The sequence below is a fragment of the Rosa chinensis genome, chromosome 7 (assembly GCF_002994745.2).
Source record: "Rosa chinensis cultivar Old Blush chromosome 7, RchiOBHm-V2, whole genome shotgun sequence".
Classification (NCBI taxonomy): Eukaryota; Viridiplantae; Streptophyta; class Magnoliopsida; order Rosales; family Rosaceae; genus Rosa; species Rosa chinensis.
Window position 1 is genome coordinate 46,280,672 of NC_037094.1, and position 71,942 is coordinate 46,352,613.

At 39.4% G+C, this 71,942-nt stretch overlaps 3 protein-coding genes and 1 long non-coding RNA gene across 13 annotated transcripts; 3 read left to right on the forward strand and 1 right to left on the reverse strand.

Annotated features, from left to right (window-relative positions):
* The first annotated feature begins 21,207 nt into the window (after nt 1-21,207).
* On the forward strand, nt 21,208-28,040 carry LOC112178596 (probable dolichyl pyrophosphate Man9GlcNAc2 alpha-1,3-glucosyltransferase). Of its 3 annotated transcripts, none has more exons than XM_024316753.2 (7): nt 21,208-21,399; nt 21,528-22,001; nt 22,082-22,268; nt 22,379-22,486; nt 26,385-26,546; nt 27,048-27,300; nt 27,399-28,040. In XM_024316753.2, the coding sequence occupies exons 2-7, from the start codon at nt 21,598-21,600 to the stop codon at nt 27,836-27,838; spliced, it is 1,554 nt and encodes a 517-aa protein (XP_024172521.1). In that variant the 5' UTR covers nt 21,208-21,399; nt 21,528-21,597; the 3' UTR covers nt 27,839-28,040. The 3 variants fall into 3 exon arrangements, with proteins under 3 accessions (XP_024172521.1, XP_024172524.1, XP_024172523.1); XM_024316756.2 differs by having other exon boundaries at nt 21,209-21,399; nt 21,583-22,001; XM_024316755.2 differs by having other exon boundaries at nt 21,209-21,399; nt 21,592-22,001.
* Nucleotides 28,041-29,805: 1,765 nt separating this feature from the next.
* LOC112175515 (FHA domain-containing protein At4g14490) lies at nt 29,806-35,058 on the forward strand. Of its 6 annotated transcripts, none has more exons than XM_040509960.1 (10): nt 29,806-30,921; nt 31,023-31,090; nt 31,295-31,330; nt 31,833-31,896; nt 31,973-32,121; nt 32,300-32,443; nt 32,910-32,983; nt 33,570-33,645; nt 34,486-34,603; nt 35,024-35,058. In XM_040509960.1, the coding sequence occupies exon 1, from the start codon at nt 29,879-29,881 to the stop codon at nt 30,890-30,892; it is 1,014 nt and encodes a 337-aa protein (XP_040365894.1). In that variant the 5' UTR covers nt 29,806-29,878; the 3' UTR covers nt 30,893-30,921; nt 31,023-31,090; nt 31,295-31,330; nt 31,833-31,896; nt 31,973-32,121; nt 32,300-32,443; nt 32,910-32,983; nt 33,570-33,645; nt 34,486-34,603; nt 35,024-35,058. The 6 variants fall into 6 exon arrangements, with proteins under 6 accessions (XP_040365894.1, XP_024168952.1, XP_040365895.1 ...); XM_024313184.2 differs by having other exon boundaries at nt 32,055-32,121; XM_040509961.1 differs by having other exon boundaries at nt 32,055-32,121; nt 32,300-32,321.
* A 13,032-nt stretch (nt 35,059-48,090) lies between these two features.
* LOC121050328 lies at nt 48,091-50,170 on the reverse strand. 3 transcript variants are annotated; one of them, XR_005802681.1, is made up of 5 exons: nt 50,089-50,170; nt 49,915-49,960; nt 49,147-49,237; nt 48,730-48,868; nt 48,091-48,639 (listed from the first exon to the last, which is right to left on the reverse strand). It is a non-coding gene; the product is annotated as an uncharacterized LOC121050328 (long non-coding RNA). The 3 variants fall into 3 exon arrangements; XR_005802682.1 differs by lacking the exon at nt 48,730-48,868; XR_005802683.1 differs by lacking the exon at nt 48,730-48,868 and having other exon boundaries at nt 48,091-48,645.
* An 18,063-nt stretch (nt 50,171-68,233) lies between these two features.
* LOC112178004 (transmembrane protein 87B-like) lies at nt 68,234-71,055 on the forward strand (the record flags this gene model as incomplete). The annotated part of the gene is made up of 3 exons (XM_040511463.1): nt 68,234-69,067; nt 70,232-70,327; nt 70,954-71,055. Coding segments are annotated over 3 exons (1,032 nt in total), but the record flags the coding sequence as incomplete, so codon positions are not given.
* Between the last annotated feature and the right edge of the window lie 887 nt (nt 71,056-71,942).

Sequence of the window (71,942 nt, forward strand, 5' to 3'; positions counted from 1 at the left end):
GTGGAGAAGCTCCTTACAATACTGAGTTTTTACATATCTTTTGGTCTAATTTTAATTTTACCATGTTCACAACACAAATGTTGTCGGAATTGTAAAATGGTTGGTAATCTTGTAAAATTGTAAAATGGTATAATTTTTGAAGTAATTACTACAATCAGAACAAAAGTTACTGCTTTTACACCAATAGTTGCGAGTTATGGTAAAATATGTAGTCATTGAGTAATTATTCCATTAATGATAAAAATATAACGATTTACCCCTTTGACAACAAATTTGTTGTTGCACTAGTTAAATTGTCCATAAATTAGTACATTAGTTTAGGTTGAGTAATTACTATAAATAGGACAAAAGTTACCGCTTTTACATCAATTGTTGTGATTGGAATAAAATGTGTAGCCATTATAGTAATCATTTCATTAATGATAAAAACATAAAGATTTACCACTCTGACAATAAATTTGTTGTCATACTTGTTAAATTGTCCATAAATTAGTACATTAGTTTAGGTGGAGTAATTACTATAATTAGAACAAAAATTTTCATTTTTTTGTCAATTGTTGGAATTTGTGGTAAATTACGTCGATTAAGAGTAATTACTAATTCGACGATGGACATTACACAATATATGTGATGCCCCAGAAATTCGTATTTATTTTCTGAGGATCTTTCGGAATCTAAATTATGGTTATTGGACGGTTTCGTGGCTCGTGGATGGAGCGGAAGTGTTTCGGACGAATTTTCATTCGGAAAATGTGACTTTAGGGGTGGCGCAAAGGTTGACTTTTTATTCGTTGGGATTCTCCGAAAACTTCCTTCACGAAAGTTGTAGAGCGCGTCAATACGAGTTCGTGGACATGCGGAACGCCAGAATCAGAGTTCGTATGAGAAAGTTATGGCCATTGGAAGGAATTTCCATTTTGGTATAAATAGAAGTTTCCCGAAGGAGAAACTTACTATTTTCATTTGTTTCCTTTTCCTAAAACCATTTCACTTCCTCTCTCGGCTGCTACCTTCAGTATCAAAATTATCCAACTGACCCAACCCGAACCCGGACGATCCGACCCGACTTTTCCGGCGAACTGCGGCGGTCTCCGGCGACGAAACTTTCCAGATCAGTTCGTCTCCTCCGTCTGGTCGTCCCTGTGGTGTCCTCTAGCACCGATTCTCGGTGGTGGCGGCGGTGCAGGTTGGTGTTTTCAGACCCGGTCGGAAATCCTTGTTCCGACGTCGGCGAGGCTTCAAGTCTTCTTGGTTGAGCTCAGAGCAACCTCGTTGATCGATCCTTGGTGGTTGTTTGGATCGATTCACGTGAAACTTCGATCAACTCGGATTGGATTACTGTTCACGGCTTGTGAGGTAGTTTTCGATCCCTTATGCTTGTTTTCTGACTTCAAGCTAGTTATGAGAGTTCACAAGCATGCTTAGATGAAGAACTTTGATGTTGGGAGTTTTGTGAAATATTGAGTTTTGGCCGGCGGCGGTGCGCCACCGCCTGTGGCGGCGTTCCGACGGTGTTCTTGCCATTTAAGTAACTGTTTTTGGTATTATATATGTTCTACTAGTTGATACGAGCGTTTCGATATATAATATGCAAGTTTTGGAGTTCGTTTGGAATTGTTATGATTTTTGCAGTTTCATACCGATCGATTTATGCTATCCGTGAGGATTTGAGCATCCGATCGACTTGTGGTTTGGTCACATCGATCGTGGACGTATTTCGGAGACTTTAGGAGGTCTCGGATGTGGTTTCGCCTCGATTGGCGCCACTTTGGGGATTTTAGTTCAAAACAAGGGTTTCGGACTTAAATCATTTGTGAATCGTTACTAATTTGAGATCATTGGTGATTAGGTGCTTCTAAAGGTGAATTGGACGAGTTGTTGGTGATAGTGTTAATTCGGTTCTGTATTGAAGACGCAGCGGGATTCTGAGGTGAGTAATCTCACAAAGTTCATTCACGAACGGGCTTACCTTTATCGTTGTGAGAGTTATTTAGTTAACTGCAAACTATAGATGGTATTAGTGGCATTTCTGAGTAGATGGCTATGTGTGTGTGTATATATATATATATTATGGGATGTATATATATACATACGTATTCATGTATTAGTAGGCATTCTTGCGTGGATGACTACATATAGATATATGTTTACATGAAATATATATGTTTTGGTGGTTTGTGGATTTATGAAAACAATATGCATGAAATGATGCTTTTTATTGTTTTGGGTTGTGGCTTTTGGAAAACAAATGGTGGGAAATGGTATTTCTATTGTTTTGAAAAGTGTTTGAGAATTTGAGAGTCACAGGTTGTGATTTCTCATTTTGATTTGATTTAACGTTTTGATCTAACGACCGGTGGTCTGAGGATTTGAGAGTCACAGGTTGTGATTTCTCCTTTTGATTGGATTTAACGTTTTGATCTGACGACCGATGGTCTGAGGATTTGAGAGTCATAGATTGTGATTTCTCCTTTTGATTTGATTTGACGTTTTGATCTGAGGGTCAGGTTGGCCTAAGGATCCGGGGTTGCATGTTGCATCCTCATGGCAATATTATATCGTAAGATTGAACCTTGGGCGGGTGACAGGTTACGATTAAGTTAGAGCTCTAGTCTGTCTGCCATCGTACTTCAGGGATCTAAGTAGGTTACTTAAGACTCGTGGGTACATATTTTGTCCAGGTTGGACCTATTTGCTGTTTTGTCCAAGTTGGACCTAATTATTGTTTTATCCAGGTTGGATCAATTTATCATATTCTACTTGTTAGGTTAACAATAGGTATGATTTATTTGTGTTGATGCTTTGTCCAGGTTGGACCTATTTGCTGTTTTGTCCAGGTTGGACCTAATTATTGTTTTATCCAGGTTGGATCAATTTATCATATTTGAATTGTTAGGTCAACGATTTATATGATTTTGTCACGGTGTGACTTTTGTTGTTTCTTTTGGGAAAAGAGTATTGTTTTTGGAAGCATGGTATGTTTTCTTTATTTATGAGTTGAAAGGTTTTCCTCGTTTCTAGCGTGAGTTGTGCATGTGTGTTTTGAGTTACTCATACGGGCTTGCAAAAGCTTACCGGGTTTGTTGTGTGGCAACCTGGTGCACCATTCCAACGGTGTAGGGGTTAATCCTGCAGGTTAGGATAATCGAGGTTGAGGAAGCGAGTTAGCAGCTTTACGGTAGGAAGCCATCCTTGTGACTTTACCTTTGATAAGGACTTCCGTTGTATAGTTACTCTGTGCAGCCTTTACGTTTTATTTTATTGTTGACAATTTAATTCGTAAGCTTGTGTAATATATAACTCTATGGAGCGAGTGTATATTAACTTTGAGGGTCCAGGGCATCAATATCTGTGTAAGTTAAAGGGAAAAAGATTTCAGGTATTTTGTATTGATGACTGAACGTTCACGCATGTATAATTATGGGATTATATATATATCGATTTTCTTGTGTGTAAAATCAGGGGCGTGACAATATATTACTTTCATTACGCAAGGGAGAACTTTATTACACAAATGAGGACGGGTAAAGCTATGGACATTAACATTTCTCATACATGTTATATTTTATATAATATTTACCACTCGGAGGACTCATGTAACCACTTTGAGGACACATGTGGTAATTAGAAAAAAAAATCCTCATTAAAGTAAATAAGGTCTTCGTTAGAGTAAAGTAGGTTCTCATTTGAGTAATTAAGTCCTAAAAGTAGTAATTGTAATAGGTTCTCATTAGAGTAAAGTAGATTCTCATTTGAGTAAATAAGTCCTAAAGTAGGTTCTCATTTGACTACATTTAAAACAAATATAATTTATTTTTACACTAATTGTTGTGGTTGTCATAAAATGCATGTAAAAAGAATTATATTTGGTTAAGGAAACTACTAATGATATAATTAATTGGTAATAAAGACTACTTAACTAATACTAATTTTGCAAACTTAGGTTAGAAGGTTTTGTTTTTAATAAGGAAAAAACATAATTTTCAATTGTGTAATTGTCCATTAATAACAAGCATTAATCAAACATTAATTCACTAATAATAAAATTAATTAGTAATATAGACTATTTAACTAATAGTAATTCGGTGAACTTAGGATAGAAGGTTCTTTTAATTTTTTTTGAAAAAGGAAAAATCATAATTGTGAATTGTGAATTGATAATTAATATTAATTGGCTTTATTGTTTTCACTATCTTTATTGATTTCAATTCAATTAGTAGTTTGTGTTAACATTTTTGCTTATTGGAAATGAGTAGCATAATTAGAAAGGCTAAGGGCTAAACAAGTTACCAATTTGTTAAATATTTTGAATCATTGGTGTCACGCCCCTGATTTTACACACATGAAAATCGATATATATAATCCCATAATTATATATGCGTGAACGTCCAGTCATCAATACAAAATACCTGAAATCTTTTTCCCTTAAACTTACACACTTATTGATGCCCTGAACCCTCAAAGTTAATATACACTCGCTCCAAAGAGTTATATATTACACAAGCTTACGAATTAAATTGTCAACAACAAGATAAACGTAATGCTCCTCAGAGCTCACTACAACGGAAGTCCAAATAACGGTAAAGTCACAAAATTGGCTTCCTACCGTAAAGCTGCTAGCTCGCTGCCTCAACCTCAATTATCCTAACCTGCAGGATTAACCCCTACACCGTTGGAATGGTGCACCGGATTGCCACACAACAAACCCGGTAAGCTTTTGCAAGCCCGTATGAGTAACTCAAAACACACATGCACAACTCACGCCAAAAACGAGGAAAAACTTTCAACTCGCGAATAAAGAAAACATACCATGCTTCCAAAATCAATACTCTTTTCCCAAAAGAAACAACGAAAGTCACATCGTGACAAAATCATATAAATCGTTAACCTAACAATTCAAATATGATAAATTGATCCAACCTGGATAAAACAACAAATCGGTCCAACCTGGACAAAACAACAAATAGGCCCAACCTGGACAAAGCAACAAATCGGTCCAACCTGGACAAACAACAAATAGGTCCAACCTGGACAAAGCAACAAATAGGTCCAACCTGGACAAAACAACAAATAGGTCCAACCTGGACAAAGCATCAACACAAATAAATCATACCTATTGTTAACCTAACAAGTAGAATATGATAAATCGATCCAATCTGGATAAAACAACAAATCGGTCCAACCTGGACAAAATATGTACCCAGGAGTCTTAAGTAACCTACTTAGATCCCTAAAGTACGATGGCAGACAGACTAGAGCTCTAACTGAATCGTAACCTGTCACCCGGCCAAGGTTCAATCTTACGATATAATATTGCCATGAGGATGCAACCTGCAACCCCGGATCCTTAGGCCAACCTGACCCTCAGATCAAAACGTTAAATCAATTCAAAAGGAGAAATCACAACCTGTGACTCTCAAATCCTCAGACACTTTTCAAAACAATAGAAATACCATTTCCCACCAATTGTTTTCCAAAAGCCACAACCCAAAACAATAAAAAGCATCGTTTCATGCATATTGTTTCACAAATCCACAACTAATACATGAATACGTATGTATATATATACATCCCATAATATATATATACACACACATAGTCATCTACACGGAAATGTCACTAATACCATCTACAGTTTGCAGTTAACCAATTAACTCTCAAAACAATAAGGGTATTCCCGTTCGTGAAATGAACTTCGTGAGATTACTCACCTCGAACTCCTGCTGCGTCTTCAATACAGAACCGAACCAAACTATCACCAACAACTCGTTCAAATACTTCGTCAAGTACCTATTCACCAATGATCTCAAATCAGTAACGATTCATAACCAATTTTAAGTCCGAAACCCCTGTTTTGAACTAAAATCCCCCAAAGTGGCGCCAATCGAGGCAAAACCACATCCGAGACCTCCCGAAGTCTCTGGAATACGTCCATGATCGATGTGACCAAACCACAAGTCGATCGGACGCTCAAATCCTCACGGATAGAATAATCGATCGGTATGAAATTGCAAAAATCATAACAATTCCATACGAACTCCAAAATTTGCATATTATATATCGAAACGCTCGTATCAACGAGTAGAACATATATAATACCAAAAACAGTTCCTTAAGTGGCCGGAACACCGCCGGAACGCCACCACAGACGGTGGTGCACCGCCACCGGCCAAAACACATTATTTCACAAAACTCCCAACATCAAAGTTCTTCATCTAAGCATGCTTGTGAATTCTCATAACTAGCTCGAAGTCAGAAAACAAGCTTAAGGGATCGAAAACTACCTCACAAGCCGTGAACAGTAATCCCAACTGAGTTGATCGAATTTTCACGTGAATCGATCCAAACAACCACCATGGATCGACCAGGGAGCTTGTTCTGAACTCAACCCAAGAAAATCGAAGCCGTGCCGACGTCGGAACTGTGTTTTCCGGTTGGGTCCGATTTCTCCAGTCTGCACCGCCTTGAACTGCCACCGAGACGGAGAATCGCCGTAAGAGAACACCAGAGGGACGACCAGACGGAGGAGATGACCCTGCTGGCCAAGTTTCAAGGCCGGAGACCGCCGCAGTTGGCCGGAAAAGTCGGGTCGGATCGGCCGGGTTCGGGTCGGGTCAGGCGGTTTTCTTCGATACTGAGGGAGCGGACGAGAGAGAAGAGAGAGAGAGGGAGTGGCTTCCGGAAAAGGAAAATGAGGAAATGAATATATTTTCTGATTTTTCCTATATATACTAAAATGGAAACTTTTTCCAATAGCCATAACTTCCTCATACGAACTCCGATTCTCGCGTTCCACATGTCCACGAACTCGTATCGACGCGCTCTACAACTTTCGTGAAGGAAGTTTTTGGAGAATCCCAACGAATAAAAAGTCAACCTTTGGCAACCCCCCTAAAACCATATTCTTCAATTAATTATTCGCCCGAAACACTTCCGCTCCATCCACGAGCCACGAAACCGTCCAATAGTTATAAAATTAATTCTGGAAAAATCCTCAGAAAATAATTATGAATTTCCGGGGCATCACAATTGGATATATTACTAATCCAATGGTCTAAAATATTTAACAAAATGAGGGTATGACAAACACCAAGGTACCCAAGAATTCTCCTAAAAAGTTGACGTGTGACAAACATCAACACACCTTAGACTTACCCCAAGAGTTCAAATCATTTGCTTCTAAGTGTTTGTGTCCAACAGAGGATCTAAACTAAAGGCTGATAACCTCTCTCTCTCTCTCTCTCTCAAAATGTAAATGCGTTCTACTCATTTTTATTTACTTCTGAAATAATGGACATTTTGCAATTGTTTATAGTGCTATGCAGAGCAGTGGTTTGCTATCTTACATATTTTTGAGTAAAAGGAAGACATTTATATTGTTTTCGAATTGTTGAGAACAAAAGGGCTGCTAAGTTGGTTTCTGTCATCTCTAGGTGAAAGGTTCTTCATACTTATCATGTCTAAATAAATTATGATAACTAGTATTATTGCAATATATAAATACACACACACACACACACACATAGAGGTGGCAAACGGGCCGCTAAGCACGAGCACGGCACGCTTAAAAGTGGCCTGGCACAGTCCAAGCCCGTTAGTGGCCCAGCATGACTCGAGCACGTTAGAATAACGGGTCGGGTTGGGCCTAGGAATATTAGCCCATTGGCCTGGCTTGGCCCGAGCCGTAATGGGCTCGGCACGGCCCGAGCACGACATATTGTGGGCCGGCCCGTTACAAACACAAAATTTCATTTTGTTTTTAAAAATATTAAAAAACCACAATAATGAGATTTGAATATTAGACTTTTTGATTTAAAATCTCATGACAATTCCACCAATGCTATTTCTTTTATGTTATCAAAATAGTGAAATAAAACATTATATCATTGTTTTGATATAAAGTATTTTTTCTAAATATTAAGGGGCCGTGACCACTTACCCAATTTTAGGCTAAAAATTGCCCACTTACTCCACTAAGAGTTTTTTAACCCCATTTACCCAATCTAACATTCATTGACAGTTTTGCCCCTATTTTAATTAATAAATTACATCTCTCTCTCAGACTCTCTCTCTTCGATCTATTTTCTCTCTCCTCCCCCCTCATTGACCTCTCCCTCCCTCCCTCCCACCTCCGGCCGGCGATATGTTGACCACAGACCCGATCTCTCTCTCTCTCTCTCTCTCTCTCTCTCTCTCTCGCGGCTCAGAAGGCACCGAACGGCTGCAGAAGCTGCCGCCGTGGGAGAAGAAGATGGACACCATCACCATGCTTGTGGCGGCGCACCGCTACGTTCGATTCCTCCAGCCTCAGGTCGTCGGCGTCCGTGCCATGCCCATCGTCGCCTTCACCTATAGAATGAAGGAAAGAATAATATGATACTAAATCTTCATTATATTAATAAAGATTAATCTCACAATAATATACTAAAAGCAATATATTTTGAGTTATTTGACTTATTTCTTTCTTTCTTTCTTGTAGTGGAATATAAAAAATTATTACAAAACTAATCTTAAAAAGCTAAGATTGAGAAAAACATTGTAGAACTTAATTTATTTGAATTTCCTAAATAATTAAATAAAATTATTTTTTATTTAAGCGGGTAGGCACGAGCACGGCCCGGCACCATATGGGCTTGGGCCATGGGCCGGACCGGGCTTAATGTTTAAGTAAATGGGTCGGCACGAGCCCGGCACGATAATAAATGGGCCGGTCCAAGCATGGCACGAAACACGACTAGGCCCGCTTAAAATGGGCCGGGTCGAGCCAGGCTGGCCCGTTTGCCACCTCTACACACACACACACACACACATATAGTCTCATTCTTGTTATGCACATGAACCCTAAATGCATTCCCGATGTGCTTATAGGTTAGCATAGATGGTGTCCAAATGAAATTTACTATATATGATTGATCTGTGGCATGGTGAAATAAAAAATAACATGTGCATATGTGTATATAATTGTTGTTTTTAGTAATCTAATAACTCATAAAGAACGAAAACAAAAAAGCATTGTACTTGTAATTTATGATAAAATACTTAACATTATTTTAGACTTTTTTAGGATAGACAGAAGTTGGATGTTCTTATGAGATAGGTTTCACCACTTTGATTTCGCCAACAGTCTAAAAACATTTTTGAATGCTGGAAAAAAAATCTAGATCATGAAAATAAGACACGTTGCCCCTATTCTAGAATATTGATGGGAAAAAATCCTGACGATCCAGATCTAAAGCGATAACGTGGGACGCATTAGCTGAGTTATAGTATTGGTCAAAGCTTAGGTTGAAACATAGTACTGATGTGATGGATGTCGAAAAGAATATATGTGATAGTGAAATTGCAACTTTATTGAATATTGATGGGAAAAAAAAAGGCAAAAAAAGAAGAAGACTTTTCTAGACTTAGCAAATATGTAGATAAGAAGAGGATTACATCTCAGACGTCAAGGAAATAAATTTAAAAAGCCCCATGCCAGGTATGTGCTAAAATTGAAATATTGTATACTTTTTTTTGGGTAAGTTTCTCAAATTTGTCAAATATCTTGATGGGTATGCTGCCAATATTTGTAGAAATGTGAACATTACCAATGGGAATGTACATGGATTAAAAAGTCATGATTGTCATTTGTTCGTATTTGGATAAGGATGTGTGTACTGCACTTGTTGTGCTATTTATTTTCTTCCAACAATTATGTGTGAAGACTTTAAAAGTACCAGATTTGGAAAGAATTGAGAAAGAGATTGTTCTAATATCGTGCAAACTTAAGAGAATTTTTCTACCGGCCTTTTTTGATGCAAGGGTTCACTTGGTAGTCTATTTACCTCGTGAAGGTAAATGGACTACCAAATAAAGCTCAACCTTAAAGTCCTATTGCAGAAGCATATATTGTTAATGATGCAGTTACATTCTATTCTATGGATTTTCGTGAGATTGAAACCCATTTGAATCAAGCAGAATGGAATGTTGATGTAGAACATAACCAATTAGATGGTGATTTATTAGTGTTCTCTCAAAAATTTGGTTCATGTAGTAGAAAAAAAGAGTTAAATACTGTTTACTCCCTGAACTTTCAAGGAAAAAACAGTTCAATCCCTCCCTTTTTAATTTCACACTTTTACTTAGGGCTGTCAATTCCGACACGACCCGATAACACGACTCGAAACCCGCACGAAATAAAGCGGGTTGAACCCGCACGATTAAAAAGCGGGTCAGCCACGGGTCAACCCGCCATGACCCATTTAATAAATGGGTCGGCCACGGGTCAACCCGCCAACACGAAGTGAACCCGTATAACCCGATTATGCTATATTTTATCCTGAAATTTTAGACGTTGGGAGTAGAGCTGTCAATTCCGACACGACCCGATAACACGACTCGAAACCCGCACGAAATAAAGCGGGTTGAACCCGCATGATTAAAAAGCGGGTCAGCCACGGGTCAACCCGCCATGACCCATTTAATAAATGGGTCGGCCACGGGTCAACCCGCCAACACGAAGTGAACCCGTATAACCCGATTATGCTATATTTTATCCTGAAATTTTAGACGTTGGGAGTATTTGATCATAAGATTAGACAATTTGAAATATTTTTCTTTATAATTATTGGATTTAATTATTTATGAATTATATATAATTATTTATATTCTTCGTCTTGTGGAGTTTTTAGCAAATTTAATCAATTTATGCATTTTTTTAGTTAAATGGGTCGCATTGTTAACCCTTAAATGAGTCATTTTGTCAAACACAACACAACCTATTTATTAAATGGATTAAGCGGGTTGGAAACGGGTAACCCGTTTAATAAATGGGTTGGGTTTGGGTTTAAATTTTTGACACGATTATTAAATGAGTTGGGTTTGGGTTTGTATCTTACAACACGATAAATACCTTGACCCGACACGAACCCAACCCGACACGACCCATTGACAGCCCTAGTTGGGAGTATTTGATCATAAGATTAGACAATTTGAAATATTTTTCTTTATAATTATTGGATTTAATTATTTATGAATTATATATAATTATTTATATTCTTCGTCTTGTGGAGTTTTTAGCAAATTTAATCAATTTATGCATTTTTTTAGTTAAATGGGTCGCATTGTTAACCCTTAAATGAGTCATTTTGTCAAACACAACACAACCTATTTATTAAATGGGTTAAGCGGGTTGGAAACGGGTAACCCGTTTAATAAATGGGTTGGGTTTGGGTTTAAATTTTTGACACGATTATTAAATGGGTTGGGTTTGGGTTTGGGTTTGTATCTTGTAACACGATAAATACATTGACCCGATACTAACCCAACCCGACACGACCCATTGACGGCCCTACTTTTACTCCCTCATCTCTCAATTTTGGACCAATAGGTTGATTTCGTTAACTTGGTCGTTAAATTGTCGTTAAGTGGCTGACGTGGCATCTCTTTCGCAACAAAATGTCTATTATACCCTCTCATACCCTTTTTTTTTGGTGTTGTTTACCTCTTCTTCTTCTTCTAGCTCTCTCTCTCCATCTTTCTGTTTCCCAATCTTCCTCAAAAAATTAGATTGCCCAATCTTCCAGCTCTTTCTTCAACAGTAGCGCTTTTGATTTCCACTTCTGCAGACCAATTTCTCCTCCACTAGTATTGCAGGCTCTTCGAGAAAAACTAAAGCAGGGAGAGTAGTATGTGTCCGACAAAGCAGAAGCTCCGGTAAATTTTAACTAATCAAGTACCATTAGCTTTTCTAATCATATAAGCTTGTGTTAGCTTTTATGCAAAATAGCAAAGATTCCATTACCTTAAAAGTTGAAAACTTCAAATTGATCATTATCCTTGCCAAAAAAAAAATTCATCATTATCGATCACAAAAGTCTCAGACAACATGAATGAATCAAGAATTCAAAACCAAAGGTGGGTTCTTTTCTGAAAAATCTAACAAACACGTATAAATGCGATTCAAACCATTCTAGTTGGAGACAAAATATATATACAAGCTCTACGTATATGTAAAATTCAGTTTATTATCAAAATTCTCAGTAACAAATTGAAGAACACAAAAACAATGAAAATGGAAAATGAATGTGCAAACCAACCTATGTTAATGTCTCCTCCGCCATGTCTCCAATTCAATTCAGAACAAGGATCAATAACCCCTGGAACGAATCTTGACCACCCTCATCTTCTTTGATCAAATGATCAAATTAAGTAGCTTTCTCAATCTTTCACTCTAAATGGATCAGAGCTTTTGTGAGACTTAAAGAAACAGAGGAGGAGGACGAGGTTTGATCTAGGATGATTCAATATCTCTTTCCTTGTCTTTGTCCTTCTCTCTCTCTCTCACTCACGGACTCTTAGAATATTACACGCCAACCAACTTCTTATATATAAAATAGTTAAGGAATGCTAATCTACACAAATGTATATACTTGCTACAAGTCATGGACTGCAAATGGACATTGTTTAATCCTTAATCTCTACCTTTTCCACTACCATTAAACAAAAACAAATCAAATTAAGCATCAGGAGAATCCACAACCTCCATTGCCGACTGGATCTCCAAGACAATCCAAGGCGGATCCTTACCCCACGTCGACCTCCACACCGGAACGAATGGTTGGGCTTGGCGGAGAGCTTGGCGGTTCCACCCGGTCTGACTCGGCGTATCCAATGTGATGCCCTGGAAATTCACAATTAATTTCTGAGGATTTTCCGAAATTAATTTTATAACTATTGGACTGTTTCGTGGCTCGTGGAAGGAGCAGAAGTGTTTCGGACGAATTAATTATTTGAAAAGTATGACTTTAGGGGGGGGTTCAAGGTTGACTTTTGATACGTTGGGATCCTCCAAAAACTTCCTTCACGAAAGTTGTAGAGCGCGTCGATACGAGTTCGTGGATATGTGGAGCGCGAGAATCGGAGTTCGTATGAGGAAGTTATGGCTATGGAAAGAAGTTTCCATTTTAGTATATATAGGAAAAATCAGAAAAATATATTCATTTTCCACTTTCCTTTTTCGGAAACCATACTCTCTCTCTCTTCTCTCTCATCCGCGCCTTCAGAAACGAAAATCTTCGACTGACCCGACCCGAACCCGGACGATCCGACCCGACTTTTCCGGCGAACTGCGGCGGTCTCCGGCGACGAAACTTTCCAGATAAGTTCGTCTCCTCCGTCTGGTCGTCCCTGTGGTGTCCTCTAGCACCAATTCTCGGTGGTGGCAGCGGTAGAAGGCGATGCAGGTTGGCGGTTTCGGACCCGGCCGGAAAACTCAACTCCGGCGACTTCATGGCTTCAGGCTTCCTTAGTTGAGTTCAGAACAAGCTCGCTGATCGATCCATGGTGTTTGTTTTGATCGGTTGACGTGGAAATCGGTTCAACTCAGTTAGGATTACTGTTCACGGCTTGTGAGGTAGTTTTCGACCCTTTATGCTTGTTTTCTGACTTCGACCTAGTTATGAGTATCCACAAGCATGCTTAGATGAAGAACTTTGATGTTGGGAGTTTTGTGAAATATTGAGTTTTGGCCGGCGGTGGTGCGCCTCCGTCTGTGGCGGCGTTCCGGCCACTTAAGGAACTGTTTTTGGTATTATATATGTTCTACTCGTTGATACGAGCGTTTCGATATATAATATGCAAATTTTGGAGTTCGTATGGAATTGTTATGATTTTTGCAATTTCATACCGATCGATTATTCTATCCGTGAGGATTTGAGCGTCCGATCGACTTGTGGTTTGGTCACATCGATCGTGGACGTATTCCAGAGACTTTGGGAGGTCTCGAATGTGGTTTCGCCTCGATTGGCGCCACTTTGGGAAATTTTAGTTCAAAGCAGGAGTTTCGGACTTAAATTGGTTATGAATCGTTACTGATTTGAGATCATTGGTGAATAGGTGCTTCTAAAAGGTGAATTGGACGAGTTGTTGGTGATAGTGTTAGTTCGGTTCTGTATAGAAGACGCAGCGGGATTCTGAGGTGAGTAATCTCACGAAGTTCATTCACGAACGGGAATACCTTATTGTTTTGAGAGTTATTAGTTAACTGCAAACTATAGTTGGTATTAGTAGGCATTCCTGAGCGGATGACTACATATAGATATGTATTTGCGTGAAATATATATGTTTTGGGTGGTTTGTGGATTTATGAAAACAATATGCATGAAATGATGCTTTTTATTGTTTTGGGGTGAGGCTTTTGGAAAACAAATGATTTGTGGAAATGATTGATTTCGATTTGTTTTGAAAAGCGTTGAGATTTGAGAAAAGCGTTGAGATTTGTGTATGAAAACAATGGGCATGAATTGATGCTTTTTATTGTTGTGTTATGGCTTTTTCGGAAAACAATGATTATGGAAATGTTGATTTCGATTGTATTCAAAAGCGTTGCGATTTGTGTAACATTTTGGGTCCGATGCGACTCCTTTAATGTTTTGCTCCAAGGGACATTGTGGCCCGAGGATCGAAGGTCTAAGACCTTGGGCAGAATCTCAGGTGACCACGTCTTTGGCCGGACGAGTGGTTACGTTTTCAGTTAGAGCTCTAATCTGTCTGCCATATAGGTAATTCATGGGGTAACGGGAATTGGTTATTTACAACTCATGACATTACGTATTTTTAGGGAACAAGGTGTGAGTTGCTTCCTTATTAATGGTTTTTAAGGGGACAAGGTGTGAGTTGTTTTCCTTATTAACGTTTTGATAGAAATCAAGGTGTGAGTTGTTTTCTATGTTTTACTGATAGAAATCAAGGAGTGAGTTTCTTTCTATGTTTTACTGATAGAAATCAAGGTGTGAGTTTCTTTCTATGTTTTACTGATAGAAATCAAGGTGTGAGTTGCTTTCTATGTTTCGTTTTAAAAGGAAACAAGGTGTGAGTTGCTTTCTTTTATTTCGATTTGAAAGGAAATTAAAGTGTGAGTTATTCTCCTTTATTTCGTGTTTTAAGGAATCAAAGCGTGAGTTGTTTTCCTTATTTTTGGCGTGAGTTGTGTGTGGTTTGAGTTACTCATACGGGCTTGCAAAAGCTTACCGGGTTTGTTGTGTGGCAACCCGGTACACTATTCAAACGGTGTAGGGGTTAATCCTGCAGGTTAGGATAATCGGGGCTGAAGCTGAGGTAGCGCCTTTGCAGCTTTACGGTAGGAAGCCATTTTTGTAACTTTACTGTCGATAAGGACTTCCGTTGTATAGTTAACTCTGAGCTGCATTACGTTTTATTTTGTTGTTGGCAATTTAATTCGTATGCTTGTGTAATATATAACTCTATGGACGAGTGTATATTAACTTTGAGGGTTCAGGGCATCAATATCTGTGTAAGTTAAAGGGAAAAAGATTCCAGGTATTTTGTATTGATGACTGGACGTTCACGCATATATAATTATGGGGTTATATATATCGATTTTCATGTGTGTAAAATCAGGGGCGTGACACGATCTGACTTGATGTATCCGCAATCTGAGGAGGAGGTGCAAAGTATGGTCAGAAAGGAATCAAGGTAGTGGTTTGTTACTGGTTTCTTTGTGGATAATGTGGCCAACTACATGTGGGTAGACCTAGGAGGGATCTAGAGGGAGGGAGGTGGAGTTTCCGGAGGATATGGCGGCGGAATTGGCTTCGAATTGAAATCGAAGCTCTGAGTTTGGCATATCATATAACAAAGCTCTTAAAAAAAGACAAAAGGAAGAAGAAGTGGGGAAGGTTGCTGTTCAAACATAAAAATTCGCAGTTTTGAAAAAGTCCTCATAAGATCTAATATGTACAAGGCATGATGTTTATCCACAGAAGTACAAAACTTCTAAAGAAAAAGGATTGACGAGTTGGTTATAAAATTAATAACCCAGGCATGGATAAAACTCTTCTTGCATGCATGTTGTCAACGTCATATTCAAACCTGGAGTCAACATTCAAAATTTCAAAAGGGGTTGATAACTAGATCTTGATCAGCCCACCTCTTAGAATTAATATTCAAATTCAAATATATGCAAGGTGAGAAGTATGGTGGCTTAGAACTCATCCACATTCCAAAGGTAAGGAGATAGGAAGCTATCTAGCTCAACTTCGAGATAGACGGTTGCTCAAGATTGGAGATTTAAAATTTGAACAATTTAAAATTCAAAGTTGAAGATATAGCTTATCCCAGCTAATCTTGAGTGCCTACATATAGAGTGCCTTCAGATACAATGAAAGGGGGACAGCAGAAGAAACAAAAGGAGAAAGAAAAAAAAAGCTATAGAGCAGCTAGCAGAGAGAAACACGCAAGGAGAGAAGGAAAAAGAACAGTGAGCAAGGGAAGAGTAGAGAAAGAAAAGGGAGGGAAGAAGAGAAAAATAATTCGAAGCTAAGAAGAGACCACAAGAAGAGCAGTGGGTATAATTTCTTCTATACACTGCCAATTATAATTTTCACACAAGTATTCTCTTTGTTTTGTATTATATGATTGCAGAAAGTAACATAGGTGATTATGTAAGACTATGGTCTATCCTCTCTCCAAGAGTCTCTCGTTGCTCTCATCCTCACAAATCTCACCAACGGCTTCCGGGCAAGACACAAAGTCAACATCAAGCCCTCATTCACAGCCTCGGTGTCACTCCATGCTTGCTTGTTTTTTATGCCCATATCGCGGTGCGTCTTGCATATGGGTGGCAAAAATAAGCTTGTCAAGTGAAAGCCTGGTGGCTGCCATCTCACACCAAGTACGGTTCTGCGAAGTTCCCGAGTTCACCACACTTGTTTTTGATGCCTGTATCGCAGGGCGTCCTGCATATGGGTGTCAAAAATAAGTATGTCAGGTGAATGCCTGGGGGTTACCAGTTCACACCAAGTATGGTTCTGCAAATTTCCCGAGTTCACAATAGTAGGGAAGCTGCTCCAGAAGGATCCTCATGTAGTGTTTCGACACCAAGTTGTTGCTCCCACCTGCATCAAATGAGTCACCAGAGTCATAACAAAGTGGCTCAGAAGTTAGACTGCAGCAGCCACAAAAATGGAGGAAAGATATGAATTGTCCAGCTTGTACGGAGGATTGAACATGTCTATTCAATCCTAGCAAAATACATGTCAAAGCCTCAAAATTGTGGGACTACCTCTGTGAATCAATGACTCGCATAACATCTGCAAAAAGCAAGTCAGAATGGTGTTCGCTTCATGATGTTCTCTATACACCTAGACTATATAACAACAAAGAAATAAGCAGCAATGGGAAAGCAAGAAGACCAACCATGAATCTTTCTTGGCTTTTCTACTCTTTGTTCAAATGGTGGGGATGAGCATAATCAATTTAATGGCAGCAAATCACTCGTTAAGAAGCCATACAGCGTCATCATCCACTTGCACTCCAAAAACAAAAACTGCAACACATGCATTACTTTAATTAAAGAAGCTGGAGTGGCCTATTGCTTTAATGCTCAAGCGGTTGAATCTCTCGAAGACTCTTGAAGTCATGGTGTAGCAAAGCAAATCAATCAAATGGGTGAACAAATTGGCTATTTAATTACCAATACTCTGTTGGTTTCATTAACCAAGTCAAGCTACTGTAGTCACCAAAATAGGAGGCGAAAAATAAAAAAGAGTGAAGGTGTCTCCATTTGAGCCAAGTTAAACTGATAAGGTGTTACAAGGCAAATAAGCATCAGTTATCAAATAATTTTAAAAAGCTCAAGTCAAAACTTTGTGACTAATTGGCATTCACAAATTTGGAAGCAAACCCGACTCATCAATTAAGAGAAGCTGGCCCATTTCAAGTTAAGTTCGGGCTCCAATTCAAATTATCATCTCGATGGTGTCCAAATCAAATACCCATCGCAAGCTTCGGAGCCGACGATGCCAAGCAGTTCATCAAAACTAGGATGTCCACCAAAATGTTCAACTGACAGATCCACCAAAAATGTCTGTTAGTTACTCGGTACAAAACAGAAAATTCACAATTTTTAATGAACTACAATGGTTTTGATCCCTTCAAAGGGTATGTAGGCAGTCTAGCGACCCACTAGATGCAACCGCAACTCCAAACAGAATCCTTGACTCCACTAGTCAAATTCGGCCAATCCCAAATGAATCACTGACTCCAGTCAAATTCTCCAAGCACCAAAAAATCAAATCATTCCCAAATCACACAAAATTCAAAGGCTCTAAACCTTTCAAATCTCCCAAACACAAATCCAAAATAAATGGGTCATCTATCCATTTAGATCTTAAATGTCGAAACTACATGTGGTTTGATCCCTTCAAAGGGTATGTAGGCAGTCTAGCGACCCACTAGATGCAACAGCAACTCCAAACAGAATCCCTGCCTTATTTTGTATATTGTCCATATTCGTTGTATTATTGCCCCCCAATAATCGAGAAGAATAAAAACAATTAAATGTCGTAATTTTTAAAAAAAAAAATTAAAAAAAGAGAAAGAAAGAGAAAGTCAAGGCTATGATAGTAATTTTATCCTTAAAATAGGAAGTTAACGGCACAATTTAACGGAGTGTAACGAAATAGACCTATTTGGTGTAAAACTGAAAGAATAAGGAGTAAACGTGTCAAATTAAAAGGCGAGGGACTAAAGTGTTTTTTCAGCAAAAGTTCAGGAACTAAACAGTATTTAGCCCTCTTGTTAATGATGCAGTTACATTCTATTCTATGTATTTTTGTGAGATTGAAACCCATTTAAATCAAGCAGAATGGAATGTTGATGTTGAACATAACAAAGTAGATGGTGATTTATCAGTGTTCTCTAAAAAATTTGGTTCATGAAGTAGAGAAAAAAAAAATATTGCTGCATGTTTCCTCAATAAGACTTTCGTCCATTGGAAAGAAAACTTGGCTGCATTGGCTTATTGGAAGGAACATGAGAAAACAAATACATTGAATGAGAAATATAAGGGTTGATGGGTTGATCATCTTTTGTGCATTTTAGGGTATTATTGATATTGTTTGCCAAATTAAGGTGTGAGTATGTAAGTCTCTTATATAAGGTAAGTACATACGGCAAAAAGGGAAAGAATCCATTCCATTAACAATTAAACGCGCGTACACAAACTTATATTTTCTTATTACTTTCTATATGTTAAGAATAATTTTTATTCCACCTTGCCTTATGTTGTATATTGTCTATATTCATTCTATTCAATGTATTAGTTAGCTATTGATCTTTATAGTATTAAATGTAATTTGTATACGTTAAGAATCAATCAAAACTTTCCCTTTTTTTTATTTTATAGGAAAGCGATATAAGAGCTAACTCATCGCCCTTAGTCGAAATTTTATTAAAAGAGAAGAAAAGTACAAGAGGAAGGGGGGACTAGGCCTTAATCAAAACTTTCCTTATTTTACCTTTGCCTTATTTTGTATATTGTCCATATTCATTGTATTCAATAATTGCATAGGGCAACAACAGCTTCCCATGAAATCTAACTCAAATTCTAATCACCAAAGATTTCTGAAGCTTAGCCAAAGCCAAATACCATCAGTTATGCTTAGCCAAGATTCATTCATTTAGCTAGGGGGAACCAGATTGATATGTTTTCACTGTTCTTATGCCTGAGGGTCATGAACCAGTTAATTGGATTTGTTACTACATAGCAATACTTTCCCCATCGAGTGGATATGCAATTCGGATATGATCAAGAGATCACATGTTGTGTTAAATATCATTTATACAAACTAACCATGCTTATCTCTAAGTGATTGTAGTTCACAATCCTAATATGCACATATGATATGTTATCATGCTTTAAACAACTAAGGTTAATCAATCTCTAATTGTTTCTCCTGTCATGGCAAATATTCATACTCAAATTGATTAAGTTTAAGCATAAATATTCAACTCTTGAGCTAGCATGTTAAGGTGCTAAAAGTGCATCACAAACATAATATTTACATTAATATCATACAAGATTGGCTAGGGCTTTCAACCCTAGCCCCAACAAACTAATTACTCACTCATAATTAAATATATAAACTTCAATAGGTTTATGAACATCAAAATAATAGTAAGGGTAGAGAAGTGACTAGTGATGATCAAGTTGAGGATGGTGTACATGAACTCATGGAAGCATTGACATGGTGCTAATGGTGATGGTGATGATGAATTCTCAAGTGATGCTAGACTCCTCTTCCTTCTTCTTGCTTGATGATGGAGTATGAGATGCAGGGATAGTTAAGTGGTGAAGCTTTATATATATGGGATGAAATGGGTAGATGGAAAAAATAATGAATATGGTGGCGGTGATGATGGAGGTTATGGATTGATGGTGGTGGTGATGAAGGTATGTAGAGAATATGCTAGTGGATTATGTAGATAATAGAAAGAGAAAAAGATGTAATGGCTAAGTGTGGGTGATGTCTTATTTAATAGGAGAAGGGATGCTTCTGATTAAGCTCAAAACTAAGCTTTGATTCTTGATGAACTCCATTGATTCACGCAGATATTTGGAGCGAGCCGCTGTGATTTCCTTATGAGTTTGGAGATTAAATTGAAGAAGATTGAGCTATGATAAATTTGCAATAGAGCTCATCAATAGCGAAAAAGGATCGGGTCTTGAGTTTGGTGACCATGGTGGCGGTGGCTTTCTCACACAACTCATGAAAAGACTCAATTACTTTGTGATTCTCTACATTGCATTTAAATCCATGGTAATTAAATAAAATTGACTAAAGAATTAACTGAATAGGCGAAGTCGCCAAATTCTAACTTAACGGGTTCATCTATGGTATATTAAGGTAACGATACGTCAAGTAGACTAGCTCGATACAGAGGTAGACTAATTTGAGATTAAGTCAAGATAGTCTACTTATACATGAAGTCAATTAACTTCTGTATCAAATGTAGTCTATTTGATGTATGGTTACATCAATGTACCGTAGAATTTTTCCTAACATAAGAAAAAACCTTTGCGTCATTCCTCTATGCATCACGTGGTCATCACATGGTATGTTAAGCAGCTCGTAGTCGTCTTGACACTAGAGCTACAAACACAAAGAAGTATAATGAAGGTTATTCAAGATATTCAGAAAATTGTTGCGATGTTTTCTTTTACTACTTTTATACATGCTTTTAGAGAAGCTAATTTTATAGCTGATGCAATTGCAAATTCAGGGCATATCTCTTTACGCGGCCTTTCTTGGACCAACACGGTTTCATGTAATGCCTCTAAAACCTTAATGTTTGAAGTTGTGAACTCTGACAACTAAGAGGCTTCTATATTTAATTATAATTTTTTTGGCATAAAAAAAAAAGAAGAAAAGAAAAAAAAGAAAGAAGTAATCATAAGCTGGTGAGTAAAATAACAGATCAACCAGGCCTCCGCTTCTCTCCCCTCCTCTTGCTCATTCTCAATTTCAATTTCGCCTTCCAGAGGAGTCATCGTATTGGGGGCTTGACAAGCCTCAGCTTCAGATCGCCGTTGAGCTTCAGCGGAAGACTCACTCTCGGGTAAGAAGATTTTTGGTTATGCTATTACCCATTGGAATTCAATAGCATTCGTGTTGAAAATCTTACATATATTGCAAAGTTTCAAGCTTTGAATAACTTCTTGTTATGGATTTCAACTTCTCCTGAAGTCTCACTGTTCATGGTCTTTGTCTCTTTTGGGTAATCTTGTGCGTTTTCTGGTCAAACAAGTAGACAAAAATGGCGAAGAGCTCAAAAAAGAGCAAAGAAGAAGAGGAGATTGTTGATTCTGGCGACGATGCTTGGTGGTGGTTGGTGCACAAGGGAATTACACCTTCATTCTTTTGCATTGCATTGTTTTCCCTTTTGGTTCGAGTCGCTGTCTCACTCCATCCTTACTCTGGTGCTGCAACTCCCCCCAAGTTCGGCGACTTCGAAGCCCAGCGGCATTGGATGGAAATCACCCTTAATCTCCCGCTCAATGAATGGTATCGAAACACTACCCGCAATGATCTCAGCTACTGGGGTCTCGACTACCCTCCTCTCACTGCTTATCAGAGTTATGTCCATGGTCTTTTCATCAGATTCTTTAGTCCTGAATCAGTTGCTCTTTTCACTTCCCGCGGACATGAGTCCTATTTGGGGTTTGTAACATGACCCATTGAAATTTCGTTTGTAACTGTACCATTGGCTTTTCCTTCATTCGAAATGTTCTTTCTTGCAGGAAACTTCTTATGAGGTGGACAGTGTTATCGTCCGATGCCTTGGTGTTCTTTCCTGCTGTTTTTTATTTTATTGTTGTTTACTATAGTGGGCGTAATCAAAGGGGCCGTATGGGTGGCATAGCATGGCACATTGCAATTATTTTACTCAATCCGTGCCTGATCTTAATTGATCATGGTCATTTCCAGGTTAGAATTAAGTTATCTGTAGCATTCTATGTTTTGCTATCTCTCTCTGTGTACGGTAATATTCTGGACTCTTGAATCTTATTCCTTTCATACTTATTGATTTTTGTCAGTACAATTGTATCAGCTTGGGTCTGACGCTGGGAGCTATTGCTGCTATTCTTTCTGACAAAGATCTTCTAGCCTGTGTCTTATACAGCCTTGCTCTCAACCACAAACAGGTATCGTTTGATTCAGTTTGGGCCACATCCTGATAGCTTAAGTTTCCTTAGCTAATGTATTTTCTGAAATTGTTCTGGTACATTGTCACTTTTCCTCCTAGAAGAAGGAAAACAGTGGCATCAATAGGGTGCAAATAAGTATATAAATAAGACAAAAAGTGATAAATAATGGGAATGGTAACAAAGCATGGTTAATAAAAAGGTCAGGAGACTGGAAATGTGATTGATAGTGCAAAAGAAAAGAAAGTGGTACCTGTTACCAATTAGGAAAAAGGATGTGTATGTATCCAAGGGTCAGATTTGAGTCTTCCGGGGGTAAGACAGGGAGATCTGTTGTCTCCTTTTTATTCACTTTGGTTGTTGATTGTTTAAGTAGAACAGTGGATAGAGCCAGAGAGAGGCATTTGACAGAAGGAAGTAGAAATATCTCATCATCAATTTGCAGACAATACAATGTTCTTTCTCTCCAAGGGAAACCAGGACTTGGCTATTCTTTTAATGATGATTGAATCAATTTATGTTTTTTATTTTTATTTTCTGGGCTAAAAATCAATAGGGAAAAGTGCTCAGTAGCTGGGATTAAGTCTCAAGTAGGAAGACTTGGGGAGCTGGCCAAATTATGGGATGTGGAGTAGGAAATTGGCCAATGAAATATTCAGGCCTGCCTGTAGAAGGGAACGTAGGGTGGTGAGTTTCTGGGATCCTGCAGGTGGAGAAAGTGAACAGGAGGTTTGAAGGGTGGAAAAAGGCTCTTTTTGGATGCAAGGACAGAATAACTTTGATTCGATCGGTGTGGAGCAGATTACTAGATTATTATCTCTACCTATTTCAAATCCCTGCAGTGTGGCAAAGAGTGTTGAGAGATTGAAAAGAGACTTCTCATGGGAGGAGATGGACTAGGAATAAAGATCATGTAGTAAATTGGGAAATGGTGACTCAAGTAAAAGAAAAGGTGGTCGGGGGGTGGAAAATTTGGTGAAAATAAATTAGCGCTCTACTTGTGAAAGGGCTTTGGAGATTCCAGGAGGAAAGAAATTCACTGTGCTATGCAGTCATTAGAAGTAAATATGGACTAAAATAAAATGGCTGGGTCTCCAATATTGTTCTGCAAAGTCAATCTGTAATCCTCGGGATTATATTGCATTGGATCAATTCTTTTACTGCTTGTTGTAGTTTTGTGGTGGGGATTAGGGAAAAAGTAAAATTTTGGGAATAGAGATGGGCCCAGGAGAGAGCTTATTTAAATTCCTTTCATCGTTTGTACTGATTATCCCAAATGATATATTTCTTTTTCCAGAATGTGTCAACTTGTGTCTTTCCTGTAAGTCAGGATTCGGGTTTCAAAGAAATCTACATGACCTGGAAGTAGGCCTGGCAACAGTGCGGTCACGGGCGGGCTTAACGGGCTCAACCCGTTATAACCCGTAAAGATTGACGGGTTATAACGGGTTGAGCTTTACGGGTTATAACGGGTTGAGCCCGATGGGTTCGCGGGTTACTGTTGGAACCCGTTAAGAGCGCTAAGGTTTTAAAAATATTTATTTATTTAATTTTTTAATTATTTTTTAAAATTTTAAATTCTTTTCTAATCTTTTATTTTATTTTATTTTTTTAAACTCTTTTTCACACCCATTATGTATTAAAATTCTTCTAAAAAAAAATATTCTAATCATTGTTAGATCAAAGTAACCAAAGTTAACTGTACCAAAAAAAAAAGTTACCAAAAGTTAAAATTAGGAAAAAGATTAACTCCAAGGTTTCAGTAAATTCACCTCCCAAAAAAATAAAACAAGAAATATATATTTGAGTCTATGACAATTGTGAGCTGGATACGCCTCTTTCTTTAAGTCTATGCCATCTACTTTAGATGGAGAATTTTCTTCAATTTCCTTCCTGGAAAAGTACCAAGAGCCTCCTTCCTCTTTATCCTCAGTCTGTCTATAGCAACTACTTTCACTCACAGCAAAATTAGAAGAATCGCCAGACAAAAAGGAAGCTATCTGTATCTCTCCTTACGAATTAAAGTAACCTCTGACATAGACAGTTCATTGGCGCAAAAATGTAAAGACTAAATACCCAATTCCAACAATATCCTGCCCAAAAATTACCAGGGGCAGTCAGAAACAATGAGCAGTTCATTGACTACTGCACTTCTTCGCCTCCTTCCCCAACAAAACCCAGAACTCCAAAAAGACTCCATTTTTCAGAGAGAAAGAGAGAAGCAGAGAGAGAACTGAGAGTCTGTGAGCCATGAACAATACCCTCACCACTCCAACCCAAACCCCATACCCTTGAACCAACCGCCTCCCCCTAACAGATCAAGCCCACCACCACAAATACCACTTCTCAAAGCCATGGCCGATCCTCCCCTCCTGAAGCCCACTAAAGATTCCAGCAGCTAGTTCCGGGACAGAGGATCAGGATGGTGCCTGAGTTTCGAAATGGTGCGTTTGAGTTGCCTGAGTTTCGAAATGGTGCGTTTGAGGTCGATGGAGGGGTTGGTGGAGGAGAGGAGAGAGGGCTTGTGTGGAGAAGAGGAGAGTGAGCTGCGACTCTGCGAGAGAAGTGAGGGTTCGACACTACGTTTTTTTTTCTTCTAATCAGGCTCGATGGGTTCCGTTGGGCAATCCGTTTCCGCCCGTTAACTAACGGGTTGTTAACGGGTTGGCAGCCCATTAGCACGTTAAGTTATCGGACGGAAATAAACGGGTTTTTAGCGGGCGGTTAATGGGCGGTTAACGGGTCATGGGCTGAATTGCCAGGCCTACCTGGAAGTTCATTATCTCAAATTAGCAACATTTTCTCAAGTTATCAGAGTGTTGCTGGTTCTTTCTAGATCAGATAGGAGAAGGTGAATGTTAATTTTCGGGAATATTTTCTTGTAAATCTTGTTCAAAACATTTGATCGGCAACCCCATTCTCACAATTTACTCCTTCCATTGTAATCTGGAATGCCAAGGTATGAGTGCTAGCTTGAATTATTGTTCATGGCAAGATTAATACCTGTGATATGGTGCAGAGGAGAGGCCTTCTTTTAGTTTTTCTCCTCACTGGTGCCTGATGTGCAAAGCTAGAGTGAGAGTGGACTCACCTATTTTTACGTTGTTCAATTTCTGTAGCACTTTGGATTAGGCTGTTTCAAGAAGCTATGTTGAGCTGGGTCATCCCAGCTAACTGTATAGCTCTATTGAGCAAAAATATAAATGTTTTAGTGGGGAGAAGAAGGATTGGTATTGAGAAGATGTGCTATGATGGTTATCTATTGGGGATATTTGGGTGGAAAGAAACAATAGGATTTTTGCAAATGTGAGGGGTGGCTTGATCATTTGTACAAGTGTTCTATTCTGGGCATCCTTATGGGTATCAGTTTCTTCAGAATTTAATTTTGTCATTTTTGCTGCTGATTTCTCAAGTTGGAGCGCTGTTGTAATTTGGTTTTTCTCTATTTTGAATAGTTCTTTGTTGGCTCTGGTTTCGCTTTCCCAGCTGTACCCTCTGTTTAATTCTTATCCACTGCTGTGTATGTTCTTTATCTTTAATAAAGTTTAGTTTACTAAAATAATGAGTATGTTCATCTGGTTGCATAGTATGAATTTACTGCTGTATACTGTTTTTGCTTTTAACTTATGTTCATGCTTGAGTATGTTCTAGAAGTGCACTCAATCCAGAATTTCCTGGCTTATTTTACAGTAAATTGGTTGGAGAGTTTTTGGCTTAATTTACACCTAAGGAAATGTTGTTATGATATTATCTCCATACAGCCAAGTAGAATGAGACTAATAGGAGGTAGTGAGTCTTTTACTAATCCAGTTAAATGTGCTCTGATCTTTCTCATGCACCTGCAATTTATTTCTGCTGGGTAGTGTTTACTTGCTGAATGTGATATGCTCGCTTGCAGATGAGTGCGTATTTTGCTCCTGCATTTTTCAGCCATCTTCTGGGTAAATGTATAAGGCGCCGGTATCCAATTTTCGAAGTGTTTAAACTTGGCCTGGTGGTCTCAGGAACGTTTCTTGTTGTCTGGTGGCCATATATTCACTCAGTTGAAGCCTTTTTTGAGGTAAGCCCAAGTACACAGTTCATTTCTTTGTGTAAGAGCTTCTACTATAACGTAAACTCACACATGTGATTCTAGTATCAGGCCTATTTTATGCTAATATAAATTTCTACCCTGCCCTTTAACTGATGAGCAAACTAAAGTATATCAACTGATGTGATCCAGCTTTATTCTTTGATGAATGCCTTTAGGAAAACTCCTATTGATACATTTTTTGTATTGACATGAATATAGGACACCCATATATTTGGGATTCATATGTTGTTGCACACTGTGCTGGATATGTATTTAGGTTACATCTGTTGTTGCACAATGCGCTGGATTCACAAATTTATGTCCAGCACACATCTCAATCTCAAGCATTCAGACGCTTGAGATTTGGGATTTGTTAAGCTGCCACTATATCCAAATTATTTTATTAATGGCATTAATAAATTATTTTATTCTTGTTTTTGTTTACACAGAAAAAGAGTTTATTTAACTTGAGCTTGGTGAACCTTACAGGTTCTCTCTCGTCTTGCTCCTTTTGAGAGGGGGATATACGAGGATTATGTGGCTAACTTTTGGTGCACCACTTCGGTTCTTGTAAAATGGAAGAGATTGTTTCCAACACATCAACTGAAGGTTCTCAGCCTTGGTGCAACTGTTTCTACTTTTCTGCCTTCAATGATTCAGCAGATATGGGCTCCAAGTAAAAAAGGTTTCCTGTATGGGTTGCTGAATAGTGCTTTCTCATTTTATCTGTTCTCATTCCAAGGCAAGTAAAGATTATCCCTTTATTTCAACTCCTGTTCTTTGTGCTTCATAGTACACTAGAAGACACTTGCATTTATGTTCGGTATTCTGAATTCTCAGTGCACGAGAAGTCTATTTTGCTGCCACTCCTACCAGCAAGTCTATTGGCAAGTGAAGAACCTTTTCTATTTACCTGGATGACCATTTATGCCCTATTCTCGATGTTCCCTCTTCTACATCGTGACAAGCTGATTTTACCATATCTTGCGCTATCTGCGCTTTTTATACTATTAAGCCTGGCGCCGAATAGAAGACAGGAGACAAGGGAGACAAATGCCTTCAGATCAATTGTGACAACATTCTTTCCTTTTTGCTCGCTCATTCTTCATGTTGTTTATTTAAGCATGAATGCCCCCCAAAGATATCCCTTCCTATTTGAAGCTTTAATTATGCTTCTTTGCTTTTCCCAGTTCACATTCCTAACTATGTATACTAACGCACAACAATGGATGTTGCTGAAACACTCCAACTTGGTAGAAAAAGAAAAGAAGCTCCTTTGAGCTATGTATTTGGTATAACTAGTTTAGGATTTGGTATACAAAGATACCCCTTTCTTTTTGAAGCTTTGATTATGCTTCTTTGCTTCTCTCAGTTTACGATTCAAAACAATGGATGTTAGTTGAACACTGCAACTTTTCATACATGTTGGATCTGATTTAAGAGTTGTATTGAGATTTTGAATTTGACTTTTCTATTGGCATACGAATACATCGGATCTGTAAAGCTGTGAAGAGTCGGGATATCATTTTGATTCCAGTGACCAGTTCAAGAACTTTGTAATTTTTTGTTTTGTTTTTTGTGTGGGTTCCCTTCAATGTTGAATTGTCTATTACGTTGATATTCATAATCTGAAGTTGTAATTTTATACGTCAGTGAGCCGAGGGGGCAGTCTATTAGTACATTTGTGTGTGGCACGATACACTGCCTAAATGAAGTTTTGGCTCAAGTCTTGGGGGACTATTTTTTAGCTTTTGAGCAGGTGCAATTTCTTAGGTAGTGATGTGAAATAAAGCCGTCGTCTTTTGCTAAAAAAAAAATAAATATAAAAAGGGTGGTTCTAGTTAGACCTTCAAATTTGATATTTGGACCTCTCTTACTTATTGAACCTCCAATACACTTTTTTGAATACTTAAAAAGCTAAGTACACCTTTTTAATTTTACCTAAACACCCTTAAATAATTATATATGTATATTCAACAATTTGTTGTTCTTTTTTTTTTTTTAGTCTCCATCAATTCAACAGACTTGTTTGGAGTAACTATTCATTGTTGCCATGGAGAAATAGTCCGGAACGTTTATGGAGCCGAAAGGTAGTCCTAGTCGGATGAAGATGAAAGTGGAAGATCTGAGAGTCACGTTTCCACAAGATACAAAAGTCCTGTATATTAGAGGAGTAGTACGTCCTTATATTTTGTTCCAATCTTTCCTGGCCATTAATTGGAATTTAAAAGCTTAGAGAGCTGGGTAGAAAGCTTTTAACTTGAATTATGATAGGGAGGGAAGGGAAGGGAAGGACCTGGAAGGCAAGGATTAGTGTCTTCAAATAGTGGTGCAAACGGCAAATCTAACCTTGATGATCTCTTCTCTCAATTTGCTGCACATGCACGCCATATATAAAACTAATTTTGCTTTTTCTTTCACACTCCCACAGATCAATTGTGCAGGTTTATATACCTGGAATCCCTTCTGCCCAGGCATAAATAATAGCTTTTTCTTTCACTTTGAATATGTATGTAATTAGGTCATAACACTCGATCAGAAACAATATTAAATTGAAAATTTCTATGGAAGTATCATTCCGCATCCAAACATGAGAGATTGAAGGGAGAAAATGCTTTGAAAGTAGAAAGAAAAATTGGCTAAGATTTATCGTGAAGGTAAAAAGAGTATATATATATATATATATTTTTTTTTTTTTTTCCTTTCTTTTTTCTTTTTTCCTTTTCTCTTTGTCCGTACTTGTCTTTTCATCTGAGCTGGCAAAATTTATTAATAATTGAAAAAAGATGGAGGTCCAAATATCAAATTTGGAGGTCCAACTAGAATCACCCAAATAAAAATTATAAGAAAAAAAATGTCATTTGGAAAGCACGGGAACTTGTCAGTTTGGTCACCATTGTAGCAAAGTTGGTGTTTAACATAAAATGAATCATCTACGGTGTTTATTATAACACATACAATCTAAACTGGTTTTTTTTTTTTTTTTTTTTTCAAATTTTACTTGTTATGAACTAAGGAAACTTGTCATTGTTGCATCTTTTGTATCACTCTTTGGAAACCCTTCAACTGAATTCATAGTAAACTAGAATTATACCATGTTTTCTTATTTTTCCTTCGTTCCTTTAGCACGGTATAAAAAAAAAAAAATACCCCAAATTGAATGTGAATTTCATCTTAATAAGGAGGGAGGCACGTGAAAGTCATGTGGGTGGAACCAAAAAGGCCGAGCATTACTTGCTCGGAGCATGGAAGACGTTTACAACAAACAGACTCGGGAGCAATTCCAACCCATTTCCCTCTGAAACAAAGGCATTTGAAAGATGCTGGACCCTTTAGCTCTCAAGCTCGAACTGCTCAAAGGCCCACGTGAGGGAGAAACCCTAGAGTACCGACCCAGATCCAAGGTCCGAATCGGCCGGGTCGTCCGCGGCAACAACCTCGCCATCAGAGACTCCGGCATTTCCACCAACCACCTCATCATCGAATTCGAATCGGGTAAATGGATGATCCGAGACCTCGGCTCCTCCAACGGAACCATCGTAAACGACACCAAGCTCAAGCCGGACACGCCGTTGGAGCTGAACGACGGCGACGAGATAAAGATCGGGGAGTACACGTCGATCTCCGTCAAGATCGACGGCCACGAACGGAGCCGGTTGAGAAGGAATCCGAGGCGCGGCGCGGTTGTGGAGAATCAGGGCCTGAGATGTAGGAAGGAAGAGAATTCTGAATTGGAGAGAGAGGGAGGAGAGGAAATTGAGGTGGTAGAGAAGCCGAAGAGGGGCCGGGGCCGCGGCCGGCCGAGGAAAGCTAGGGTTTTGAAGAGTGAGGTTGCTGTGTCGGAAGTGAGTTCCAGAGATGTGGAAGCTGTGGTTCCGGATTTGGAGACTTGCAGTGTACAGTGTGGGGGGAGGAAGAGGAAGAATGTGCAACAAGTGCCGCTGATGTGTGAGAAAGATAATGTTGTGGTGGCGGAGAAAGATTCGGGAGAAATTGGTCCCGTTGGTGTTAATGGCGATAAAGGGGATGACTGTAATGTTGGAGTGGGTGGCGATAAGGTTGAAAGTGGTAGTAGGAGCTGTTTTGGTGTTAGTGGTGCTAAGAATGTTGATAAAAAGGGGAATGGTTCTGGTGTTAAACAAGGTTTGGGAAAGATTTGGCAGGAGCCAGATTTGGAGAAGATGACTTTGGATGATTGGTTTGATTATGTGCAAGTTTCTTTGCCGAAAGGGGTTAATGATGAGATTGACAAGATTTGTGCCGGAATGAGAGACAAGGCTAAGCTAGTCCAGGAGTATATAGCACAACACAACAAGGAAAAGTGTCACAGTTAACACAAGGAGTGCCTTGTGTTATGTGGTAGGTAATTGTGCCATGTCCCCTCAATATATAAGAAAATCCCATTTCTTAGTCTCTTCGGGAAGCCTCTATCAACTATCAACTTCCATATTCAATGTTTCGCAGCATCAAACGCAGCCATCAAAATCAACAGCAGTGAAAGAATCTGAATTCATGATTGATCTATTTGATCGGTTAGTAATTGGAGCCATGGCTATAGTCTGCGCTTTAAATTTCTCTTTAAGTTGCTATTTTGTTGTAGAAAGTAGTCAATCTCTTCATGGCTTCTCTGTAAGATGTCTTTGATTTATGTTTCTTGCTTTCAGCTCTTTCCTCAATCTCTTCAGCTACCTGATCGTCAATTTTTATTTGCTGTTGTTTTATTCTGAATTTTGCAGGTATCTTGAAGAGATGATTAATTTCTTTTGTCCCAGGTAAATTTCCCTCTCCATTTTCTTCTCCTTTATAATCAAATTGTGTTTACCAATTGCACAATTATATTTTCCTTTTCATGTCATCGCGATTATGATTTCCATTGGTTTGATTCATTTTTTCATTTGAAGCTATAATTTCTGTTCAATGAGCTCCAAAGAGATTTAGTTTTGACACTCATCTGATCATCGCTTGGAACATTTACCATAATTGAAATCTACATTTTTGTTTTTGCAATTTTTCTTTTTCCTTCTAAGAATGGGTTGGGTTGGTTTTATTCTAAGAATGACAATTAGTATCACAATAGTGGTGTAACTTTGAATAATATCAAGTTATGAACAGATATAAAATGGAATATAAGCAGAGCAAATAAACTGTAAAGACATTTTGGTTGAGTTTTTACTTTATACTGTTTGGTACTTTGGTTTAATATGCAACTGATTTGCTATGAATGGGAGAAAAATGATGGATTAATTTCATGATTTTGGTCGTCTGCATTTGCAGGGGTCCATTCAGATGCAATTGCCATGACTGAAACAGAAAGAGGAAGACTTTGAGAAATACAAAGGTAAGGCATGCTTTTGCAGATTGCCAATTAAAGTTTGAGTCCTTGAATTGAAGATTTAGTATTTTTTAATTTTCAGGTCTGGAAGATTTGGAATTTATATAAAGGGTTCAAACCGAGTCTTCTCTGACCTGTATCTTTGGTTTAATTTGGTTTGTTAGATAAGTTGCTGGAATTGATGCAGAGACAATGAGTTTGGGTACAAGTACAATGGCCGGCAGTGACTAAGTAAGTTCTCGTCTTTGATATTTCTCTCCTCCATGATTGGTATAACTTTTAGTTATCTTTTGAACTTCGTAGTTTGTTTCATCAAAATTGGTTGGGTTTGCTGTGAAAGATACTTTGTTTTGTCTCAATCCCGTAACTATTGAATACTCATATCAAAATTTGTTGGTGTGTCTTGCAGATTGTGTCTTGCAACTTGCAAGGTATGCTAATCAATTTTCAAGTAACATAATAGTTGCTAGGGGAAGAGGGAGAGGGAGAGACTTGGCTGGATATATGCTAAGTGATAGGGGCTTATTTAAGCTTCAAATCCTGGGACTTAGAGGTATTTGTATTTCCACCTTTTGATTGTTACTTCTGTGACCATAACTGATAAATTTATCCTGGGATGAATTTATCGAAACCATGAGTAGTATCCAAAACTTTTCTTATATGCTTGCTGATATTGTTTCTTTTTTTAAGAAATTAAGTCAACCCTATAGCTATCTTTGTAATCAGTAAATAATAGAGAGCTAGGGAGGCCAAATGAGATTGTTTTTCTATTCTTTATAGTAAATTGGTTTCTAATCTTCTGTTTCCTTTGGCTGCAGGACTATTAGAGATATGATTTTTTATATTTTTTATTACCTGTTTGTTTGTTTGTATTGCATTTTCGTTCCTTTCTGAGTTGAGTGCATTACTGTGGCTATCTCTTGATGTTTTTTGAGTGCTTTTTTATTTTTTATTTTTTTAATCAGGTAAAATCTGTCACTGTACTTTTTACAAGCTCTAATGTGTTGCTTTTCTCTTAGGTTGCTGATTACTTCATGAAGCCACTAGCAATCTAGAAACTTTGATATTTTTCTCCCAGACCCTTAGAAGCAAGGTAATTCTCTTTCCCTATTGGTGACCACTTTTTTCTGATGTTGCCAGAGAGCTGTTTAAGATTCAATGTTCAAGCTTAGTGAACCCCTTTTTTTTTTTTTTTTTCCGGTTATGATGATTGCTATGGTTTAGATTGTTAGTTCATTTTGTGTCTTTTCCAGTTTTTGGGCAGCTGATTCTTGAGGTCGGTTTCTTTTGAAACCTTTCTTTTCCTGTGTCTTTTTTTTTTTTGTTTTGTTGTTTATTTTTTCCCCATTTTCTTTTTGGTGAAGAAAGAATGAGTATATTGGCTTTCAGGTGTCAAAATATTATAAATTCGGCTTCTGTTGATAAAACTAAAGTGGTTTCCTTAGTTCCATCCACAGAAGATGGCTTATTTTCAGCTTTGATTCCATTACCTCTGTTGTTCATTGGGTAGCTGCCTAAAAACTATCAACCTGGATAGTAAATGGGTTTAATTGATGTTTTGGGGATGTCTAATAAGTTAAATATTGACAAAACTGTTTCAATCATTCTTCACTTTGGTATGCTCTAGAATGTTATGCATTTATGCAATTTTCTGATATTTGTATTTTTTTTCTGCCTAGGAGAACTGTTTTGAGTTCTAGTCCCGTATTTGAGGAAGTTTGGTGCAATGTTCAGAAACTTGCGCTGAGAGTTTAGGTGAGACATTGTACACTGAGGTTATGAATACTGATGTCGAGTAAATTATTTTTCAGTTTTTGTTTTACAAAGAAGCATAGCAATGAGGTTTCAAGTCCTTTGCAGCTTGGACATTGGAGTATTCAGATAATAACACTGAAAATTGTATAGTCAGCAACAATTTTTATCTCTAGATTTTAATTGTTACTCTAGATGCCAGGAAGAATAAAGTTCCAAAGCAAACATTTAAATTTAACTTTGATTTTCTTGCATTGCAACCTGTGAAAAGGCCAGTAATTATCTACGGTGATATTGATGGACAATTTCATAATCTTGCTGAGCTTTTCCGTAATGGGGATAAGTATTTGTTCTGATTTGAGCTATTTAGTTCTACTTATGTTTGGTCCAGATGAGGGATTTTATAGGTCAGATTTGTTTGCGAAGAGATGTTATTAACATATGAATATAGCTGAAGAGTAAAGTTTTGTAGTTGACTTAATTGATTCTTCTGAGCTACATATAGGCTGACAATTTTGAGGTCCATTTTCTGCCTAATTGTTCGTCAATCATGGCCTTGTGACAAAGGACAGTTGCTTAGTTAACATGCATTCATGTTTAAAATGTATGAGTTTATGATTTGGAGCAAGTCCATAATTAGTGCTTGAGATTGTACCTGATATGATTTCGGTTCTTGGTATGGAAAAGTTTAAACATTTTGAAATTCCATTGAATTTTTGTAATCAAGTTCTTTTAACTTTGCTTCATATGTAGAGTTTACTGGTGTTTTAGCTTAGAGTTCGAAACTTCCCCCCTTCAGATATATCTTTCAATCTGAATGGTATCGATGGTTTTGTTGGTCAGGGTGATATAAGAAGATTATAAGCCAAAGAGCGTACCAGTTCTGCCATGGATATGAACCCCAATTGACGTCAACGCCTTGGAAAAAAAACCCCTCTATTCTGCCTTGACCTGACCCCAGGTAACAAACTGAACATGTGGTTTTTTTGGTTTTTTCCTTTTTTCTGTGAAATTTTTGCAGGTATATAGTTTCATTTCAACGTACTGTCTCCTTTATTTCTGCATCATTACATTGAAGGCATTTGCCGACAAGTATTTGTGTTTAAACACATCCCATCGAATTGAAGCATAAACAATTACGTTTTTGTCTTCCTCCTGATTCTAACCTCATTAGAGATGTCAAAGTGAAGAATAAGTCTCAAACAAACTCTGTTTTCGAGATAATCAAAGGGGTTAATTCTTCTTCATTTTTTGTTGTTGCCGTTGTTTTCCATATATAAGTGTTCATTCATTGTCTTTATGTGAATATCCCTTTGGTTTTGATGTCCCATTGCAGCTGTATCTTCAAAGTTCTTATTTTAAGGATTTACTCTTCTTGCAGGTCGGTCTGAAAGACCCCAAAACAAAACCAAAAAATAAAAAAACAAGAGAGAAGAACAGGGGAAGAAGAAGAAATTCAGAAGAAGAAACAAAAGTGGATAAATGAAGAAACTAAAGAAAAGAAGAAGAAGAAGAGAGAGATGGAAGGAAACAAGAGGCAAAGAAGAGAGGTAGAATTTTTACATTGAAGCTGCTCAGATCCCAGTATTTGTTTACATATGATTCTGTGACCTTTTTTCTTTAGGTGCCACATGTTGTGTGCAAGTTGTTGAAATTGTATTTAATTGATTTGTGCATTTACAATGTTTACAATATATAGGAGAAGCAGCAGCAGTTTTGCAATGCTGTAATAACTAAATTTATAACAATATCAAAACTGATCCTAGATTGATGCACAACAATATATGCTATAGCTATGCTATAGTTGTCTTTTCTTCCGTGTGTTGGAAAAAATGATGTGGATCAATCTGCCAACCCCCATTCTGCCAACCCCGCGGCTGACCTTAATCTAGCGGTTAACATTAACCGAGCACTATTCAACACTCCGATCAACCCCAGCGCGGAATCCCAGGGCTCATCCCAGGTCCCGCTGACCCAAACTGCAGCGGAGACCTGACCGGGCAGCAGTCGCCCACCGGTCTAGGATCTCGCCTCTATGTATGAGCTGGCATTGGCAGACCTCCATAAGGCAAACAGGGAGTGCAAACAAGAGCGCAGAGAGAAGGCTGAGGCCCAAAAGCAGGTGGCCACACTAATGTCAAAATTCGACAAACTGAAAAAGGCGCTGGAGGCAAACGCTAACCCAGCGCAGAGCGAGCAATCGTGGAGCACCAGACGTAGTCGACCCAATACCTGCGGATTGGTACTCGTACCAATCATACAGATGCAAGTACCGCCATAGATTGGTACCCGTACCAATCATACCGATGCAAGTACCGCCAAACCCACCAGAGCTATTGGGAATGGGCCCACCTCCCCTGCCTCGCCTAATGATAGAACAAGAAGTAGAGTCACAACTGCACACCAACCGCTCGGTGTCTAGGGCTAGGACTGAAGGTATCCACCTGTCCCCAGGCGGGAGCTCGTCCAGCAGAATCTCCAGGCAGGGCCCACTGGCGACACAACCTCCCTAATCCTGGAGAAGGTGCAGCAATTAGAGCAAAGGCTAATCTGGGTGGAGACAGGCGCCCCATCACCAACACCAAATCCGCTCTTTGCGTCTAGGCTAGGGCCATTCACCGCTAGGATCCTGCAAGCCGTCAGACCAGCATATGCAAAGACACCAAAGATGTCACATTACAGCAGCATGACTGATCCCTTCGTCCACATGGACACCTTCAAAAAAGTCACTAACAACAAGGGATTTGATGACACCACCCTCTGCCACTTGTTCAGCGAAACGTTAGATAATGAGGCAATGAGCTAGTTCTTCAAGTGCCCGCCAGGATCCATCGACTCATTCCATGCACTGCCAAACGCTTTCCTTTCTCTGTTCATCCTGTTAGCCACCATACATCACAACACAACTCAGCTATTCAACATCAAGCAGGGGGCAGAAGAATCACTTAAAGCATTTGTCACCAGGTGGCGGGCGGCAGCATCTCAGTGCCGCGATCTTGATAAAACAATGGCGTTGGCAACCTTCAAGCAAGGACTCCTAAAGGGACCATTTCTCTGTCACCTCAATTACAATCATCCAAATGCCGCGTATGACCACTTCATGAGCGAGTCAGTCATCCATGCACAGGCAGAATTCATCACATATGAAGAAACCCCACCACCACCGCCAACTCCTGCAAAGTCCACTCAACCATCCACCAGCCATCAGGAGACTGCTAGCAAAACCTCCGCTACGCCGCCAACTGATAAGAAGAGAGTGTGGCAATAGGGAAACTACCAGAGCAAGCGCCAAAAGGATCAGCATTACAACAAGCGTAACCACTCATGTCATGGGAATAACCGTAATAAACATACGGAGTCCTCCTAACGGTACGCAGTGTTTACAGTCCTCACAGCCTCGTATAAGGAGATATACTACTAGTGCAAAGACCAGATCCCACCGCCACCCCCAAGAAAGTACTCAAGGGTGGGAAAGCCCAAGAACACCGGCAAATGGTTCAAATACCACGAGGACAGCGGTCACAACACCAACAACTGCAATGCTTTCAAAACTACTATTGAGACTTTGTACCGTGATGGTAAGATGTAACAATTCAAGGTGCGCCAACCACCACCTGTGGTCGCCAACATCGAACCCATGCGCCGCATCAACACTATTGACGACGGTGCTCCAATCACCAATATGTCTCATAGAGTAAGAAAGCGTTATGCACGCGCTAACCACCCCAAAGAAGTTTGCAATATCCGCTATGAAAGATCCGCTAAACTCCCAAAGTCTGGTTGGGAGCCCATTACCTTCTCGGAGGAGGAAGAGCGCGGAGTGCATTTACCCCATGACTACCCATTCTTGATCGACCCCATACTCGACAAATGGTCAGTGGGAAGGGTCCTTGTTGAAAGCGGATCCGCTGTCAATGTCCTTGTTGACATCTTTAATGGTTGCTACAACCAACTCCAGTGTAATAGAAAATTACTCCAGGATCATGAGCCATTGCTTAGCTTCTCCGGTGACATTACACAACCATTGGGTTCTTACTACATGCGACTAGTTATCGGCGCTAGTCCATGTACAATGGAAATACATATGGAGTTCAACGTGGTCGATTGCTTCAGTTCATATAATGCCATCATTGGTCGACCGGCGCTCAACAAGCTCAAGTGCATCATAGTCGGATACGTGCTTCTCATGAAGTTCCCCACACCCAACGGGACAGGATGTGTGAAAGGAAGTCAACAGTTGGCACGAGAATGTTATTCAACGACTGTGGCACGGTCGACGCGCTGCCATGAGATCCTAACGGTAGGAAACCATGCACCGACACTAAATATCTTTGAGGATCCTAGGGATGACAAGGAGAAATATGTCAAAAAGGAGCTTGTCAACCTAGAAACATCCTTGAAGGTTATCAGCATCTTCGACGAACACCCTGAGCGGACAGCCCGCATCGGCGCTCAGCTAGACCCAAAGGTAGCGGCTGAACTCACCCAGTTTTTACATGACAACACCGCCGTCTTTGCATGGTCCTACGCTGACATGCCAGGCATCTCCCCTGAGATTATCACACACAAGTTTAGTATCAAACCATCCTTCTATCCTGTCAAGCAGCGGCGAAGGTCCTTCGACTAGGAAAGATATCGTGCAATAAAGGAAGAGGTTGCCAAGCTTCAGAACATTGGGTTCATCGGCCAAGTCAATTACCCTCAGTGGATTTCCAACTTGGTCATGGTCAAGAAACCTATCGGAAAGTGGCGGATGTGTGTCGACTTCAAGGGTCTCAACAACGCATGTCCCAAGGATAGCTTCCCGCTACCCCACATCGATCAACTGGTCGATGCAACCGTTGGACACGAACTGCTCAGCATGATGGATGCCTTCTCTGGCTATAATCAATCAAGATGCACCCCGGCAACCAGGAATGCACCTTCACCACTGACAAGGGCCTATAGTGTTACAATGTCATGCCTTTCAATTTAAAGAACGTCCGTGCAACTTATCAGCGGCTGATGAACGCCATGTTCGCTGAGCATCTCTGCAGAATCATAGAGGTCTACGTGGACGAGCCCTACCCGTTTGAGACCTTTAGGGCCAAGCCCGGCCCTGCCCTCTAGGCCCGCCAGTTTAAGCCCTAATATTTTCTATTTTTTCTATTTTAAAAATAAATTTCTCTTTTTTCTATAGCATACAACTTATCTCTTTTTTGGTAATTGATTTCCTAAACTTTATTTTCTTCAATTCTTGCTTCCTTTGTTAAATAAAAATTAATTTAGAGATTTAGAGAGATAATTAATTAAATATAACCTCATTAACTAATATTTATAAATGTTATAACTTATAAGTTAATCTCAATATATATATATATATATATATATATATTAAATATGATCAACAAAAAACAATGAGTCTTATATTGCCTATATGACCATGGAGCCACATTTTAAGGAAAAAAGAATAATGTATTTCTTTTTGATAAATAAATTAAAGCCCTTTTAGGCCCATTTCGGCCCTATTTGGAAGGCCAGCCCGACCCAGCCTTTTGGCCCTAGTGACTCGGGCTTTTCGGGTGGGCAAAGGTTAGCATATTTAAGCCTCGACCCTACCCCACCCGGCCCTAAATTTTGTTGACTTTGACTAGGCCCAGCCCTACCCTAAGCCCTAAAATTTAGGGTAGGGCTGGCCCTAGCCCGGCCCATGATGACCCCTACCAGAGCTTGAAAGAGTACTTGGCAGCAATTCCACTTCTTTCCATTCTTGTACAAGGAGAAGTACTGTACATCTACTTGGCGGTATCACCATCAGCGGTGAGCTGCGCTATTGTATGGCGAGAGGGCCAGGAGGAGCTCCCAGTATTCTACGCCGGCAGAGGCATGAACGGGGCAGAAACAAGGTACCCCCCCTGGAGAAGTTCATTCTCGCACTCATTGTCTCCGCTAGACGACTCTGCCAATACTTCCAGGCCCACACCGTTCATGTCTTAACAAACCAACCGTTGAAGCAGGTAATGCAAAACCCTGAACACTCTGGCTGCCTTGGTAAGTGAGCCATCGAACTTAGCGAGTTTGACATTGATTACAAGCCAAGGACTGCCATGAAAGGCCAGGCAGTGGCAGATTTCATCACCGAGCTCACCGAGCGTCAGGATGAACCCAACCTAGGGGCAGAAGAAACCAACACAGAAATGGTAACCGTTGAGGAACTAGCCCCTTGGCAGCAGTTAGACTGGAACCTCCAAGTGGACGACTCCGCTTGCGCCAAGGTCTGCGTTGCCGGAGTCATCTTAACGAGACCAAGGGAACTGAACGATGAATACGCGTTAAAGTTCAATTTCAACGCCTCAAACAACATGGCGGAGTATGAAGCGCTCATTGCCGGCTTACTCCTCGCCATCGACTAGGGGGCTGATAGTGTCAACATATTTAGCAACTCCCAGCTAGTCGTTAATCAGGTCAATGATAGTTTCCAGGCCAAGGACCTACAGTTAGCGGCATACTTGGGGTACATCAAGACGCTTCTAAAAAAATTCAAATTTCACATCATCACACAGATCCCGAGGGAAAAGAACACCAAGGCAGATTCTATGGCAAGACTAGCAACCGCTCAACCACATCAAAGTCCAGCGGACACAAGGGTGGAATGCCTTGACAAGCCCAGCATCACCAAAACACTAGCGGAGATTTTCAACATTGAGGTCAATCTCAGCTAGATGGATGAAATCATCAAATACAAGTGCAATGGAACGCTGCCCGATGACAAGATCGAACCAAGACAACTCAAGTGGAGAGCAACCCGCTATAACATCCAGAATGGTAAGCTTTACCGCAGGGGTTCACCCACCCCAATCTCCGGTGTCTGACCCCAGAGGAGGGAAAGGACGTCCTTGCCATGATACATGCTGGGAGATGCGGAAACCACTCAAGCGCCAGATCTCTGGCTAATCGCACAATGTGAAAAGGCTACTTTTGGCCCACGCTCGGCGACGACGCCAGAAGGGTGTCCAGGTCTTGCCACAAGTGTCAACAATACGCTGACCTCCCCCACGCCCTGGTGGAACCATTGTCAATTATCATTGGCCCATGGATCTACTCTACATGGGGCCTGGACTTGCTTGAAAAATTTCCAATTGCCAAGGGCCAGTTCAAATACATCATTGTCGCCATCGACTACAACAGTAAGTGGATAGAAGCGGAACCGCTGAAGGCAATAACTACCGCCAAGGTAACTCACTTCCTCTGGAAGAACATCTACTATCACTACGGTGTCCCCTACACAATCATCACAGACAACGACACACAGTTCAACAATAAGGAACTTATATCTTTCACCGCTAACCTAGGCACCAAGATGAGCTTTGCATCTGTCGCTCACCCCCAAACCAACGGCCAGGTTGAAGCAGCAAACAATATCAAGAAGCTGCTAAAAAAGAAGGTCAATGACGCCAAAGGTTTATGGGTAGAGAAGCTCCCGGAAGTTCTGTGAGCCATCAGGACTACCCTAACTTCCACTACCGGTGAAACACCATTCTATATGATGTTCAGAACTGAGGCCGTCCTACCTATTGAGGTCACCCAACCTACCGCTAAGGTCGAGGGCTACTGCTCTAAGACCAAGGGTGAAGGCGTCAGCCTCGACAAGGACCTCCTCGAGGAGAAATGCCACAAAGCCCATTTGCACAACTTGCAAAACAAGCAGCGGGTATCGCGTTTCTACAACGCTAAAGTCAAGGCCCGGAACCTCCAACTGGGGGACTGGGTAATGAAGGAAGTCATCCCACCGCCAATGGCACTCCGCCCAACTTGGGAAGGCCCATATAAAATTGTGGAAGTCGTGAGCCCCGGCACTTTCTACCTAATGGACAAGGATGGCGTCACAACAACCCACCTTTAGAATACCGAACACCTTCGATATTACTACAAATAGTCATGCCGCTACCCAAGAGCATCTTGACTTAGTTAAATTTTTGTTCAATATTTAGCTAAGGGAAGCTACCCAACGGGTATAACCCTGCTTTTGTAAACGCTGATCTATCAGCTATCAATGAAACGAGGAATTATTCAAACCATTGTCACCAAGTCCAAGCATAAGAATTAACTGGCAACGCCGACAATATTCGGCAGACTACGTTCACTACATCGTGCACTTGGAACAATTTTAATTCCTTTAATGTTTCGTTGATTAACAAAAAGCAAAGTTAAAACTCTAGCGGTTCATTAACATTCAAACAAATCAGTAAACAAATCCACACTTGGGAAAATTTCTAAGACAAGTAGCATATATTCAGGGTCGGGACTCCCCGCCCAAAAATATTGTCAAAATACAAAGAACCCTTAGCGGCATTACAAAAAAAAGAAAAGAAAAAAAAGAAGTCAACAAGCGCAGGGCCACAAGGCTCAAATAATCTTCAGGGATTGTTGGGCGCAGCAGCAACTTCGTCACCATCCACCGGCGACTGTAGATCGATCAGGCGGCTTGTTTGATCAGACCCATTAGCGGTAGGGCTTGGCGTCACCATGGTACCATCCACGCGGGTGTGAGCAGCCATAAAGTCTGCACGGGAGACTTCTGATTGAGTGGGAGGCGGAGTCTGCTGAAAGTCATCCGTCGGACCATGATCGCTCTCACCACTACCATAGCGGACACCCTCAGGTTGACCAGCGACAGAACTACCCGCTGGCACACGAGGCTGGCTTGAGGTACTGCCAAACTTGGACACTTTCACCCAGTCAATGGCGCCCTTCTGCTTCAGCAAATCCAAGTTGGCAGCGGCACCAGCCTTTGCTGCCTCCATCATGGCTCGCTTATACTCCGCAGATTGCTTAAACGCCTTCACGGCGGCGACCTCCGTATGACTCCTCTCAGTGTCCAGCAGGGCAACCTCGCCCTCCAACCTATTCACCTCCGCAGATTTGGCGATGAAGGATCTCAACTTTTTTAACCTTAGTTGCCACTTGATCCTTCAGCAGGGCTATATCTTGCCACGAGCCTCTATCACATCGCACTCCTCCTTGGTCAGGCGCCGCTCAACGTCCGCCAGCTTCTCTTTGGCTTCCTGCAACTCTCTCTGGAGACCGTTGATTTCCTCCTTCAGCTACCACTCAACCTAAGGCTGGCCTAATGCAGCAAGGAACATTTCGTGTAGCCCAATAGACAAATGGCCAAACGCCAAGCTGAATGGTGACTGTTGAATGGTCGTTGACCGAACGGTTCCATCCAGTCCGCCGAACCCGAGCCACTCGCAGAGGTGGAACAGGAACTCCCTCTCAGGATTGGTCAGAAACTCCGCATAAGCAGATAACCAGTCCAGGCCGCCCTACTGCACCTCCCCAACGGTAGCCATTGTCACAGGCCGCGGGGCTTACTTGGCCTTCTTCTGTTGGCCGGCCCTAATGGTCTCCGCATCAGTTGCATCATCCTCCTCATCAGTGTCATTTTGCCGCCGTTTCCTTTGAAGTACCGGCCGTGTGGTACCAACAGCGACAGGCCGCGATCTCATCTGCTGTTCCAACCCCGCAATAGTCACTGGCTCCTTTGAGGGCACCACCTTCTCCTTCTGGGGCCCACGCCTATTGGCGGGCACTCTCACTTTCGGCTGCACAGGCGCAGCAAGGGCCTTGCTCCAGCCGACTGTCCCTTGGTCGGCGCTAGTTCCCGCCTGAACCACGGGCGAACTGTCAGCACCAAGATGAGAGTGGTGTGGCATCAGCAACACCACTGGAGTCTCGGACTGGCTCACCGCCGCCAGTGTCCGAGGATCAATAGTAGTTTGTTGGGTCGCCAGCCCAGCGGCGTACATGCTTTCTAGGAAATTGTTGATCTCTGCACGATCCATGGCCTTCTCAAACGCCTTGCGACTCGCTTTGTTTCCCAGAGGTGAATCTACAACCATCGTATAAAAAAAAAAAAAGACAAGTCAGCGGGAATTGCCTACCAACGGCATGTGTCAGTCTCAGATCGACCAACAATTCCCACCCGATGACCAGGCGGAGGTCGAGCAAGTTATGATTCTGCCAACAGCCTCTTATCCTAGCCAGGCGACACTACTCTTCGCGAGTCAAATTGTAACGAAGACCCGCTACACAAGAAATGAGGCTATGATTAGAAAAAATATATAATACAGGCACATCGTACAAGCAGTATCCGACAACTTAAGTCAGCGGTGACTATCAACAACCTCGGATTGGCTGGAACTCTGACTTGATCCTATACGTCGGCGCCCCATCATTGGCACCTGTGTCATACTCCCACCCTGAGGTCGCCACGCAAAAGGCCGCCCGCCAGGGAGACATCGAATCTTTCAGATTCTCTATCAACTTGGATGCCCCCTGGCGGCGGGTGAGGTTCACCTGTCCGCTACACCCTTGTAGCCTCACGTAGGTAAGCTCATAGAAATGAAGTACCTCCTCCACGGTCGACCCTTCACACCCAGATAGACGCCACATCGAGTTCAATGCTAGCAGCAATCGCCACATGTTGGGGCAGATTTGCCCAAAGGCGAGATCAAACTCGCATACCAAGATCTGAAGATTGGGGAGTGGTGGGAAAGTGACACCCTGGCAAAGGATGGCCTCGTGAATTGCAGCATGCCCCGCTAACAGAATGGAGCCCCTCTCTTCGGCGGTCGGTGGGCGCAATTTCACCACGGGGGAGGCGAAAAACCCACTTCACACGGTTGATGGTAGCAGCCGTTATCAGTCCTCCCGCCTCATCAACTAAGGTGCCGTCGAGGAGAACCCAAGCTGGCTCAACCTCTTCACTGCCAGCCTCTACCCCACCAGCGGAACCACTAGCGGCGCTATTGCTCGCTAGCCTCTCCTCACGCCTTTTACGAGAGGCAACATTCTCCCTTGCCCTAGAACTCTCAGGACGACCGGCACGACCTATTTTAACTTCCCAAGGTATGGTCTGTAGCGGCACGATGTCTAGCGGTTAGGACGGTGAGGTTCTTGCATGGGCAGACGGACGCAACAAGTCAATAAACATCCTATCCGCTATGTTGAGCCACACGTCAGACCCGGAATCCTCACTGCTCGAGATCTCTACGATGCTAGTCATCACAAACCCTAAAACCCAAACTAGTCTGTTCCAATAAGATCTAAACTTACCCCTATCTCTGTTTTTATCCAAGAACATCAAGAACACCCATAGCCAGAAAACCCAGAAATAGCCAAAACAAGAACACAGCGCGCATATATCCAAAACCTAGATTCAACCATCTAGCTAATCCATAAACCACAACCCTTTGTCAAACAACTATATCCATCCCTAGAACCCCTCAAACACACCAGGGAATAACAGAGCACACTCCAAATACCAAAAACCAGAAACTAACAGAAACCAAAAAAAAAATCCCAATAAAACAGGGACGAGATTCAGGCTACTAACCTCAAAGATGGAAACTCTAGCGTGCTCGAGGGTGCTCGTCTTCGCTTCACTAGGTCTTTGCCCTCCAAAGATCGATAACTTCACAAAATCGTAGAACCTTCTTCTCGGATCTCAGAGCAAAAGCTTAAACACGACATTCTTAGTTCAAAGTGCAAAGTGTCAAACTACTCAGTTTCTCTCTCTTTTATGTCACTATCAAACCAATCTAGGCCGTCTGCTGAAAAAAGACATCACACCACAGCCGTACACGTGCCCCACGAACGCACTTACTATCCGAATTAACTGAGGCAACAAAATCAATAACTACTCACATTTATGGCGAAGAGACGGGCGTGCTATGAGAACGTTATTCCACATGCTAACCTAATACATGTTGGCCACGTGTTGAACGCCATCAAACGAAGTAACCATCGAAGAGGAAGATCACCAACCGTCAAGAATTTCCGCTAAGGGCCAGTCCGCTAGCGGAACTTCTCCCTTTCCATCTTGCAAGCGAGTCTCCGCTAAGTGCAACACCGCTAGCGGTACTCCCTGCTCATCTTGCAAGGAAAGTCTATGCTAAGTGAAACGCCGCTAGCGAAACTCCCTTTTCACATTGCAAGCGGAGTTTCCGCTAAGCGCCTCTCCGCTAGCGGAACTTCTCCCTTTCCATCTTGCAAGGAAAGTCTCCGCTAAGCGAAACACCGTTAGCGGAACTCCCTTTTCACATTGCGAGTAGAGTTTCCGCTAAGCACCACTCCGTTAGTGGAACTTCTCCCTTTCCATCTCGCAAGTGAGTCTTCGCTAAACGCAACACCGCTAGCGGAACTCCCTTCTCATCTTGCAAGGAAAGTCTCCGCTAAGCGCAACACCGCTAGTGGAACTTCTCCCTTGTCACCTTACAAGAGACAATCTCCGCTAAGCTTAACACCGCTACCAGACTTCTTTCTCTGCAAACATCAGTCCATGCGACATTTCCTCTCGCCTGCTCTCAGCGGAGGGATTCTCGTTAACGGAGATTGCCGAGGCAACGCCTCACACTGACAACGGCCGCCACGCGGCGTTGTAGTCAAACCATGGTCCTCCGGGACAAGTAAGGGGACACGTCAACAGTTTTTGACGGCCCTGACAGGGCACGTTGACCCTCGCCACTTGGGTATCAAAGATTGGGATTGCTACCCAACACCCTCTGCTTAGCGCAACTCCCCTCAACAAACAATACACCGACCAAACGAGGTCTATCTAAACCGGGGAGTGGGGGACTCCCTAGGGGGCCTAGCAGGGGCCCACCCGAAAGGGTATAAAGCGTCTGCTCAGTAAGTCCATGGTTGACAAAGCACTGACGCTAATTATGCTCTTGCAAGTTTAGCGGAAGTAACGCTTCAAACCGCTAGGCAACTCCTCAACCAAGATTGCCCTCCTTGACTGGGGACTTGGGGGACTTGTACTTACATGAGCATTTGCCAAGCATAATTAGCTATAATGAGCCACACTCATGCTACTACCAGCAGCACCAACTCCCGTCAAAGGAGTGACTTACGGGAACACAGCTAAGCAGGCTACCGCCTAAGCCCTGGTTCACCCCCAAATCACCTCTGACATGCCGCCACGCGCCTCGCCAAGATAGCATCAGAAGCTGGGAACGTAAGCATATTAGTCCCACATCGAAAACATGGAGAAGATCAGATCGTTCCTCACCTATAAAAGGTTTTCTCCTCTCTCCTTATTAATTACGCATTTACTACTTACCTATTGTTATTCTGTCAACATAAATACATTGACTAACTTAGGCATCGGAGAAGAGAAGACTGCCCAACACGGTCTCCCTCTCACGCCCTCTGTATTTTACTTGACAGGTAGTGGGAGCTTTGAGAATATCATAGGTACCAATCCGCCCATCGGATCAGTGTTAACCAAGATTTAGGCTACCGCCCAAATCTTAGACATTAACAGATCCAAATAAAAGTGGACATGTGGCCCACACTAAAAAAGATAGAAAAATAGTAGAGACTAGAGATCTACACCAGAAACACTTGGATAATGCAGACACGAAAACTATCATTAGATTACAGTTGCCCTCTAGTGAAGCAAAATAAGAGAAAATGCTATAGTCTCTAAATTCTGCCAAACAGAAGCCATAAAGATGCTAAAAACTTATTTCTAGTCAAAAGCTCCTACAACCCAGCACCACCTTTATAATTTTCAAAATTCTTTTAATCCCGTCCAAAGCATCCATGTGAAAGCTGCAGCCCCAGAGAATTTTACCTTCATCCTTTACCAAAGCTTAGACTCCAACCACTTAATAGAGCAAGACTCTTTGCTGGGATCTCCCAACTCAAACTATAGACAACCACTCCCGTAAACAAGAAGTAGCTTCACATTTCACAAAAACATGATATACATTCTCTCCCGACTCCAATTTACATGACACCAATGCAGAGACATGTAGGAATTTGGACTTCTACGTTCGGATATGGTAGGTATTAACCCTCTAATGCTCCACTAACCAGCCTAAGATCTTGGTCTTGGCACCATCAATGAAAGTTATATTGCATATCTTTTTTTTTTTTTTTTCAGCAAAATGTCTAATGTTACGGCACTGTATGAGACATCCTGGAAGACTGATGGTGGTATTCCTAAAGCGTGAAGCATGGCATACAATAGTTCAGCTTGGAAATGTACATCATGTGTATAAGCACAAAAGGCTTACTTGTAATTTCACCGTACCTTATATTCTTTAGAGAGAGAGAGAGAGAGAGAGAGAGAGAGAGGCAAAAGAGCAGTCAAAGATCATATTTAGCTTCCAAAATAGTATTACAGCCCCTGGATGGCCCAATATTCTTCTCCAATCCTAAATATCCAAGTCCAGAGAATAAACAAGTACTCCCCAAGGTGCTTACATGCCTTCTTAAAAAAATACATTAAAGAAACTAAAACAAATATGACACCATGCCACCCACAGCTCACCCACAGTAAGCATCCAAGGCTCATGAAATTAGAGTGAGAGAGAGTAGCCTTCAACTGTGTCTAACCTCAAAATCTTACAAGTAAATGTACAATGAGAAATGGAGTGCAAAGCAAAAGAATTTTCATTACCTAAATGGTAAGTAATTCCTTGATGTATGAATTAAATAGAATACAGGTGCTCTTAAAGAGTATGTAGACGATTACTCATACCTCAAACATCATGGGTGCCTGCATTTTAAAGTAGGGCTAGGGGTCTGGACCCGAGAACCCAAGAACCCAAGAACCCTGCCCGAACCGATCAAAAAAGCCCGATTTGGTTCGGTTTTGTATTGGAAAATACCGGTTCGGTGCAAAGCCCTACCCGAATTACAATTTATCGGGTCGGTGTCGGGCTTGATTTTTTTTGGGACCGAAAGACTGATAAGGACCGAATCATCCTTCTGCTCTGCTCTTTCTTCACTCCCCTTCTTCCTCTGCTCTCTTTTCTACTATCCTAGGTTGGATCACCTGCAAAAACTCCTTAAGCTTAGGATCATCAATCTCATCCTCATTCTAACACGAAAGCCTTACTCCCAACCACTGGAGCACGAGACGCTGTTGACATCCTCATGCCAAATTAGTGATTGCATCTTGATACTAATTCATCTTTGATTCGCCAGTTTCAGTTTCAGAATCTGCATCTTAAAGAGACACTCCCTTCAGTTTATAAATTGTCTTCATAGCCAAACTTCTATATTTGAAGCTTCAATCTTAATATAAACAACCTGTTAATGAGAACTCCGGAAAATCCTCAATTGAAATAGACCAACCCAATACTTTTATGAAAAAGAATACTGTCAAAACTTGCTTTGCAAATACTATACTTGTTAACTCTTACTACTGGCTCTTCCTGTTCCCTACACACTTGGATAATTCAAGAAAAATTGATGACTTATTAGTTTATAACTTCTAAGCACTCCAACAGCCTACTATTAATTTTCATGAAATAAAGCCAACTCTGACTTTTGATTATGTAATACAAATATTTTACAATGGCATGCATGAAGAAATGAAAACACTATTTACAAGAAGTTGGAAACTATTTAGTAAAGTAAAATGCTCAACATTAAATGCACATAGATTGAAACAAAATATTTATCATCAATATTTTTTTAGAATTATTAGAGTGATAGATATCTTACATCGGAACCACGCACCGCGATAACCTTTCATAAATGAACTCCATTCTATGTCTTCCCCATTGAATGGTAGGTTACGTGAGCCCATCATAATCTGTCAAAAACAACACTTTGCTGTGACATGAGCACTTCTAAGTTGCATGCAAATTTTTGGCGAAACAACAGAAATAATAAGTAAGCAAACAATATGGGGAAGTAGTGATAAAAGTAGTCCTCAGTAAGTCTTTCTCTAGTAGGCATTTGATTTGGTAGTGCTTTCTCAGTAGGACTATATAATTAAAGACAAGTGGTTCACAAATATGCACTACAACACTTTCTTCGAAAACCCATGAAAACACATATTTCCTATAGTTGACAAACACTAGAAAAAGAGCTTACGAAGATCTAGAAGTCTATATGTAATAGGTGATAGATTTCTCGAACACAAGTCCATATGTAATAGGTGATAGATTTCTCTAACACACACACAAGCTAGCTAATAAAGAAAATATTATCACATGATCTAATATGTAATTAAAATTCCGTATTGTTACAAATCACTATCACATCTCAGATCCAAACAGGAAATCTAAAACCAAACAAAAGCCTACCTAGCTCTTTGAACAATCAAAGCAGGATTCAAGTTGGCCCATATCAATTTGCACACCATTTTAGAATAATCAAAACAGTAAAGTAATCGAAATTGCATGGATCATTCAAACAAGAACAGGCTACAGAAGATTTTCCATAAGAGTAAATATGAATTGCTATGAACATAGAAGAGAGAAATACCTGGAATTTATTGACCTAACACGGCAATTTATCTGCAAAGAAAACCCTAAAACCCAAACAAAATCAGTAATTTTCTTGATTATATGATGCAATCAAAACAAGAAAGGAATGAAATGCCTGAAGAAGCAGAGGAGGAAAAGCTTGAAGAAGAAGAAGTATGAGAGAAAGTGGTACCTGAAGAAAATGAGAATTGAGAAGAGTGGAAGAAGGGGAGAGAAGAAGAGCGATAGAAAATTTGGGATCGATTGGATAGGCGCCAAATATAGTCTCTCGAAAAACCAACATTTATTTTCGAAGTGGATAATTTTTTTTTATTATTAAATAGAAGCATTTCATTAAAAGGCCACAAGCCCATAAAGGACATGCTCTAAATGGAGTTACAAAAGCAAACCTAAAACTAGGAAACATATAGAATAACAAACAGAGGCCCAACACATAGACCTAAAACCGAGCCCAGCCCATGACCACCAATTTGACGCTAGAACCTATCGCTGCCCAACCTTGTCGAAAACAATAGTGAGAGGCAATAGCCAACATCTGCATGAATGATTTTGATGTCAAAATCGAAACTCGAAAGATCTCTGACAAGCAGATCTAGATCTCCATCTTAGTACCTGCACCAACGTAAATTAGGTGTCCCAACAAAAATTAGGTTCCCATCTGACTACTCCATGAAGGAGATTTGGATCGAAATAGCAGCCAAGTATTCTTGCTTGTCCCAAAAGGGGGGAAACTACTAAATGAGAAGGAATAGGAGAAGATTTGTAGGCATTCTCCAAGAATGCCGATACCGCCATGAAACCAAGTAAAAAGGGAAACAAAAACAAAGGTGAGGGAGGTATAGAGATGACTATGGATGGAGAGCAGCGAGAATCTTGGCCTCATGGTTCGAAAATTTAAACAAAAGAGATGAACTAAGCGAAAAACAGTAGACTAAAAAACGGAAATCGAAATAAACAAGGAAGTAGGAATAGAGCCCAAACAAAGAAGCCTAACGTGAAGATTGTGAAGAAAGAGATTCGAATGCAGGAATGTAGGGCCAACAATCGATCGCTTTATCTCAAACGATCAATCGTTTAGTGAAGAGGAAATGTCCAGTGGCCCAGAAACCAACGACACTCCTGCAGAAACAAAAAAGGCAATTACCGAACAGAACATTGCGAGTTCCAAAATAGAAAAGGCAATTGCTAAATCATCTACCTTTTGCCATGCAACTATCGAACATAGCATTGTGAATTCTGAAACAGAAAAGACAATTGCCGAATGATCTACCCTTCAAGAAGATGCTCCTAATCATTCAGTCTCTCCCTCTCCATCAGTGGTCTCCCTTGTTCAATCTTCATCTGAGGTACGTGGTAGTTTGCCTTTGTCCTATAATCCACCTTTGTCTAATAGTGATACTTCTTTGACTGATTCTACACATGTTCAAACACGAGTCTTACCAGAACGGTCCAATCGTGGCCCACCTGCCAAGAAATATGAACCAAGTTTATGTGCTAAGACCAAATATCCAGTAGCTAATTATGTGTCTACTAATAGGTTGTCTAAACCATACGTAGCCTTTGTGAATCAATTATCTTCTGTGTCACTTCCTAGTAAAGTGCAAGATGCAATGAAGGACGAGAAATGGGCAAAAGCAATGGCTGCAGAGATGGATGCACTTAAGAAAAATCAAACGTGAGAGTTAGTATCACTACCTCCTGGAAAGAAAACAGTTGGGTGTCAATGGGTGTATACAGTGAAGCATAATTCAGATAGTTCGGTGGACAGATATAAAAGCAAGGCTAGTAGCGAAGGGTTATACTCAGAAGTATGGTGTGGACTATGATGAAACTTTTGCATCAATAGCAAAGATCAATACAATCTGGGTACTTCTATCTCTAGCTAGCATCTAATCTTGATTGGCCTCTGCAACAATTTGATGTTAAAAATGTCTTCTTGCATGGTGGTTTGAATGAAGAAGTATACATGGACTTGCCTCCGGGATATGGTACTTCCACTGGAGTCAAGGTGGTGTGTTGTTTAAGGAAGTCCCTCTATGGCCTCAAACAATCTCTAAGAGCTTGGTTTGGTCGATTCACGATATTCATGAGGAGGATTGGGTACAGGTAGAGGAGCAATTCAAATCATACCTTATTCCTTAAGCATTAGAAGGGTAAAGTTACAACTTTAATTATTTGTGTGGATGACATGGTGATGAAGGTAATGATCTTGAGGAGATTAAGAAGTTGCAGAGTGCATTGTCAGCAGAATTTGAAATGAAAGATTTGGGGAGTTTGAAATAGTGCATTGTCAACTTTAAATACTGATTCTCTCCCCTTCATTTCTCACACCAAAATTTGAAGTGTGAATAGTGGATTGACAAGCAAATTGCCTTTCATTGGTGCATTGTGTAAGTTAGAGGCAATTGCCAATTTGGGATGAATAGTGAATTAGTAGTACGAGTTTGATTGGCAAATTAGCAATGGGTGCATATGTAACAAAGGCAATTGCTAATATGCCTACTAAATTGGTATATGCCAATCCAATATTTATCTAAATTGACAATTCCCTTAATTACACAACTAACACAAGGCATCAAGGAAAGGCAATTTGCATGCCAATCTACTATTCACACTTCAAATTTAGGATTTTTTTTTTACCTTACAAATTTGGGTAAAAAAAAATTACCATTGCTATTTAATTACAACCGTCGGATTGAAGATCCAACGGTAGTAATTGAATGATCGTTGGTAATAACAAAACTGGAGATTGATAGCACACCCATAGGTTTGTGGGGGCCAGTAATTGGTTGGGCAATTAATTGTAGTTACATTCATCTTCTTCTCCATCTCACCCTATTAGTCAGCCAATCAGACCATATGTGCAATTGCTCTTAAGGCTAAGGTTTCGGCCTTATCATTTCCAACAAACATACCAGAGCCTTGGTCTCTTTCTCTAAACTATCTTTCTCATTTCGAGAGAGGTTTTTGTCTGGCTTTAGTACTCGAACCATTTTTGCATGGAGATTTTGTGACATATGACTTCCTTGGGCATTAGTTTTTGACGGATTCACTCGCTTGCTAGTATTGGTCTACTCGGTTTCTAACAGTTGGTTTGAATTGTGGATTTTTGTGCTTTTCTACTTCTTCCTTGGGGTACTTGGTTTCTTTTAGCAAAGTTTGTGTTTTATAATTTCTTCTAGTATCGGCTCCCTTACCGTAATGTGGTTGGTGCGCTTGGGTCATCATTTGGCCCTTAGGTCCTAAGCCCGTTTCAATCCCACCCGGCCCGGTCCTTTTTCAAATAAGGTAGGGTAAGGGCCATGGAAATGAAGCCCGACATATTTGAGCCCATAAGGGCCAAGCCCAATCCAGCCCTTTAAGCCCGCCCTAACAAGCCCTAATAATTTTCTATTTTTTCTATTTTCTAAATAAGAACTTCTATTCATATCTCTAAAATTAACATATGGACCTCTTTATTTTTTTAAGTGATAATTGACTTTGTCAACTCATGTCAATAACCAATAAGACCAAAACAGAGGGGAGAAAAAAAAAAGGTCTTTAAATGAACTTTCGGATGTTACACATGAATGGAATGAAGTTTCAACAATTCGTTAGGTGTTAATTACTTGGTTTTGGAATATCCGTGATTCTTTTGATTTCCAATAGTAAAGTTGCAAAGGCTTCTTTGGAGAAAGTACTGGCTAGCAATGCTAAGATAGAAGGGTCTTCAACGCTGCCCATTGTAGCAAGTTCATCTCCGGATCTTCTGAAAATTATCATCATACAGATAGACCCATAGACCTATTGAGAGTAATTGCAGATTCAATATATATTTTTCTCATTCATTATTATTTGGTGTAGATCGATTTCAGTTTGTTTTTTCATAGGAATGAATTATATAAAGTACAAGAGAAGAAAATTTCTCCCATTCATGTACAGCAGCCACACCCACTTTGTTTGCCATTCCAATTGTACCAAACAGTTCTTAGTAATTAATTGAATGCCTAAATGATCATTTCAGAATTCGAAAAAAAAAAAAAGAAGAAGAAGAAGAAGAAGAAGGAAGATATGGTTTGTTACATCATAATGCCATCATCACAAGCATACTAACAATAATATATGGTTATGATATCTCATTGCTTTCTTCCATTGATCCATTAGCCCAGCAACAAATTAATTGACATCAACATATTCTTCTCCCTCAATCCCTCTAGTAATGAGATTACAAAAGTTGATTATGCAAATACGGGATATCTATGTTTATGCTCCCCACTTGCAACTTCATATACCCCAGGTCCTTAATTTCATGGATTACATACGTGTTGTTGATTACTTTGATTCATGGTCATGGACTCTGAGGCTCCTCTATAAAAAAAATAAAAAATAAAAAGGCTTTTAATGGATGATGGACATTGTGGGAAAGTTAAGGAGGTGTAGATAGCATATTAGTTATTTGTAAAAGTAAGTTGGGAGTCTATTAAGTGGGGAAGTTCAAATGTCAATTTTAGAGGTATGAATAGAAACTCCCTTTCTAAATATGTTCATTTTTTTTTATCTACAGACAACTTATTCCTTTATTAGTTGAGATATTTTATTGACACATCTCGATTTGTTCAATACATATCCCTTAATTTTTTTTTGCGACATTCTCTCCCAATATTTCCTTCTCTACGCTTCCCCCTCTTTCTTCGATCTCTTTCATTTTACTTCAACCATTTTCTCTCTCTTCTCCATCTGCAACTACAACAAAGCTCCTATCTCTTCTCTTTTTGATAAAACAATTATAAGTTATTTCTTCTTTTTTTGTGACAGAAAAAAATTATTGGTTACAGAACTAAGAACAAAGATTAGTGATTTTGATGAAAATATAAAAGAAATCCTCAGTATTTGGCATTTATAATCCAATGACTAGTCAATCATCTTGAAAAATTGCGGGAAGCTCCCCAGTTACCAATGACTATTGTATATATGATAAACTCAACAATCAATCACAAATAAAATATAGTAGTAGCAACTTGGTGTTAAGGGACCAAAGGTAATTCCGTTAAAACCACTTGAAAGATAACTTGAGCTTGAATTTTCTTCACCTTTGCCGCAGATCAAAGGTATGAGAAGAATTTTTTTTTATTAAAAGCTAAAATGAGGATAAATCAGGAATTTAAAATTTTCCAAAAAGTGTGGAATGTGTATTTAGAAATTTGGGATGTATGAATAAAGAGAATTTCTAGTGGGACCTCCAAATCTGCTCACTTGACCTCACTCTATTATGAATTATTAAATGACATATATAACATATTATAAAATGACTATTAAGGACAATTATTATACCAAAAAAATATTATATTTATTTTATGGAGACTTTCCAATTCAATAATATTAGATTGTATTCCTTATCTATTTTCATTTTCCAATTTCACTACATACTCATTAGAGTTTTTCTATTGGAACCTCCAAATTTACTCACTTGACCTCTGTGCTTTTTACACCTCTTATCAAATTTTCTAATACTAAATTTACTCACTAAAGTTCCTCAAATAACCTCACTCATGTAATTTGCAAAAAAATTATTATCTTTAAAATAAAAAATTTAGTCATTTCAATGATTTTATCACTTTATAAATCTTAACTAAATATACGTTTCTTAATCAAACTTGACTTTCAAAAATTAATGTCTAATCAATAAGAAAATAAAGAAATCATTTGTTTTTATTCTCAAAAAAACAAAAATCATTCGTTTTTTAATGTTTTTTTTTCTGTATTTTTTGTACCACATGATTAATTATTTAAATATTTTTAGTTTTTTTTTTTTTTTTTTTTTTGCAAATATAATGGATTGACTTAGATTCAGGTCATAAATCATAAGAGGGTTTATTTTGTTTTCCTCATCAATATGCGTTCAACATATATATCATACATTTTTATGCGTTCAACATATATGTTGAATGCATATTGGTGAGGGAAAATAAAATAAATCCTCTTATGATTTATGACCTAAATCTAAGTCAATCCATTATATTTGCAAAAAAAAAAAAAAAAAATCTAATAAAACTAAAAATATTTAAATAATTAATCATGTAGTACAAAAAATACAGAAAAAAAATTTAAAAAATAATGTTTTTTTTTAGAATAAAAACAAACGATTTCTTCATTTTTTTTTTGCACAGCTAAAATAGAAAAAACAATTAAAAAAAACATAATAGTTAATGACATTATTGATTAGACATTAATTTTTGAAACTCAAGTTTGATTAAGAAATGTATATTTAGTTAAGATTTATAGAGTGATTAAATCATTGAAATGACTACATTTTTTATTTTAAAAATAATAATTTGTTTGCAAATTATATGAGTGAGGTTATTTGAGGAAGTTTAGTGAGGTTTAGTAAGTAAATTTAGTATTTAAAAATTTGATAAGAGGTGTGAAAAGCATAGAGGTCAAGTGAGTAAATTAGGAGGTTCAAATAGAAAAACTTATGAACAGAATTTCTCTTATTATTTTATAATTGATTTAGGAAATTTTGTATTCTTTAATATGTCTTTGTTAAACAACAATTAATTTTGGGAAATTTGGAGAGTTAATTGATTGTATATAACTACTTTAACTAATATTTATAAATGGTATTATGGTAACTTAAAAAAAAAATGTGTGTGTGTTAAATAGGGTCGACAACAAAAAATGAGTTTTGGATTACCCATCATTCAACCATTGAGCCACATCTTGCCAAAAAAAGATAACGTTTTTTTTTTGTCAAACAAAGTAAGACCCTTTTGGCCCTTGTTAGCCAAAAGGTGACCCTTTTGACCCTTTTGACTATTCGACCCTATTTGGAGGGCCGGCCTGGCTCCTTTTGACCCATACGATATGGGCCTTAAGGGCGGGTAAGGGTTTTCATATTGAAGCCTCAGCCTGACCCTAATTTTCGTTGACTTTAACGAGGCCTGACCCGACCCTACCCTAAGCCCTAAAATTTAAGGTAGTCCAGGCCTTGGCTCAGCCCATGATGACCTCCAGGTGCGCTGTATGGTGTCGGTGGTGTTGGCGTCGTCTTTGAGTGATATGGGTCTCTACCTTGATACTTTTGCAGTGGTCATCTATGAGACATTAGCCATGGACCATGGTTTATGTTGTCTTCAAAGAGGTCTTAGGAGGGGCTACTTTCGTCTTCATATGTGTTTGTGGTGGTTTTTTGCGTGTTGGGTTTAAAGGTAGCTAGGGTAAAGTTAGTGATTTTCTAGAGTGCCAATGGGGTTTCAATGGACCTGAGAAATAAAGGACATATGTCCTCTAACTGATGATTGACTTTACTGACCCTGCTAATTATTCAATTAAAATGTTGAAATGAAAATGGGCGCCGAGTGTCCAACTGAAAAAAGAGACACCGAGTTCACTACACTTAGATAAAATGAGAAGGCTTAGGGACCCTAAACCCTAAACAAGACAGTAGTATTGATACAGAGCCAGTTTCAATAAACTTATTGGAGGGTCCCGTTGACGTGCATTAAACTCCAATTCGAGCATGACAGAAAATCGACCCAAAAAACATCCTGGCAACTCATACAGGTCCACCCGACGTGAACTTTCAATTCCGGACACCTCCGATGACGAGATTGGTCGGAGACAATAGAAGAATCTTTAATTTTAGGGATTAAGGAGATTAAAGTATGATTAAATGGCTTAACACTAGTTAAACCATTTAAAATCAGCAAGCATACAATACTAACATCATCCCCAACCACATGTTGATACTTTTGGAAGAAAATAGCACTCATACGATCATTGTTTGGACTCTTGGTTGGCGGCATCTTAGCAAGTGTAGCCTCCAACTCAGCACGAGTGAAAGTTGTAGTAAAACAGTATTTGTTTCCCTAATACTCACTAGTTTAGTGCCAAATTTCACTCACATCATGTCACGCTCCGAATTTTGGATAAAGGAAAATCAAATCTGAAACGCGATAACTCAACAATAGCCCAAATGTTTAGAATTTTTTTTCATTTCAACTAAGCAACAAAAGTAAACTGAAACCACAAATATCAATACAGACTCAATCACTAGAGTCAAATATTACATCACCAAGTGTTTACATAAACTCGAAAGCATCAAAGTAAAATGTACGCGCTCACTAAGAGCATACTACAAACAACAATACAATAACAAAATAATTCTGAACCTAACACTGCTACATGCCTTGGTCTTGACCTATAGGAATAACCCCTACACTATGGAATAGTGCACTGGGTTGCAAACAATAAACCCGGTAAGCTTTTTAAGCTCGTATGAGTAAACTCAAATAAAATGACTCAAACAACACATGCTTAACAATTCCTCAACTCAAGAATAAATTAAGCAACCCAAAATCAACTCCACAAATTAGTAACAACTCAAGTCCCTCAATGGACAATAAAAGAAAGAAGCCACCTGAAACTCTCTTTTAAAAACGTGTACTCATGAGTCGCAAGTAACCTACGTGTTACCCTCATGACATAAAATGGCAAACAGACTAGAACTCTAATTGAATCATAACCTGTCACTCAGTCAAAGACATGGTATCCGATATATTTGCCTCTGTCACTACTGTGACACCAGATCCTTAGACCGAAAACATTTAAAAAGGTCCCACATGACTCAAAATGTTACACAAAAACTCAAATACTCTTTCAACACAATATAAATAAACAATTACATGATATATTACATTTCCGAAAAGAGTAAATGCCCAAAACAATAACATGAGTAAAATCACAATTATTATGCTTATCACAATGCCACACCATTAAGAATATATTTCACTTATATATATATATATATATATATATGGTCATCCACTCAAGAATGCCACTAATACCAACTATAGTCCACACTCGCAAAACTTGAGAAAATCATTTTTATAATTAAAATCTCATTTTACTTACCTATAAACTGTAGCCGATCAAGTTCATATATTTTAAAACAAATATTTATTTCCTGAAAATGATTTCACAATTTAGCAGAGGGAGGGAGGGAGGGAGGGAGGGAGGGAGGGAGGGAGAGAGAGAGAGAGAGAGAGAGAGAGAGAGAGAGAGAGAGAGAGAGAGAGAGAGAGAGAGAGAGAGAGAGAGAGAGTTTGTTTCCTTTTTCGGAACTAGGGTTTTTTTTTCCCTCAAAATGCTGAAATTTTTCTATTTATCCAAAAATGGAAACTTTTTCCATTGACCATAACTTCTTTATATGAACTCCGATTTTAGCGTTCTACATGTCCATGAACTCGTATCGACGCTGTTGGGGTGGATTTGTACAGAGGCTACTGTTGGGGTGGATTTGTACAGAGGCTGCTAGAATTGCTTGATTGGGTTCATCTCCTCTGTTTACCCCTTTTGAGTTCAGGAACTGGGTCCAAAGCTTCAAGAAAGCTTTGTAGCGTCTTTCCTTATTCCCCGCAGCAAGGTTAGCCTGCTGCGGTGACATGCTTCTAGTGATGATGAGGTAGAAATTCCGTATAGCTTTGATAGATGAATAAAACTACATGAAGAGGCTTGCAAGAAGGCATGTGGTGTGGGAGCTAGAAGCACATGAGTTGCAGAAGATGAGAGAATTGCTGCGGTGAGAGGTTTGCTACGGTATTGCCTACTGCAGTGAAGAAGGAATGGTTTTTTGGGGATGGCTTATGGGTATACATATAAGCTAGAGCTTGAAAATGGTTTTGGATTGAAGGTTGGGAATGCTTGGCTTGTTGCTTGAGGCTTGCTTGAAAGGTGTGTTGTTTAGAGGATGTATTCTCTGTGGCTTGGAGCTTGTGGGTTGTATTCCTGGAGGTTGTATGATGCCTTCGCAGCAACTAGTAGCCTTAATTTATAGGCTGGAGGAGGTGAGGCCAAGATACAGGCTCATGGGAGAAAGCTATTGGACTTTGAAAGAGAACTATAATGTTAAGGTCGAATCCGGAGAACAAGGCAACAACCAAATGACTAAGGGGTGGTGTCTATTGTACTAGTTTGCTTGAATCATGGGATTTGAGTAGCAGATTTATAGGGAAGAGTTGTTATGTGGCTATATCTCATTGGGAGAGCTGCACACTACTTTTGGAATAGCTTGTAGCAAGCTAGAATTGAGAATAAATAAAATAAGAAATTTGATTGAGACTTTGTAGTCGTAAAAGAAGATGAGTTATTGCGGGGTAAAGGCATAAACCGTCGGCTGGAAAAGCTATTGGTTTTATGGGTAGGGCATATGACTATGTTTAGGCAAATGGGTTATTCTCTCTTCTTTGCATGCCCATGTAAGGATTTAGATTGTCGGGCCTGGATTTTGGTCCCAAGTCCAAAACCACCGACAATCGAAAATCAAGAATGGGCCTCATGTACTTCCGTTACCTTCCACACCACACCCAATCTTGTAAGCCCCAAGAGCATGATTGTGGCTTGGGTCCACGTGCGTGGCATGACACTTAATAAGGCAAGATCGAGAGTGAATTGCAATCAAGAGTTCTTTCTAGCATAATGGGCTTTAAGCTATTAAAGATCATAATTTGTAGTTTTGCGCATTTATATTTGTATTTAGGCTCAAACAACTATTGGGCATGAATATTGATTTTTTGGGTATCAACATTAGCCCCCTTGATTATGTAGGCTATGCAATGACTATGAAATAGGCTGCATAATCAATAAGAAAGTAACCCAAGGTAAGCATGAAAACCAAGAGTAGTATAGAAGGATGAAATTTGAAAGAGTTAGTTGCATGAGAATTCGAAGTATTAGAGTGATTTGCTTTAAGGAAAAGTGCATGTGTTTACGCGGACAATGGAGAAAATAAGTAAGCATAAGATAATGAGAATGAGTTAAGTAAAAGTAAAATTGATAATGAATTAGAGTAAAATGAGAGTGAGTATGAAAGTAAAGCATGTGTGCGGTTGGATGAAGAGTAAGAACAATATGATAAATTCTAGTAGAGTAATTGTGAACACAAGAAAATGAATAAATTTTAAACGTAATGAAAAGTACATAAATGATTGAGCATAGTTTATGGAAAATAAGTAAGTAATGAGCAAACGAGGATAGTCACGAGATTTAGAAAATAAGTTGTTCTTTCGAAAATGAAGAACATGAGTATTAGATGAACGAGTAATTTGGCGAGTGCGAATAATAAGCTAAAGAAGAGTAGAAACAATTTTTGACTTCAAAGTTGATGACGAAAAGCATAACGACAAGAGTATTTGCAAAATAATTGGCAAATGAAAAGAAAGTTAAAACGAAATAGGTAAGTATATGTGTGAAATATGATACATGGCAAGAGTAAAGTAGGGCGTGCAAAATGAAAATAGCAAGCATATAAAGTTTTTGAAAGATAGAATAGGCATTTGAATTTGGCTTATAGATATACTTGATGGTTTGCGTCGCACGATGTGTAAAAAAGATATATTTTCTTTGCTTGGCTTATACATGCTTGATTATGTATTTGGCATGTGTAGAATGAGAGTTTGTTTTATGCTTTACTTAAATCTGCTTGAGCTTGTGGCAACTATGCTTAGCCATGTGTTTAGGCATGTGCATTGATGGTTTCGGCTTGAAGTTGCCTTAATCATTTGACAAACCAAGGGAGAGTGCGAGGAATTTGAAATGTATATGCTTATGCTTGGCATGACTCCCATATGGTTTTGGATATATGCATGACCTTGACAAAGAGGGGCTTGGCATTGCTTGGCATGAGCTTGTGTAAGGCTCGGCACGCCTCTTTTGGTCATGAATCTGCTTGACATTGTGTTTAGCTTGGCGTGGGCTTGGAGTTTGCATTAGCTTATTGTATTTATGATTTCACATATGAATTAGTAATATGCATGAAAGTGTGATAAGTGTTCTCTTAAATATATTGAATGATTAAGAGAGAGTGCATGAGCATGAGTTTCAAGAGGTAAGTTGAGTACTCATGGCAAGTGAGGGCTTGAATTTTGAGTAATTGCTTGTTGCATCTCGTAATTTTGAACAGATTGCTCATATTTATGACTTCCATTAGATTCATAATGCATGATTCAATTAAGTGCATGACTAGGTGTGGACCTTCACTGATTGCGGTGATCATTGCGGCAACTGGCCGCCTCAATCGTATAGCCCCCAACTGTCAAAGCATATTATTCTGAGATACTGATTGTTTTTTAGTGTGATGATGGATAATGCCTTTTACTTGGAATTGGCTTGAGTATTGATTGATTGCTCAAATGGTTTTGGCTTGATTGATTGCTTGTTTTAATGATTTTAGCTTGATTGAGTATTGCTTGCTGCTTGTTTGTATATGCACGATAGAAAACCTATCACAGTTTATTGTAACATGTTGTAATGTGAGATATTGTCTAGTGTGTAGAAGGCAAAGACTCATGGTGCCCATGTGAATCTGCTTGGCTCACATTAACTAGTATTGCACATACATCTTTTTAAGAACATATAACACTTGTATAACTGAGTGACATGTAAGTAAAGAGTGCAAAAGGTGAAGATATATAGGATATGGCATCCATGTTGAAAATATATTATATATAGGGAATCTCACATGCCAAGTTTCTGCATAAGAAGACACATACACATAGCATATTAAGAAGACAAGTACGTACTCATGGCATGTATGATGTATCCTTAGATAGTGAATAGTAGTCATGTGTTTAGTAGCAGAATGAGCTGCTATACAAGCATATAGGCTATAGCAGTAGTAAGAAGAAAACAGATCGATGTATGTTGACCCGTGTTGTGTGAGTATACCTCCGAGAAATAAATAAGTGATGAGTTAACTTATTTATGTGAATATATGTAATTGAGATGTCATATAAATGTACTGAAGTATAATATAATTATGACTTCATGTCATTAACTGAAGTGTGGAGTCAAAAGTGAGATATGCTTGGATTCATAATTGCATAGATGGGAGGCATGCTCAGCAACAACTATATGTTTACGAACCATTATTTGATATATATATATATATATATATACACACACACACACAGCAATAGCTAATACAAGTTAGTCTCTAAAACAAGACAAAAGGGTGTCATTGACGGTGCTTTTAGCTTTGAGAACTTGATGGTGAATAATGTAGCAAGCATATTAATAGAAAAACACACATTGATTTGTGCATAAAATTTTAAGGCTACGTATTTCCTCCCCCATGATATGTGTTAAGAGGCAGCGAGTGTTTATAGCTATATATGTATATATAAAATTGAGAGACATGATCGTGGAGGCATGTATAAGGCAGTGGAAGTAAGTAGAAAAAGAAAAACTTATCTGCAGATTGTAGTTTTCCAGATGACGCTCTGTGTGACTATGTGACATTTGTGTGATTGAGCATGTGATCATCAATTATAAAGGGTAAAATGTACTCACAGCAAAGCTATTTGGGGTTTGGAATTAATGCTTAATTGTAGGTGTGAATGTTTGAAGGTAGCAAATGATTGGCAAGCTAGCTAGTTTGTATGTGAAAAAGCTACTTGACAATTAATGCAGCAGTGAACTTTAGCCTATAGAAAATCATGTACATTGAGCATAGAACATGTAATAAAAACATATGTGTGTGTTGACATGGGAAAAATGTGCCAATAACACTTACAAACATGGTAGCAAGTGGAATTGGACGTGGCCACCATTGACTCTCATTAATAGCTCACACTTGTTGTGTGAATAGGTGTGTCTAGTAACCTATATGTCATAGAATTGATTTGGTTGACACATGTAACCAAGTAATAGATGTAGTGGCATGGTGGCACTATAGTACGAATACTTATTCAGCAACAACGTGATTGGATAGGCGTGTGGTCTCCCAGAGAGATAATCAACATGATAATATGCTTTGACACGATGACTACCGATGCAATTGTACTCTTGTAGTGTGCACAGGTGCAGAATATGTGTGTGCGTATGAGTAAAACCCACCAATAGGGTCAAAACTTTTCTTCATCGGACAAAATGATACCCAACTTTCAAAAGTAATCAAAATGATACCTAAATTTTTAAAAGTGATCAAAATGATACCTAAATTTTTAAAAACAAATCAACTTGATACCTAACTTTCAAAAGTGATCAAAATGATACCTAAAGTTTTAAAAACAAATCAATTTGATACCTCGATTTAATTTTTTGTAACTTTTTGTTAAAATTGATCACGTGTGATGCAGTATTTTATGGGGTTATAATAATATTTTACACAAAAAACTATTTTTCAATTATTTTTTATTTTACTTTGTTAATTCTCTTCTTCTATCTCTGCCTCTCTCTCTCTTCCCATTTTTCTTTGTTTCTTTAGAAGTTGGGAAACATCCGAACTTTATTTGTTTCTACGATTGATGGTAGAATTGAAATTGAATGGAAGATTTTTTTTTTAATTCTATAGAAGAAGAAGATTGGGTTATAGATGATTGATGGCCCTCTGACCACAAATCACTTCAATTTTTGTGCTTGATTTTGCATTTGATTTAACAAAGAAGTTTAAAAAAAAGGGCTAAATACTAACTACTACGTAGTTTGGGTCCAAAAATCAATTCAATCTCTAAACTTCTAATTTCATCAAGAACACCCCTGCACTTTCAATTTTGAACTAATAAGTCTAATTTGTTAGTCTTCAGACAATTGAGTCATTTAACTTGTTGACGTGGCTCATATATAGCCTATGTTTTATGATGTGGTGTTGAGGTGGCCTGCATAGTCAATTTTGGAGTGAGTCCTACTATTAGAAATCTATTAAATAAATAGTTTTTCAACAAATAATCCAACTATAACTTGAACTCATAACAGAATATTAATGAATTGAACCTATTAGATCAAAATTGAAAATACAGGGGTGTTTTTATTGAAATTAGAAGTCCAGGGACTGAATTGATTTTGGACCTAAACCACAGAGTAGTAACTAGTATTTAGCCCTAAAAAATAAATTGAGGTATCAAATTGATTTGTTTTTAAAACTTTAGGTATCATTTTGATCACTTTTAAAAATTTAGGTATCATTTTGATTACTTTTGAAAGTTGGGTATCATTTTGTCCGGTGAAGAAAAGTTTTGACTCTAGTGGTGGGTTTTACTCGTGTGCATATAGACAAATGATAGGTGTCTAACAAACAGGTTGTTCTATGGACATATGGAATCAGAATGAAGAGTACTCGTGTGCATAGCAGGGGAGGCGTTATGCATGTGCAGACACCAAGCATGATTGCATAATCAGCATATATGTTTAATTAACCTTGACTTCGAAACATTGGCAGAATTGGCTATGAAAGAGAGAGAAACTTAGCTTGTGAATTGGGCACCAGAGTGGTGTGTACGAGCCGGAGAAGCAAGGAAGATGAGAGAAAATTGCCTCCATGGCCGAGTGTACTAAATAGTTGGTTGTTCGCTACAGCTCTTCGACCCCCTCCTCATTTTTCTTCTTTTCCCCTTCATTTTTTTTTTTGGGTACTGGCTGAGATTGAATTTGGCTACGGTGCAAGACTGGGTAGCGAGACCGAAATTGAGAGGTTGACACAAGATTGGTACCGAGGGAGACTCTGGGTTCCGATACTGAGAAGAGAGGGCAGTGAGAGGATGTAATCTCGGCGGTACCTACTCGGAATGGGCTTCCATTCGGAATGGGTTTCCGGGTTTGCACGGAATGAAGAAAGAGGTTGGACAGAGCATCTTAACTTGCTGGAATGAAGCTTCGTGCCCAAATAAGTTATGGGTGTTACTGGCATCAGCGATTTGGGGTAGTTGACAGAAATTGGTTGCTGATTAACTGTGAACAGAGATTCCCTTCCCTTTTGGTTTATCTCTTGTCAACTCATTTCATTTTGCTTCGCCGATCCAGATTTGAGATGGCCCTCGTTGTTTATAGTTGTGAGATGTGTGAGAGAGGTGACTGGGAGGAGAAGCCACCGCTGAGAGTCACAGAGAAGAAAGGAGCTGTTAACATTGTGGTCGGAGTTTGTGCTATTGCAGGTCATGGATTTCTACAAGGAGGAAGGCTTGGGTGCCCAGAGAAGATTCTGGGTATCTGTAGGCCGGCGCGTGAGTCCAGCTCCGAAGTCGTCGGATGAGGTGGAGGCCGGGTTTGACTCACTGGAGGTTGTGGAGGTAAGGCACGGTGATGCCTAGAGATCCATTGATGGAGGAGAGAGAGAGAGACCCAGATCCAGTTTCTCTCTCCTCAAAACTCTTTGTAAACTGAACCCAGGAGTTGAAAGCTCTTGATTTTCGATAGTAGGTTGTTTTTCTGAGCTTGATTTTCAAAACACAGAACCCCTTTGATGTTGGGTTCAGAGAGTGTGGGGGAGGCGAGCTGCATAAATGTTAGGGAGGAGAGAGAGAAACTCAGATCTACTTTCTCTCTCCTCAGAGATTTGTGTAAACTTGAAACCCAGAAACTGAAAATTTTGATTCTCATCTGCTGGAGATACAAATCGAGGAGAATATGTGAAGAATATGAACTCTTATGTGTTACAAAGGGAGATCCAAGAGGAGAAAGAAAACTCTGGGTGTCCAGAGAGGATTTCTAGGTACTGTGTGTCGGCGCGTGACCTCACCCCCGATATCGTCGGACATCGCAGAGGTTGAGATGGACTAGCCAGAGACCTGTGAGCACGGTGGTAGTGGAGGTGAGTTGCGGTGGTGACCGCAAGTCAGTTGTGGAGGAGAGTGAGAAAAGCCCATATCCGTTTTCTCTCTCCTCAAACTCTCTGTAAATTGCAGCTCGAAGCCAAAAACATTGTGAAGGGTGAGAGGAAATAAGGGATGTAAACCCAGTCCCCAGCAGAGTCGCCATTTATGTTGGGGTGGATTTGTACAGAGACTGCTAGAATTGCTTGATTGGGTTCATCTCCTCTGTTTACCCCTTCTGAGTTCAAGAACTGGGTCCAAAGCTTCAAGAAAGCTTTGTAGCGTCTTTCCTTATTCCCCGCAGCAAGGTTAGCCTGCTGCGGTGACATGCTTCTAGTGATGATGAGGTAGAAATTCCATATAGCTTTGATAGATGAATAAAATTGCATGAAGAGGCTTGCAAGAAGGCATGTGGCGTGGGAGCTAGAAGCACATGAGTTGCAGAAGATGAGAGAATTGCTGCGGTGAGAGGTTTTCTACGGTATTGCCTACTGCAGTGAAGAAGGAATGGTTTTTTGGGGATGGCTTATGGGTATACATATAAGCTAGAGCTTGAAAATGGTTTTGGATTGAAGGTTGGGAATGCTTGGCTTGTTGCTTGAGGCTTGCTTGAAAGGTGTGTTGTTTAGAGGATGTATTCTCTGTGGCTTGGAGCTTGTGGGTTGTATTCCTGGAGGTTGTATGATGCCTTCGCAGCAACTAGTAGCCTTAATTTATAGGCTGGAGGAGGTGAGGCCAAGATATAGGCTCATGGGAGAAAGTTATTGGACTTTGAAAGAGAACTATAATGTTAAGGTCGAATTCGGAGAACAAGGCAACAACCAAATGACTAAGGGGTGGTGTCTATTGTACTAGTTTGCTTGAATCATGGGATTTGAGTAGCAGATTTATAGGGAAGAGTTGTTATGTGGCTATATCTCATTGGGAGAGCTGCACACTACTTTTGGAATAGCTTGTAGCAAGCTAGAATTGAGAATAAATAAAATAAGAAATTTGATTGAGACTTTGTAGTCGTAAAAGAAGATGAGTTATTGCGGGGTAAAGGCATAAACCGTCGGCTGGAAAAGCTATTGGTTTTATGGGTAGGGCATATGACTATGTTTAGGCAAATGGGTTATTCTCTCTTCTTTGCATGCCCATGTAAGGATTTAGATTGTCGGGCCTGGATTTTGGTCCCAAGTCCAAAACCACCGACAATCGAAAATCAAGAATGGGCCTCATGTACTTCCGTTACCTTCCACACGACACCCAATCTTGTAAGCCCCAAGAGCATGATTGTGGCTTGGGTCCACGTGCGTGGCATGACACTTAATAAGGCAGGATCAAGAGTGAATTGCAATCAAGAGTTCTTTCTAGCATAATGGGCTTTAAGCTATTAAAGCCCATAATTTGTAGTTTTGCGCATTTATATTTGTATTTAGGCCTCAAACAACTATTGGGCATGAATATTGATTTTTTGGGTATCAACAGACGCTCTCTACGATTTTCGTGTAGAACCTCTATGGGAATTATTACTGGGAATTATTTCACTTTTAATTGCACCTATCTCACTGTTAATTGCTTCACATTTGGGAATTATTTCGCTTTCTTCATTTCAATTGCATTTGATTTCTGATCCGATTGGGGCTTTAGTCTCTAACGTGTGGTTCACAAGTGTTGAAGCATTTTGTTAGCCCAGTGGTTCGATTACGATGTATGCGCACATTGCTCGTTTTCTTGCCTTTCATCATTAATTGGATCTTATGTCACTGATCCTGTTTGATATCGAACAGATTCGAGAATATCACCTTCTGGAGGAGCGAGGCTGCTGTTGACAAGAAGCATAGTAATGGGTTGATACAGGTTATCATTTTTGAAGCCGCGGATCGTAATAATATCGGTGGTTCTGCTTATGGGGGACAGAGATCTATATGTTGCACCCCTGATCTTGCTAAGATGGAAGGTTGTAAGCAAGGTGAAGTCATTAGGAGACCTTGTGCCACAGATGTTAATTGGCCCATTGTTATAAATGTACACTTCAGAAGGAACAGTCTCTCTAAAAGTATGGATTATAAAGAGATTTTGATCACGAAAACGGGGATGTATAACTTGTTTTTTGTAGCCTGTGATCCAAAGCTGAAGGAAATAGTAATGAGCGGGAAGACGGTATGGAAAAGCCCCGATGGTTATCTACCTGGTCGTATGGCTCCACTGATGAAATTTTACGTGTATATGGCACTTGCTTATGTGCTGATTGGTGTAATTTGGCTCACTCAGTATGTGAGGTTCTGGAAGGATATTCTGCAACTTCAGCATTGCATCACGGCTGTCATTGCTCTTGGATTGTTTGAGATGATTCTTTGGTATTCCGACTATGTCAATTTTAATAATACAGGGATGAGGCAAGTTTTTCTTACGACATTAGTTGTAACAGTTGGAGCTGTGAGAAAAACAGTTTCCCGTCTCCTTATCCTCACTGTTTCTATGGGCTATGGTGTAGTACGGCCTACTCTTGGGGATCTTACCTCCAAGGTGCTTCTGCTTGGAATAACATTTTTTCTGGCAACAGGGTTGCTTAACATTACCGAGTTTGTTGGGACAATTAATGATGTATGTAGGTATAGATTTTGTACCTGTGGTATTGGCATTCCCATACAAAGCTTACAAAGCTATGACAATGCTCTTTACTGATCTCGAAGAGTCACAAGACAGGTAAATGTGTCTACATATGCATGGGATTGCAACACATGTTGCAATCCCCGAGTCTGCAGTCCATTTTTGGAAAGTAGGTTTTTGGTTTTATGTATTTTCGTTTTTAAAGAGTCTTCTGATTGTGAAAATCCTACTATTGATGTCCTTGGGTTTTTAGGACGTGTCTATTCCTAATTGATTTCCCTTAAGATTTGTTGGAGTTCATATATGGGAAGTTTTTTTCTAAATTGATTGAAAATTAGGGTAGAATCTTTGGATTATTTTTGAGGAGTTGCCGCAGGTCTATTAGAGGAGCAGACAATATACACGGCTAGTGTGAGACATCTACTGAGGCAAGAATTTTGATAGAGTCTTGCACGTTAGATTGAAAGTGTGTCTTCACAAAGAGTAAAACACTTGGTCCAAGAATAAGTGTCATTGATTGTGTTCGCATATGCATAAAACTCTCTTAAGATCAGTAGAGAGACTGTGAAGAAAGAAGAACAAGATTTGAAGATCATTCAAGTGAAGGAGTTCTAGAAGGAAGACAAACTTAGAGTTAGCTTTTGTCTAAATCTTATAGCCGAGCAAGTGCTATACAAGTTTGTACAAGAACATATCCTTTTAAATAATATTATTATTATTTTGGGTTCTCAAGAGTAAGAACCCCGCAGTGTTTTTAATCTCATATTTGAGGTTTTCACTGCGTAACCAAAACTTGGTGTTCTGTCTTTTCTGTTTTGGTTTCTGCTGCCCAGTAGGGATTGATCCGTGTACTGCAATCCTCATTTTCCAGAAAATCATATTCTGTCCTTGTATTTTCAATGTATCAGGAAGAGTGAGATTATTTCTAGTTCTTCCTGATGCTTTCTTGGACACATTTTTAATCTTCTGGATTTTACCTCTCTCTCCAAAACACTAGAACAGCTACAGGTAAATCATTTTTATCAGACTGAATTTATGCTTTTGTATAATTTCATTTTTATCAAATGTAGTTTATGATTTTGTATTTAAATCACTTTCTGTTTTCTTTGTTCTTCACACCACAAAAGTTTTAAGTGCTAAACTCTACATTCATTTCAGACAAAGAGAAGCTCTGTCAAGTTGGAAATGTATAGGAAGTTCTCAAATGCATTAGCAGTGACAGTCATTGCCTCAGTTGCATGGATAGCTTATGAGGTATGGTTTGGAAGGGGGTATATATATTTATGCAGATAAAAATTTATTAACTTGATGGATTCAATTCTTTTACTGAGGATCTGAATATCTTAAAAATGATGTGAATATTTTTATCAGTTCAGTCTGGAAGGTAAACATGCTATTTATTATTTTAAGACTTCCGTTCTCTTTCATACACACACACGTAAAGAAAACTTGTGGTTCATTCATCTGTTCTAGGCCCAGGGAAGCAGTCAGTTACTATTTCCTACATTACTGTACGTTTGCTGACATTAGAATTCTCATAAAAAGGTTTATGGGACGGTATATTTGCTCACTACTGTTCCTTCATTGTAGATACTGTAAACCTCGTGAGAGAGTATAGCTAGTAATGGATTTAAACTCTAGCATTCATCTGATGATTCTAATCTGCTTAAATCGCGTTTAAGCACTATGAGCAAACCTGCTTTTATGCTGCCTATTGTTGGTCTTATCTGCCATTTCCCTAATTCCTTTCCTTATTTTTATTGTATTAGTCTTTTTTTTTTGGTCCTTTTTTTAAAAACTTTGTTCTTTTTACTTTGTTTCATCCTTTATTGTTTTCTTCGAATGAGAAACAATATCATTTAACATTGTTGCACCTGTAGGTGTACTTCAAAGCAACAGATCCCTTCAATGAGAAGTGGTCAAGTGGCATAGTGCTTGGATCATCACTGCTTTCTGGGATATTCTTGCATTTGCATTGCTGAGCGTTATCTGCTATCTTTGTGCACCATCTCAGAACTCTCAGAGGTGCGTAATAATACTTAATTCCTATGCAATCAATAAGATGCTTGTGTTTCTCTTCTCTTACTTTCTATTGCAATTTTTATAAGAGGCAAAGTTTCCTCAAATTCTGGTTGGCAAAGTTGAAACCCTGGTTGGCCAAAGTGAACTCATTATACGACATGTTACTTGGAAATGTACTTTCCAGTTTAGAATCTATTCTATGGACAAGAGTGGTATTGAGATGGTGTACACTGCATAGAGAGTTAGGGATGTCACATGGAGTGGGTTTTGTGAAGCACTAGAGGGGTTTGGGATGAGGTATTTTAGTTTGAGGAATTTGAGAGAGAAACGGAATTTAGAATAATTTTTGTTCTGGTAATATGCCCTTTGAATGATTCTTCTCCAGTGTCATTTAGCTTGGTTTTTTAGGAGGATTTTCAGAGTTCATGTGGGTTGTTGTTTCTTTAGAAATCCAAAATTTGATAGTCAAGATTTTTCAATCCCACAAAATCCAGTCAAATGGTATTTCTGGGCAAAAACGTAGCAAAGTGTTATTTTCGTGATTACATTCATAACCTGTGAAATCTGGCTGTGGAATAAATGTTATGGATGATTAACAAAACCCTTCATGTCATACAATTAGCAAGTTCACTTATATGACGCTCAGCTGATTTGTACTTCCAATTATACATAGGTATGCATACTCAGAGAAGCTAGGAGAAGAATCTGATGATGAAGAATCTCAGTCTCTAACTGCGGGCAAGCCAGAGGGTGATATCAGCTTAGTCAATCAAGAAGAGAAGAGTGGTGGAAGCACCGGAGATTCTGATGAAGAGGACACAGAAGAAGATAAGAGGGAATGATCATT

Coding starts and splice junctions, on each gene's coding strand:
- LOC112175515 (XM_040509960.1), top strand. CDS start 29,879: ATGCTGGACCCTTTAGCTCTCAAGCTCGAACTGCTCAAAGGCCCACGT.
- LOC112178596 (XM_024316753.2), top strand. CDS start 21,598: ATGGCGAAGAGCTCAAAAAAGAGCAAAGAAGAAGAGGAGATTGTTGAT. Junction 22,269..22,378: donor TTGATCATGGTCATTTCCAG/GTTAGAATTAAG, acceptor GATTTTTGTCAG/TACAATTGTATCAGCTTGGG. Junction 22,487..26,384: donor TTGCTCTCAACCACAAACAG/GTATCGTTTGAT, acceptor GCTCGCTTGCAG/ATGAGTGCGTATTTTGCTCC.